General features: G+C 44.9%; 1 pseudogene; it reads left to right on the top strand.

The window, feature by feature from the left end:
* The first annotated feature begins 35947 nt into the window (after positions 1–35947).
* On the top strand, positions 35948–68272 carry LOC123441487 (annotated as a pseudogene).
* The last annotated feature ends 3817 nt before the right edge of the window (positions 68273–72089 follow it).

Below are 72089 nucleotides of genomic sequence, written 5' to 3'. Positions count from 1 at the left end.
GCATCACGAAGCAGTTCTCCCAGGAGTGACCCGCCGGTCCATCGGCCGTGGCGTGGTGCGGGCAAGGGCCTTTGAGCAGCTCTTCGTAGATACGCGGTCTTTTCCCACTGAAGCCTCGATTCTTCTTTTTGCCGTCATTGGCGTTGGTGTTGGCAACCAGATCCGAGGGCTCCTCATGCGGCCTACGCTTGCCGTTGGTCCCCTGGTTATGACGGTTGCGGCCCTGGAGGCGGGTATGCTTATTCGTTGAATCGCCCTTCTTGGGCGAGTTACCCTTACCATCCTCGCCGGGATCCTTGGTATCATCGGCTTCGGCGTACCTAGTGAGGGTATCCATCAGCTCTCCCATATCCTGAACTTTCTGTTTGAGTCGCCCCAGCTTCTGGACCAGCGGTTGGTAGTGGCAGTTGTGCTCGAGGATAAGCACAGCTTGCGCTGCCGTGATGCCATCCGATGAATGGATAATTTCCGCGACTCGCCGTGACAAATGATGCGCCGACTCGTCCGGGCGTTGCACGCAGTGTTGCAAGTCGACGATTGTCATCGGTCGTTTACAGGTTCCCCGGAAGTTTTTGATGAAACGCTCCTTTAACTCGGCCCAGGACTGGATAGAGTTGGGGGGTAAATTTTTCAACCAAGTGCGTGCCGATCCCTCGAGCATCATGGTGAAATATCTGGCGCAAACCGCCTCGTTTACGTCGAGCATGTCCATGGCGATCTCTTAGCCCTCGATCCAAGATGTCGGTTCGAGATCTGGTGTGTAATTTGGCACCTTTCTTGGTCCTTTGAAATCCTTGGGCATTCTTTCATTTCGAAGGGCCAGGGACAAGCAGGGCACCCCGACTCGCCCTCCGGTCCCCACGGGAGGAGTCTGAGCCTCTTGAGTGTTGGGTGGACCTCTGCCCGGTGGGTCCCGCTCGGGCGGGTTGTCCTGCGGGGGGTGTCGCGGGGCGCTGTTTACGGCCGGCTGATCCTCCGGCCAACCCCTGGTATAGCTCCCCTGGGGGGTGGAGTGCAATCGCTCGGGGCTGTGTGAGAATTGCGCGTTTTGGACCACCGCTGTTTTCAACATCTCGATGGCGTTCCTTGCTTCGATCTCAGCTGGGGTGTTGCCGTGGATCGGGAGAGACTCGAGATGGCGAGTTGCGGCGAGCACGTTATCCACCGGGTTAGAGAAGTGGCCTCGGGGGGTACGAAAACGAGGGATTTGACCCTCAGTCGGCTGAATCGGCGGGTTAGGAGGGCGGCCCATCCCTCCTGCTGGAGCGGCTCCCATTCCGGGCGTTTGGGGAGTGTCGAACAGGCGAGTCGGATTGAGATCATGGGGTAGGCGTCCCTGGTGCCTCCGCTGATGGACGGCGTCGGATGCGCGCTGCTGTCTTTCGAGCCGCCAATTGTCGGTGTTCAACCGCATCCTTTCGGCCGTAATCTGGGCCTGTCGAGTTTCCATCCTGGCGGACTCCGTCTCAGCATCGTGATGGGCCTTTGCCACCGCCTCCCTCAGTTTTGCTATCTCCGCATTTATCTCTCCTTGGTTCTCTGGCGTGAGGGGGGTTGACATTAGTCTTGTGATTTCCGCCGCTAAATCCACTAGGACTTCTGACGCACTTCTGGACGTCCCGCCGGTTCCATCGCCCCCGGCGGGGTTCGGTGCGGGTTGAGTTGCCCCAGCCATGTAGATGGCGATCTGGCGGCGGGTTCGATCGAGGATTTCCGGATCCATGGCCAATGACAAGCCCCCAAGACCGTCTCCGTGGAGGGACTGGATGGAATCGGAATCGCCCATGGATGACTCGTCGTCAGAGTTGACGGGGGTGACCTCCTGAGCCGCCGCGCGCTCTGGCTCCTCCGACCCCTGTGTGAAACCCACAAAGACCGGGCGGGTCAGATTCCGGGTTATGACTGGATGAACGTACCTGGCTGGCTCGACGATGTCGGAGGAGGTGTCCGGCTCAGGAACGGATGACCCGATCATGCCGATGAAGACGTTGATCTTGCCGAAGGGGACCCTGTAGCCTGATTCGAGAGAATTTGCTTCAGGTCCCCATCGCCGGTTGTCGATGTAGGCTATGCCGCGTCGGCTCCAAGTCATGAGCGCCGCCGCATAACTCCCAGACCCTGGTAGGGCTCCCTTTGAGAACTCAACTCCACCGTGCGCAGGCCCCACGGTGGGCGCCAACTGTCGTGGTTTTGTCATGGCAGATGTCCTCGTGAAAGGACTTAGTACTGGAGCCATCGCACCTTGGTGGCGACTCAAAGGGGTTAAGCGGGAGAGACACGGCGATTTACCCAGGTTCGGCCCCTCGAGAAGAGGTAATAGCCTACGTCCTGCTTTGTGTGTATTGATGTGGATTCGATTACAAGGAAGGCGTAACTCGCCCTAACCTAGCACTCGATGATTTCTAACCTATCTCTCCCCCTCCAGACTCGCCTTTATATATAGGTCGAAGCCTTAGGGTTTACAAGAGTCTCTTCCTTTTTAAAAATCGTGACCACCGCGATCTCTAAGTCGCCGTCTTGTCGAACCCAGAGTCCTTCCATAAATCATAACCATCCTGCAACTTCGAACCGCCCGGGCAAAGGCCCAACTAGCCTTAAAGGATGAATCGCCTTAACAGTAACCCGGCCCATATTTGGCGGGTCACGACAACAGGCAATATCCCCAACAGGTAGGGAAGTGATAAAGAATGAATTTTTGATGCGTTCATGCTACCTAGCATAGGTGTCCTTTGTAACTCCTCTTATGTGACGTGAATGTTCAGATCCATTAGATTCAAAACAATAGTTTGCTATTGACGTGGAAACAATGATAATTCAAGCAAACTAGCAAGATAATCATGAACTTCCAAAATAACAAGGCCAAAAGAAAGTTATACCTACAAAAGCATATAGTCTGGCTATGCTCTATCATCATTGCACAACGAATTTAAATCATGCACAACCCCGGTATTGGCCAAGTAACTGTTTCACACCTTTACTTTCTCAAACCTTTTCAACTCTCACGCAATACATGAGCGTGGGCCAAGGTTATAGCACTATAGATGGTGTGGAATGTGGTGGAGGTTGCAAGACAAAAAAGGAGAAGATAGTCACGTTAACTAGGCATATCAATGAGCTGTGGAGATGTTCATCAATAGATATCAATGTGAATGAGTAGGGATTGCCATACAAATGATGCACTAGTGCTACGAGTAAGTGAAAGATCTTAAAGAAAACTAGTGGGGGTGCATCCAACTTGCTTGCTCATGAAGACCTAAGGCAATTTTGAGGAAGCCTATCATTGGAATATACAAGCCAAGTTATATAATGAAAATTTCCCACTATCTATATGGTAGTGACAAAACGAGAGACTCTCAATCATGAAGATCATGGTGCTTAATATGCACAAGTGTGGAAAAAGTGGTAGCATTGTCCCTTCTCTCTTTTTCTCTCATTTTATTTTTATATTTTCTTTGGTGGGCTCTTTGGCCTCTTTTATTTTTATTTTGGTGGGCTTCTTTGGCCTCTTTTATTTCCTCACATGGGACAATGCTCCACTAATCATGATCATCACACTTTCAACTCCAAACTTAGAGCAACGATGACTCTATATGGAATGCCTTCGGTAGTGTACCATGGCAATGATCTAGCATGGTATAGAAATTAATGGAAGCATCATGCTAGCTATCTTATGATCATGTAATGGAAATGTAGACGTGGTGGCACATGTCATGGTGGTAGTTGCATGGCAATATATCTTGGAATGACTTTGATAAATCCATAGTAGGTAGGTATGGTGGCTGTTTTCAGGGAGGCTAAAGGTGGGTTTTGTGCACCGGCGAAAGTTGCACGACGCTAAGAAGATAATGATGGTGGAAGGTGAAAGTGCATCTAAACCATGGACTCAACATTAGTCATGAAGAACTCATATACTTGTTGCAAAAGTTTTATTAGTAATCGAAACAAAGCATTCAACGCATACTCCTAGGGGAAGGGTTGGTAGGTATAAACCATCGCGCGATCCCGACCGCCACGCAAAGGATGACAATCTATATACTAACCATGCTAAGATTTCATCACATAGCGGTTCACCATACGTGCATGCTACGGGAATCACTAACTTCAACACAAGTATTTCTAGATCCACAACACCTTACTAGCATGACTTCAATATTACCATAACCACAACTCAAAACTAATTGAGATGAATCAAACTTCTCTAACTATTCAATGCACATGAAGGTGGAAGTTTTCGTATCCCTTTGGATAACTACCCCTTTTGAGACTACTTTCAAAGCATATATCAACTACCAAGCCACGCACCGCTGTACTCTAAAATATATAAGTGAAGCACATAGAGCAAAAGTGTCTAGCTCAAAAGATATAAGTGAAGCACATGTGAGCTGAATTGTCTACCAAAAGATATAAGTGAAGCTCGACAAAATCACGGTGAGTGTATGTCTCTCTCTCTAGGTGTGCAGCAAGGATGATTGTGATACAACAAAAATAAAAGACTCCTACGATACAAGACGCTCCAAGCAAAAACACATAACATGTGGTGAATAAAATATAGCCCCAAGTAACGTTACCGATGGATTGAAGACGAAAGAGGGGATGCCTTCCCGGGGCATCCCCAAGCTTAGGCTTTTACGGCATCCTTGAATCTCTTGGGGTGCCTTGGGCACCCCCAATCTTGAGATCTTGCCACTCTTTATCTTTTTGTCCATAAGAACTTCACCCAAAACTTGAAAACTTCACAACACGAAACTTAAACAGAAACTCGTGATAACATTAGTATGAGAAAGCAAACCACCACTTCCTTAGGTACTGTAGAAAACTTAAATTCTACTTGTGCTGATGTTGGGTTACTGTATTTTCAATATTCCATGGCTAATACCCACCGATACTATCCATAGTTTCATCAAAATAAGCAACCAACACAACAAAAACAGAATCTGTTAATAGCAGACCAGTCTGTAGCAATCTGTATATTTCGTATACCTCTGCTACTTCACAAATTCTGAAAAATTAATACAGTCTGAAGAATTGGCGTATCAATCAGAAGCAGAAAGAATCAACTCAAAATCTCTTACAAAAAAAATGAAAATTCTTTTCGTGAGCATAAAGTTTCTATCTTTTCCAGCATGACCAAACGATCATCCCCAAGACTAATCATAACGGTTTTGCTTGGCACAAACACAAAAAGAAACACAAAAAACACAATCATAACAGAATTATGAAAGTGTGGAAAACACAAAACATAAAGAAAAAGGATAGATTCGTTGGGTTGCCTCCCAACAAGCGCTTTTGTTTAACGCCCTTAGCTAGGCATTGATTTCAAAGATGCTCACACAAAAGACAAGAATTGAAGCAACGAGAGCATCATAAAGCATGTGAAAATCACATCTAAGTCTAACATACTTCCTATTTATAGGCATTTTATAGGAAAATAGATTGTCAATACAACCGATAGTTGCCATATGCAAGGAAGAAGAAAGAGACAATAGCAATCTCCACATAACGAGAGGTAATTTGGTAACATGAAAGTTTCTACGACAATACTTTCCTCTCTCATAGCAATTACATGTGGGATCATATTCAAATTCAACAATACAGCTATCCCATAGGATATTCTTTTCATGATCCACATGCATGCAAAGTTGACGCTCTTCAAAAATAGTGGGATTATCATCTAAAGTCATGACATCTCCAAACCCACTTTCAATATTATTGCAAATATCATATTCATCATGAGGTTTGAACAAATTTTCAAGATCATAAGAAAGATCATCACCCAAATCATGATTATTGCAACAAGTAGGGGACATGGCAAAACTAGCATCCCCAAGCTTAGGGTTTTGCATATTTTTAGCATGATTGTCACTAATAGGATTTATAGTGAAACCATTGCAATCATGCTTTTCATCCAAGGAGCCCTCGTGAATCACTTCATGAATTTCTTCATCACGATTTTCAGATTCACGCATCCGAAGCAAAACTCCATAAAGATAGTCAAGAGTCCTCAACTCACTAGCAATTCATTCCACATAAGTGGGTCTCTTAAAGAGATTAGCTAGTGGATGAGGATCCATATCACTAGGTTTTCAGCAAGCAAAGATGCAAGCATATTGAAGGCACATGGCACACAAGCGAACAGAAAGCAAGCGAGAGAAAAGGGCGAACGAAAAGGAAAACGAAAAAGGCAAACGAAAAAGGCAAAGGAGAAAGGCAAATGAAAACGGCAAATGTGAAGTGGGGGAGAGGAAAACGAGAGGCAACTGGCAACAAAAGTAAATGCAAGCGACGAGTTTGTGAGACCTACTTGGATAGATCTTGATCTCTCCTCCCCAGCAACAGCGCCAGAAATACTTCTGATGTTAGCTGTGCTTCCCCGACAACTGCACCAGAAATGCTTCTGCTACTGCAACAAAAGACCTTCCAACAGCGCCACAAATAGGAGTGTTACTTGATACTCCTCAGCAACGGCACCAGGATTCCTTCAGCTGCGGCTATGCCTTAAGGGACTTCCTAGGCAAGTATGCAAAGGATTCCCCCGTGGCCTTGGAGCCTTGCGTTGGTGTTCCCTCGAAGCGGAAAGGGTGATGTAGCACATCGATGGTTAGTATTTCCCTCAGTTTGAGAACCAAGGCATCAATCCAGTGGAGGAGTATCTCAAGATCCTGCACAAACACAAAATCTTGCTCCCAACGCTATGAAGGGGTTGTCAATCCCTTATAGATTGTTCGCCAAGTGAGAACTGAAAGCAACAAAGTAACAAGTAAAGTAAAAGTGGAGGTGTAAACGATGGATGTTAATAGACCCGGGGGCCGTAGTGTTTACTAGTGGCTTCTCTCATAAAAGCAAGTAGACGGTGGGTGAACAAATTACTGTCGAGCAATTGATAGAACCGCGCAAAGTCGTGACGATATCTATGGCAATGATTATATCTATAGGCATCACGTCCAAAACAAGTAGACCGATACTTTCTACATCTACTACTATTACTCCACACGTCTACCGCTATCCAGCATGCATCTAGTGTATTAAGTCCAAAAGAACAGAGTAACACCTTAAGCAAGATGACATGATGTAGAGGGATAATCTCAAACCAAAGATGAAAACCCCATCTTTTTACCCTTGATGGCAACTACTTAATGTGTGCCTTGCTGCCCCTACTGTCACTAGGAAAGGTCACCACATGGTAGAACCCAAAACCAAGCACTTCTCCCATTGCAAGAATCATAGATCTAGTTGGCCAAACAAAACCCAAGTCTCAGAGAGACTTACAAGGATATTGAATCATGCATATAAGAAATCAGCAAAGACTCAAATATATATCATAGATAATCTGATCACAAATCCACAATTCATCGGATCTCGACAAACACACCGCCAAAGAAGATTACATCGGATAGATCTCCATGAAGATCATGGAGAACTTTGTATTGAAGACCCAAGCGAGAGAAGAAGTCATCTAGCTACTAACTACGGACCCGTAGATCTGAAGTGAACTACTCACGAGTCATTGGAGGGGTGATGATGATGAAGAAGAAGCCCTCCAACTCCAAAGTCCCCTCCGGAAGGGCGCCGGGAAGGGTCTCCAGATGAGATCTCGCAGAAACGGAAGCTTGCGGCGGCACAAAAGTATTTTCGAGGCTCCCATGATTTTTTGTTGAATTTTTGGGAATATATAGGCCAAAGATCTAGGTCAGGGGGCGGCCAGGGAGGCCACAAGCCCTACCACCGCCGCCTCTCCTGGTGGCGGAGTGGGAGCTTGTGGGCTCCCTGGAGCCCACCTGGCTTGGCCCAGAGGCCCCCTGATCTTCTTCCCTTCGGGAAAAAATCATTTCGGGGTTTTTATTCCGTTTGGACACAGAAAAAACAGGAACTAGCACTTGGCACTGAATTAATAAGTTAGTCCCAAAAAAGATATAAAAGGTACATAAAACATCCAAAGATGACAAGATAACAACATGAAACCATCAAAAATTATAGATACGTTTGAGACGTATCAATAACCGCACCTATTGTTCAACCACCTGACTAGAACTTGCCCTTTGAAATCATGTGTGACGCTAGTGGTTATGCTATTGGTGTTGTTCTAGGACAAAGAGTTGACAAGAAGTTGAATGTTATTCACTATGCTAGTAAAACTCTAGACAGTGCCCAAAGAAATTTGCCACTACGGATAAGGAATTTTTAGTAGTCGTGTTTGCATGTGAAAAGTTCAGATCTTACATAGTTGACTCCAAAGTCACTATTCACTCTGATCATGCTGCTATTAAGTACCTTATGGAGAAGAAGGCCGCTAAGCCTAGGCTGATCAGATGGGTCCTCCTGCTACAAGAAATTTATTTACACGTCGTTGACCGAAAGGGTGCTCATAACCCTGTAGCAGATAACTTGTCTAGGCTAGAGAATGTCCTTGATGACCCACTATCTATTGATAACAGCTTTCCTTATGAGTAATTAAATGTCATCCGCACTTCACATAGTGTACCGTGGTATGCCGATTATGCAAACTATATCGTAGCCAAATACATACCACCCAGTTTCACCTATTACCAAAAGAAGAAATTCTTCTTTGATTTGAGACACTACTTTTGGGATGATCCTCACCTTTATAAGGAAGGAGTAGATGGTGTTATTAGACGTTACGTGCCTGAACATGAACAGGGATAGATCTTGCAGAAGTGTCATTCCGAAGCCTACGGAGGACACCACGCTGGAGATAGAACTGCCCATAAGGTATTGCAATCAGGTTTCTATTGGCCCACTCTCTTCAAGGATGCCTCAAGTTTGTCTTGTCTTGCGACGAATGCCAAAGAATAGGGAACATCAGTAAGCATCAAGAAATGCCTATGAACTATTCACTTGTCATTGAACCATTTGATGTCTGGGGCTTTGATTATATGGGACCCTTCCCGAGTTCCAATGGGTACACTCACATCTTAGTTGCTGCGGATTACGTTACTAAGTGGGTAGAGGCTATCCCCACTAAAAATGCTGATCACCACACCTCTATTAAGATGCTTAAAGAAGTCATATTCCCAATATTTGGAGTCCCTAGATACTTGATGACTGATGGCGGTTCACACTTCATTCATGGTGTTTTCCGCAAGATGCTAGCTAAGTATGATGTCAACCATAGAGTTGCATCTCCTTATCATCCTCAGTCTAGTGGTCAAGTGGAGTTGAGTAATAGGGAGATCAAGTTGATCCTACAAAAGACCGTCAATAGATCTCGAAAGAATTGGTCTAGCAAACTTGACGATGCACTATGGGCTTATAGGACTACTTATAAGAATCCCATGGGCATGTCACCGTATAAAATGGTTTATGGTAAGGCCTATCATTTACCTCTTGAGCTAGAACACAAAGCTTATTGGGCAATCAAAGAGCTCAACTTTGATTTCAAACTTGCCGGTGAGAAGCGGTTGTTTGATATCAGCTCGTTAGATGAATGGAGGGCCCAAGAATATGAGAATGCCAGGTTGTTCAAGGAAAAGGTTAAGAGATGGCACGACAAACGAATACAGAAACGAGAGTTTAATGTAGGTGATTATGTCTTGCTATACAATTCTCGTTTGAGATTCTTTGCAGGCAAGATTCTCTCTAAATGGGAAGGTCCATATGTTATCGAGGAAGTATATCGTTCCGGTGCCATCAAAATTAATAACACGGAAGGAAATTTTCCTAGAGTGGTAAATGGGCAAAGAATCAAACATTACATTTGTGGTACTCCCATAAATGTTGAGACCAATATCATCAATGTCATAACTCCAGATGAGTACATAAGGGATGTTTATCAGCCTGTTTTAGACTCTGAAAACGAAGAGGTATCTGTTTCGGTAAGAAATTGGACTCTGATGCTTTTCCAATAGGAAATTTCCTCCATTTTGGAATTTTTCGAAAATTAGAAAAATAAAATAGCAGTCCGGAGAGCGAATGAGGCGGCCACAAGCCCTGCCACCGCCCCTACCCCCCTGGTGGCGGAGGGCAAGCTTGTGGGCACCTCGTGTGCCTCCCGGACTCCGTTTTCTTGCGGAGCACTCCTTCTAGTCCAGAAAAAAATCAATATATACTCGCCCGAAGGTTTTGATCTCCGTATCGCGCAATTTTCCTCTGTTTTCGTTTTGAGCTTGTTGTCTGCCGCTGATTTACAGCAAATGTCTCAGGAATCTGCTGGGGAGAATGGTCTCCACCAAGTTCATGAGGAAGTAGATGCTGATATGAAAAGAGTAGAAGTCACGGAAGCCAGGGACCAAGCTAAGGAGAAAACCCAAGCTAGGGAGGAGGTTCAACCTATGTTCAACATTGAAGACGTTGAAGGAGTAGACTTTGTCCAACCCTTCCTCCACGTGCTTTCTCGATCCTTGATTGAACTCTTGAGGTTTTGCAAAACAACTCGTGCTCGCAATATTTCCCTTTCTCGTGAAGTTGTTTTGCTGGAAAACCATGTCATAGATCTCAAAGGTATAAATCAAAGATTGATAGCTCTCTTGGAATCAAAGGCGACAACTCCACCACCATCACCACCGAAGGAAGACAACTAAGCATTGGTATGGGCAATTCCCTTGGCTTCTGCCAAGCTTGGGGGAGTTGCCCTGGTATCGTATCACCTTTTTATCTTTTGCTTTTACCTTTGTTTTAGTTCTTTCCTTTTCAATTTTTATTTCTTCTCTTAGAGTAATAAGTCTTTAGTGTTTAGTTTGAGTCTTTTGCTTTTGTCTCTCCCTCAATGTATTCGAGCTTACGAGCTATATAATAAAGAGTATCGTAGTCAAGGGCTTTGCTTTGTGCCATGATCAAAAGTATGAAAAGAATGATAGCATGAAAGATCATGAGACGATCTTATGAAAAGTGATAACTTCACTTGTGACCCGTATGATGATTGAAACTTGTTGAGAATAAATCAACATAGACCTCAGTCATTGTTGCAATTAATAAGAAGTAATAAGGAAAGATAGGTTCACATATAAATATATCATCTTAGACACTTTTTATAATTGTGAGCACTCACCAAACTATTACATGCTTAGGAGTAGATGCTGGACAAGGAAGACAACATAATGAATTGTGTTTGCTTGGTTCCAAACAATGTTATATGATTAGAGATCCCTTAGCATGTGACGATTGCTTCCACGTCATATTAGCCAGAACTCCTGCTCCAAGTAGAGATACTACTTGTGCATCCATAAACCTCCAACCAATTTAGCCATGAGAGTCCACCATACCTACCTATGGATTGAATTGTTGGAAATATGCCCTAGAGGCAATAATAATTAGTTAATATTATATTTCTTTGTTCATGATAATCGTTTATTATCCATGCTATAATTGTATTGATTGGAAACACAATACTTGTGTGGATACATAGACAAAACACTGTCCCTAGTAAGCCTCTAGTTGACTAGCTCGTTGATCAAAGATGGTCAAGGTTTCCTGGCCATAGGCAAGTGTTGTTAGTTGATAACGGGATCACATCATTTGGAGAATCATGTGATGGACTAGACCCAAACTAATAGACGTAGCATGTTGATCGTGTCATTTTGTTGCTACTGTTTTCTGCGTGTCAAGTATTTGTTCCTATGAACATGAGATCATATGACTCACTGACACCGGAGGAATGCTTTATGTGTATCAAACGTCGCAACGTAACTGGGTGACTATAAAGATGCTCTACAGGTATCTCCGAAGGTGTTCGTTGAGTTAGTATGGATCAAGACTGGGATTTGTCACTCCGTATGACGGAGAGGTATCTCGGGGCCCACTCGGTAATACAACATCACACACAAGCCTTGCAAGCAATGTGACTTAGTGTAAGTTGCGGGATCTTGTATTACGGAACGAGTAAACAGACTTGCCGGTAAACGTGATTGAAATAGGTATGCGGATACTGACGATCGAATCTCGGGCAAGTAACATACCGAAGGACAAAGGGAATGACATACGGGATTATATGAATCCTTGGCACTAAGGTTCAAACGATAAGATCTTCGTAGAATATGTAGGATCCAATATGGGCATCCAGGTCCCGCTATTGGATATTGACCGAGGAGTCTCTAGGGTCATGTCCACATAGTTCTCGAACCCGCAGGGTCTACACACTTAAGGTTCGACGTTGTTTTATGCGTATTTGAGTTATATGGTTGGTTACCTAATGTTTTTCGGAGTCCCAGATGAGATCACAGACGTCACGAGGGTTTCCGGAATGGTCCAGAAACGAAGATTGACATATAGGATGACCTCATTTGGTTACCGGAAAGTTTTCGGGCACTACCGGAAAAGTTTCGGGCTCATCGGTAGTGTACCGGGAGTGCCGGGAGGGGTGACGGGGACCATCGAGAGGGGTGTCACGCCCCAAGGGGTCTCATGGGCTATGGGAAGAGATAAACCAGCCCCTAGTGGGCTGGAATAAGTTCCCACTAAGGCCCATAAGGTTTGAGAAGGAAAAAACACAAGGTGGAAAGAGTTTCCAAGTGGGAAGGTGGAATCCTACTCCAAGTAGGATTGGAGTAGGACTCGTCCACCTCCAATTTCGGCCAAACCTTTAGGTTTTGAGGCTGCCTCCTCCCCTCCCTCCCTCCTATATATAGTGGGGTTTTAGGGCTGATTTGAGACAACTTTTGCCACGGCAGCCCGACCACATACCTCCACGGTTTTACCTCTAGACCGCGTTTCTGCAGAGCTCGGGCGGAGCCCTGCTGATATTAGATCACCACCAGCCTCCGGAGCGCCGTCACGCTGCCGGAGAACTCATCTAACTCTCCGTCTCTCTTGCTGGATCAAGAAGGCCAAGATCATCGTCGAGCCGTACGTGTGCTGAACGTGGAGGTGCCATCCGTTCGGCACTAGATCGGAGCGGATCGTGGGACGGATCGCGGGACGGTTCGTGAGACGGTTCGCGGGGCGGATCGAGGGACGTGAGGACATTCCACTACATCAACCGCGTTCACTAACGCTTCTGCTGTGCGATCTACAAGGGTACATAGATCAGAAATCCCCTCTCGTAGATGGACATCACCATGATAGGTCTTCGTGCGCGTAGGAATTTTTTTGTTTCCCATGCGACGTTCCCCAACAGTGGCATCATGAGCTAGGTTCATGCGTAGATGTCTTCTCGAGTAGAACACAAAAGTTTTGTTGGGCAGTGATGTACGTTTTGCTGCCCTCCTTAGTCTTTTCTTGATTCCGCGGTATTGTTGGATCGAAGCGGCTCGGACCGACATTACTCGTACGCTTACGAGAGACTGGTTTCATCGCTACGAGTAACTCCGTTGCTCAAAGATGACCGGCGAGTGTCGGTTTCTCCAACTTTAGTTGAATCGGATTTGACCGAGGAGGTCCTTGGATGAGGTTAAATAGCAATTCATATATCTTCATTATGGTGTTTGCGTAAGTAAGATGCGATCCTCCTAGATACCCATGGTCACCACGTAAAACATGCAACAACAATTAGAGGACGTCTAACTTGTTTTTGCAGGGTATGCTTGTGATGTGATATGACCAATGATGTGATGTGATATATTGGATGTATGAGATGATCATGTTGTAATAGTTAATATCGACTTGCACGTCGATGGTACGGCAACCGGCAGGAGCCATAAGGTTGTCTTTAAACTAATGTTTGTGCTTGCAGATGCGTTTACTATATTGCTAGGACGTAGCTTTAGTAGTAATAGCATGAGTAGCACGACAACCCCGATGGCGACACGTTGATGGAGATCATGGTGTGACGCCGGTGACAAGAAGATCGTGCCGGTGCTTTGGTGATGGAGATCAAGAAGCACATGATGATGGCCATATCATGTCACTTATGAATTGCATGTGATGTTAATCCTTTAAGCACCTTATCTTACTTAGAACGACGGTAGCATTATGAGGTGACCTCTCACTAAAATTTCAAGACGAAATTGTGTTCTCCCCGACTGTGCACCGTTGCGACAGTTCTTTGTTTCGAGACACCACGTGATGATCGGGTGTGATAGACTCAACGTTCACATACAACGGGTGCAAAACAGTTGCACACGCTGAACACTCGGGTTAAGCTTGACGAGCCTAGCATGTGCAGACATGGCCTCGGAACACATGAGACCGAAAGGTCGAGCATGAATCGTATAGTTGATATGATTAGCATAGAGATGCTTACCACTGAAACTATTCTCGACTCACGTGATGATCGGACTTGAGATAGTGGATTTGGATCATGTACCACTCAAATGACTAGAGAGATGTACTTTTTGAATGGGAGTTCTTAAGTAATATGATTAATTGAACTAATTGTCATGAACATAGTCTAATGGTCTTTGCGAATTACGATGTAGCTTGCGCTCTAGCTCTACTGTTTTTTATATGTTCCTAGAGAAAATTTAGTTGAAAGTTGAAAGTAGCAAACTTTGCAGACTAAGTCTGTAAAACCGAGGATTGTCCTCATTGCTGCACAAAAGGCTTATGTCCTTAATGCACCACTCGGTGTGCTGCACCTCGAGCGTCGTCTGTGGATGCTATGAACATCCGACATACACGTTTCTGATGACTACATGATAGTTCAGTGCTGAATACTTAATGGCTTAGAAGCAAGGCGCCGAAGACGTTTTGAAACGTCACGGAACATGAGTGATGTTCTAAAGAGATGAAATTGTGATTTCATGCTTGTACCCTTGTTAAGAGGTACGAGACCTCCAACAAGATTCTTTGTCCACAAAGTAAAGGAGAAAAGCTCAATCGTTGAGCGTGTGCTCAGATTGTCTGAGTACGACAATCGCTTGAATCAAGTGGGAGTTAATCTTCCAGATGAGATAGTGATAGTTCTCCAAAGTCACTGCCACAAAGCTGTGAGAGCTTCGTGATGACCTATAACATATCAAGGATAGATACAATGATCCTTGAGCCATTCGTGATGCTTGACACTGCGAAAGTAGAAATCAGGAAGGAGCATCAATAGTTGATGGTTTGTAAAACCACTAAGTTTCAAGGAAGGCAAGGGCTGGAAGGGATACTTCGTGAAACGGCAAAACAGTTGCTGCACTAATGAAGAGACCCAAGATTAAACCCAAACCTGAGACTAAGTGCTTCTATAATCAGGGGAACAGTCACTGAGGCGGAGCAACTCTAGATACTTGGTAGATAAGAAGGCTGGCAAAAGTCGAAAGAAGTATATTTGATACACATGATGTGTACTTTACTAGTACTCCTAGTAGCATGAGGGTATTGGATACCGGTTCGGTTGCTAAGTGATTAGTAACACGAAATGATAGCTACGGCATAAATGGAGACTAGCTAAGGCGAGGTGACGATATGTGTTGGAAGTGTTTCCAGGATTGATATGATCAAAACGGCGCACGCTCCCTCTACCATCGGGATTGGTGTTAAACCTAAATAATTTTTATTTGGTGCTTGCGTTAAGCATGAACATGATTGGATCGTGTTTATTGCAATACGATTATTCACTTAATGAGAATAATGGTTACTCTATTTGCTTGAATAATCACCTTCAATGGTTTATTGAATCTCGATCGTAGTGTTACACATGTTCATGATATTGGTGCCAAAAGATACAGTGTAATGATGATAGTACCACTTACTTGTGGCACTGCCGCTTGAGTCATGTTGGTATAAATTGCATGAAGAGGCTCCATGCTGATGGATCTTTATACCCACTTGATTTTGAATCACTAGTGACATGCGAATCATACCACATGAGCAAGGCCTTGTTTTCATTGAGATGAAAACAAGATAAGTAACTTGTTGGAAGTGATACATTTTGATGTATGCAGTCCAATGGGTGCTGAGGCACGCAGTGGATATCATTATGTTCTTACTTCAATGACGATTTGAGTAGATACAAGAGTATTTACTTAATGAATCACAAGTCTGAAATATTGAAAAGTTCAATTCTGTTTCTGAGTGAAGTTTGTTGTAACAAGAGGATAAACTGTCTACGATATGATCATAGAAATGAATATCTGAGTTACAAGTTTTGGTATGCAGTTAAGACAATGTGGAAATTGTTTCGCAGTTCATGCCATGTGGAACATCATAGTGTGATGATGTGTCTGAACATCATATCCACACACTATTTGGTATGGTGCATGCTATGATGTCTCTTATCGAATTACCACTATCGTTTATGGGTTATGCATTAGAGACAACCGCATTCACTTTAAATAGGGCACCGCGTATTTCCGTTGAGATGACACAGTATAGAATAAGGTTTAGAGAAATCTAAACTGTCGTTTCTTGAAAGTTTGGGGCTTCGACACTTATGTGAAAAAGTTTCAGTCTGATAAGCTCGAACCCAAAGGGGATAAATGCATCTTCATAAGATATCCAAAACAGTTGGGTACATCTCCTATCTCAGATCCGAAAGCAAAGTGTTTGTTTCTAAAAACGGATCCTTTCTCGAGGAAAGGTTTCTCTCGAAAGAATTGAGTGGGAGGGCGGTAGAACTTGATGAGGTTATTGAACCATCACTTCAACCAGTGTGTAGCAGGGCGCAGGAAGTTGTTCCTGTGGCGCCTACACCAATTGAAGTGAAAGCTGATGATGGTGATCATCGAGCATCGGATCAAGTTACTACAAACCTCGTAGGTTGACAAGGTCGTGTACTACTCCAGAGTGGTACGGTAACCCTGTCTTGGAGGTCATGTTGTTGAGCAACAATGAACCTACGAGTTATGGAGGAAGCAATGGTGGGACCGAATTCCGACAAATGGCTTGAGGCCATGAAATCCGAGAGAGGATCCATATATAAAACAAAGTGTAGACTTTGGAGGAACTACTTGATGGTAGTAAGACTATTGAGTAAAGATGGATCTTTGCAAGGAAGACAGACGATGATGGTGATAAGTCACTATTAAGAAAAGCTCGACTTGTCGCAAAGATGTCTCCGACAAGATCAAATAGTTGACTATGATGAGACTTTCTCACTCATAGCGATGCTAAAAGTCTGTTGGAATTATGTTAGTAGTTGCTGCATTATTTGTGAAATATTGCACATAGGAAGACAAAACATTGTTTCCTCGACGGTTTCCTTGAGCAAACATTGTATGTGATACAACCAGGAGGTTTTGTCGATCCTAAAGATACTAACAAGTATGCGAGCTGCAGCGATCCTTCATTGGACTGGTGCAAGCATCTCGGAGTTGGAATACACACTTTGATGAGATGATCAAAGATTTTGGGTTTGTACAAGGTTTATGAGAAACTTGTATTTCCAAAGAAGTGAGTGGGAGCACTATAGAATTTCTGATAAGTATATGTGGTTGACATATTGTTGATCAGAAGTAATGTAGAATTTCTGTGAAGCATAAAAGGTTGTTTGAAAGGAGTTTTCAAAGGAATACCTGGAATGAGCTACTCTAACGTTGAGCATCAAGATCTATGGAGATAGATCAAAACGCTTAATAGAAGTTTCAACAATATGCATGCCTTGACAAGTTTTTGAAGGAATTCGAAACAGATCAGCAAAGAAGGAGTTCTTGACTGTGTTGTAAGTTGTGAATTTGAGTAAGACTCAAAACCCGACCACGGCAGAATAAAGAGAATAGACGAAGGTCGTCTTCTATGCCTTAGCCGTAGACTCTAAAGTATGCCATGCTGAGTACCGCACCTGATGTGTGCCTTGCAGCAAGTCTGTTAAGAGGTACACAGAGTGATCCAGGATTGAATCACTGATCAGCAGTCAAAGTTATCCTTAGTAACTAAATAGACTAAGGAATTTTTCTCGATTATGGAGGTGGTTAAAGAGTTCGGCGTAAAGGGTTACGTCGATGCAAGCTTTGACACTAATCCGAATAACTATGAGTAGTGAAACGGATTCGTATAGTAGAGTAGATATTTGGAGTATTTCCGAATAGCACGTAGTAGCAGCATCTATAAGATGACATAAACATTTGTAAAGAACACACGGATCTGAAAGTTTCAGAACCGTTGACTAGAACCTCTCTCACGGGCAAGACGTGATCACACCCCAGAACTATATGGGTGTTGGATTCGTTGAAATCACATGGTGATGTGAACTAGATTATTGACTCTAGTGCAAGTGGGAGACTGTTGGAAATATGCCCTAGAGGCAATAATAATTAGTTATTATTATATTTCTTTGTCCATGATAATCGTTTATTATCCATGCTATAATTGTATTGATTGGAAACACAATACTTGTGTGGATACATAGACAAAACAGTGTCCCTAGTAAGCCTCTAGTTCACTAGCTCGTTGATCAAAGATGGTCAAGGTTTCCTGGCCATAGGCAAGTGTTGTTAGTTGATAACGGGATCACATCATTTGGAGAATCATGTGATGGACTAGACCCAAACTAATAGACATAGCATGTTGATCGTGTCATTTTGTTGCTACTGTTTTCTGCGTGTCAAGTATTTGTTCCTATGACCATGAGATCATATAACTCACTGACACCGGAGGAATGCTTTGTGTGTATCAAACGTCGCAACGTAACTGGGTGACTATAAAGATGCTCTACAGGTATCTCCGAAGGTGTTCGTTGAGTTAGTATGGATCAAGACTGGGATTTGTCACTCCGTATGACGGAGAGGTATCTCGGGGCCCACTCGGTAATACAACATCACACACAAGCCTTGCAAGCAATGTGACTTAGTGTAAGTTGCGGGATCTTGTATTACGGAACGAGTAAACAGACTTGCCGGTAAACGAGATTGAAATAGGTATGCGGATACTGACGATCGAATCTCGGGCAAGTAACATACCGAAGGACAAAGGGAATGACATACGGGATTATATGAATCCTTGGCACTGAGGTTCAAACGATAGGATCCAATATGGGCATCCAGGTCCCGCTATTGCATATTGACCGAGGAGTCTCTCGGGTCATGTCTACATAGTTCTTGAACCCGCAGGGTCTGCACACTTAAGGTTCGACGTTGTTTTATGCGTATTTGAGTTATATGCTTGGTTACCGAATGTTGTTCGGAGTCCCGGATCTGCAACATAAGACGTTGCAGCCGTGTAGGTCGGCATATTGAATATGCCGGCAAGTCACATAAGAGAGGGGTGAAAAGTAATCATCTATACTATATGCATATCTGGCAGGTGGGGCTATAAGTTTTTAGCGAAAAGCAAGTTTTCTCCTACATCAAGAGAGGGCTAAAAGCAAAATGTTACTACATTGTTGGTTGTTAACGAGATGGTTCCACCAACCAATTCTCGTACCCATGTTGTCAATAATACCCATATCAATATTATTATTTGTGTTGAGAATTTCAGATAACTTCAGTTCCTTTGGCTCAAGTTGTCGATGACCGTGGACACGGCTAATCGATTAGGTTTGAGTACTCTGCAGAGTTTTGCACACGTTCCCCACAAGATTTGATCGCCTCCGTGTATGTCCTCGCACTTCAGGGTGTTTGAAAACCGGATGATCAAAACATGGTCTTTCAACGGGTCCCTCTGAATCCCAGTCGGTGCCCATCCATTCCTACCGTTCTTCTACATCTGCTAGCACCGCCTGTCGAGAGTCGCCGCGTTGTCCAACCAAGCCAGAGCCCATAATGACTTGTGGTTGTGCAGGTAAGCCTTGGGTCTTGAAAATATCCGTCCGTCTCTTTGAGCCTGGGTGAAGCTTTCCGCACGATGTCATGGCCTCTCCAGCATCCCGGGTCATCCACTGGGTTCTCCAGGGAGCCGATCAACCGTCCTTCACCCATAGTTGCATTGCGTCAGAGGTCTTGAAAATCTTGTCTTAACCGGTCTTGATTATTTAATCAACCTTGCATCACTCGTGTTATGCACTCAACCGAAATCCCGTCTACTCAAGCATAGCAATATGAAATTTTTCGTCCTGGGGCCAAGTATCGGGGTTGTTGTGTGCCTACCACATGATACTACAATCTATACTAAAATTTCCAAGTACCTACCCAGCATGCAATTGGGCATAGGATGGTAGAACTACGATGCATAAAACATAGGTGATAGTATGATCAAAGTGACTTGCCTGGTGATGTTGACAAAGAAGAATTTCTCGAGAAATAACTTGATAGACTACTCGTCACTCTCCGATTAAATCTATATAACAAACATATCATTCACATAAGCACTCATACTAGCAATCATTCTAGCAATCAAAACGAACAAGAGAGTGAATAAGAATCCGAAGGAAACTTCAAATAAAACTAGGGAGTCTTCTACTACGTCAAACACTAAATAGTTTTTGTCTAACAGAAAATAATAACGAGGAACTAAGATATAAATTTAACTAAGTTAAAATAGAGTATTTTTCACAAAACATTTTCAAAGTATTTCCAAACGGGATTTGAAACAGTGGGGAAACCAATTGCAAGTTACTAAGGAACTAGAATTTATTTCATGATAAAAAATAAAAATAAAAATCAAAACTTGTTGCAAACCTACTGTTAACTAAGAGAAACAAAACATAATATTTCTGAAATATAAAAGAAAATAATTTAAAAGTAACTAAAGAAAGTAAATTAGTCACAATCCTAAAAAAGGTGAAACAGAAATTGTTTCACAAGAAACCATGAGCTAAAATACTCAAACAAATCTGAAATTTTTACCACTCATAACTAAGATCACTAGTGATCAGTAGCAAAAGGAATCAAATTAAAAGCTAGTTTTAAACTCCTGGAATAAGAAAAACAAGGTTTAAACTAAATCTGATCTAATTCAAATTTGCAAATTTCAAACATAGACAAATTATATGTTTTTAAAAACTACAGGAAATTTGTGATCTACTGGAGAAAGAATCAACTCCATTTGACTTATGGATAAAACGTTATGGGCTAAACAAAATTGGAACTTTTCTGTTTTTGGAACTAAACAGAAAAAAGTGAATAAAAGCTAACTAATGAACGGGCCACGTGGCGATCTCTGGTTGGCTAGGGGGTGTGTGCTGCGTAGGCTAACCAGCGAATGGCCGAATTATAAGAAAACGCTTCGGTTAATAAAAATAAACGGCCGGTTCTTGTCAAAGAACCGAATGGGTATGCCCTTCTAATCTACACCGTAGATCTTGATCTAATAGGCAAACCAAAAAAAACAGGAGGAGGAGGAGCCTTACCGTGACTGCAGGGGCTGGAGGCCTTCTCCGGCGAGGAGGGGCAACTCCGGCGAGGGGGGGTGCACTCCAGCGATGGGGAAGATCTCCCGCGGGGAGGGGCCGGTGGAGGAGGGGGCGCTCCTGGGAGGGGGCGATGGAGTCCCTAGGGGGGGCGATGGAGTCCCTGGCTCCTGGCGCTGCTCCTGCTCGGTGGTTCCAGGGAACCGGCGGTGGCCTGCAGGGCGAGGGGGTGTGGTGGAGCGGTGGTGGGGAGGTGGCGACGAGGTAGGGAGGGCTCAGCAGGGAGGGGAGGGACCTGCAGGGGGGCGATGGGGTGGAGTTCCTGGCGTAGTGTTCCTGGCAGGAGTTTTCGTGGGGATGGTGGCGAGATGGCTATGGGCAGGGAAAAGATGATTTCTCTAGGGGAATGGAAAGAGGAGAACGTGGGGCTTCTTATAGGGGCGATGGGAGAGGCTAGGAGGGAAAGGACTTCGCGAATCCCGGAGGTGAAGATTTGTCTGTCCATGGCTAACGAAAGTCCTGTGCACGTGAGGAAGAAGATAGAGGAAGAAGAAGATCTTGTTGGGCCAGTTTAGGAAACCTCTTAATGGGCCAGCAAGAGTTTCCAAATAAAAGTGATTCGTTTCCTATTTTTAAAACTAGGAAACTAAAACGATAAAAGGGAAATCAAATCAATTCGGAATAAAGAGTTTCTATATACTAAAATTATCAGAAAAATAAAATCTAAATGATGGGCATTTTTCCACGGCAAAAATAAAAACATCAGAAAAAAATATTTTCACAAATTTGTCTAAAAGATTTATTTTCTTTTGCAAATAATTTTCAAATGACCCTCTAAGTTTTAGGGTTCAAATAACTTTCAAAATGCCCGTATGTTTGAGGGTCATGTTCCTCCTCTCTTTTCTGTTTGACAGAATGTATTTCCCGACATTTCTTGAGTGGAGAAAAGAAAAAAAAATAGAATTGCAAATCAAAACCGAAAGTAATTCAAATGCCAGCTCCATTCCAATTCTTTATAGTTGAAGAAGTCATGTCATATTCTCTCTTTGTTTTTAAAGATTGAATTTGAATTCACCGGAGAAGGGAAAGTCATTTTATTCCCTCTCATTCAAAAAATTTGAAAAGTTTCAAATTTCACACAAGTTTCAATCACTCAAGCAAACAAACAAACAATCTAATAATTATTTTAACATTCCAAAATTTGGGATGTTACAAATAAGTTCCCACTAAGGCCCATAAGGTTTGAGAAGGAAAAAACACAAGGTGGAAAGAGTTTCCAAGTGGGAAGGTGGAATCCTACTCCAAGTAGGATTGGAGTAGGACTCCTCCACCTCCAATTTCGGCCAAACCTTTAGGTTTTGAGGCTGCCTCCTCCCCTCCCTCCCTCCTATATATAGGGGGTATTAGGGCTGATTTGAGACAACTTTTGACACGGCAGCCCGACCACATACCTCCACGGTTTTACCTCTAGATCGCGTTTCTGCGGAGCTCGGGCGGAGCCATGCTGAGATTAGATCATCACCAACCTCCGGAGCGTCGTCACGCTGCCGGAGAACTCATCTACCTCTCCGTCTCTCTTGTTGGATCAAGAAGGCCGAGATCATCGTCGAGCTGTACGTGTGCTGAACGCGGAGGTGTCGTCCGTTCGGCACTAGATCGGAGCGGATCGTGGGATGGATCGCGGGATGGTTCGTGGGACGGTTCGCGGGGCGGAACGAGGGACGTGAGGACGTTCCACTACATCAACCGCGTTCACTAACGTTTCTGCGGTGCGATCTACAAGGGTACGTAGATCGGAAATCCCCTCTTGTAGATGGACATCACCATGATAGGTCTTCGTGCGCGTAGGAAATTTTTTGTTTCCCATGCGACGTTCCCCAACATGAATAAGATCCTTCAAGTAAGTTGTCATCGGTGCAAGCAATAAAAATTGCTCTCTAATATGTACGATCTATTAGTGTGTGGAAAATAAGCTTTGTACGAACCTGTGATGAGGAAGACATAAAAGCGACAGACTGCATAATAAATTTCTTTATCACAGGAGGCAATATAAAGTGACGTTCCTCCGCACTAAGAGGACACACATTCAAACCTCAAAAGCGCATGACAACCTATGCTTCCCTCTACGAAGGGCCTATCTTGTACCTTTACTTTTTGCCCTTGTAAGAGTCATGGTGATCTTCACCAATTCCCTATTTTTGCCTTTGTCTTGGCTACCGTCACATGCTTGGGAAAGATCTATATTCATATATCAACTTGGAGTTGAGTACTCATGCTTTATTATTGTTGACTTTACCCTTGAGGTAAACCGTTGGGAGGCAAAACTATAAGCCCCTATCTTCCTGTGTGTCCAGCTGAAACTTCGACACCATGCGTACCACGTGAGTTGTAACAATTGTGGAAAACAAAAGAGATGATTGAGTATGTGGATTTGCCTTACAAGCTCTTATTTGACTCTTTCTGATATTGTGATTAATTTCAATTGCTTTAATGACTTTGGACTGTTGTTGGTTACTTCTCGGTAAGGTTTTTTGCTTCATGCTTTACTTTGTGAAGAAATTGTTACTTTCCCATAAGAGTCTTTATGATGTATTGTTGTTCTATGTGTGATCATGATGCCCTCATGTCCGTATTATGTTTTTTGACACCTCCGTCCCCAAACATGTGGACATGTTTATGGAACTTGGTTTTCGCTTGAGGACAAGCGAGGTCTAAGCTTGGGGGAATTGATACGTCCATTTTGCATCATGCTTTCATGTTGATATTTATTGCTTTATGGGCTGTTATATTACTTTGTGGTACCATATTTATGCATTTTCTCTCTTATTTTGCAAGGTTTATTTGAAGAGGGAGAATTCAGGCAGCTGGAATTCTGGACTGGAAAAGGAGCAAATCTTAGTCCACTATTCTGCACATCTCCAAATGCCCTGTAAAGTTACGTGGATTTTTTTGGGATTATATAAAAAATACTGGGTGTTGGGGATATTATCTGCGGTGTGACCCGCCCTAGTTGGGCCGGGTCATCAAGTAGGCGACTCATCCTATGACGATTTAAGCTTTGGCCCAATAGGCCAGGGAGTTGGATGGCGGTTCAAGATACTCGTGGAGAACCAATTATCGGGGAGTACTCCAGTCTAGAAAAGCACGGCGACTTAGTGATAGAAAGAATCATGACTTGCGTGATGGAAAGGACTCTTGTAAACCCTAAGGGCTCGACCTATATATAAAGGCGAGTCCCAGGGAAGGAGGGGCAGGTTAGAAATCATCGAGTACTAGGTCGGGCGAGTTACGCCCTCCTTGTAATCGACACACCATCAATACAACACAAAGTAGGACGTAGGCTTGTACCTCCTCATGAGGGGCCGAACGTGGGTAAAACTCTGTCTCGCTCCCGTTCAACCCCTTTGAGTTGCCACCAGGGTGCGATGGCTCTAACACTAAGTCCTTTCACGAGGACATCTGCCGTGACAAAAATACGACAGTTGGCGCCCACCTTGGGGCCTGCGCACGGTGGAGTTGAGTTCTCAAAGGGAGCCCTACCAGGGTCAGGGAGCTACGCAGCGGGGCTCATGACTCGGAGCCGCCGCGGGAAGTACTACATCAATAACTCACTGTGGGGGCCCGAGGCCGATTCAATTGAATCCGGCTACAGAATCCCCTTCGGCAAGATCAACATCTTTGTCAGCATGGTTGGATCGCCTATGCCAGAGCCGGACATCTTAACCGACATCGTCGAGCCGGCTAGGTATGTCCGCCCTGTCGCGACGCCAAATCTAACCCGCCCGGTCTTTGTTGGTTTCACACAGGGATCTGAGGAACCAGAACGATCGGCGACTCAGGAGACCACGCCGGTTAACACTGATGACGAATCATCCATGGGCGACTCAGATTCAATTCAGTCTCTACATGGGGGCTGCCTCGGAGGCCTGTCACTAGCAATGGACCCCGAGGTTCTCGACCAGACCCGCCGTCAGATCACCGTCTACATGGCAGGGGCGACTCAGCCCCCGCCAAACCCGGCAGGCAATGACGGGACTGGCGAAACATCCAGAAGCCCAGCTGCGATCTTGGTGGAATTGGCGGCACAGATAACAAGGCTCATGGCAAGCCATGTAACAGCAAAAAACCAGGACACGATAAATGCCGAGTTAACAAAGCTAAGAGATGGGGTGGCAAAGGCACAGCGAGACGCTGAAATATAAGCCGTCAGGATCGAGACCCGGCAAGCTCAAATCACCGCTGAGGCAGCCCACTTGAACACCGAAAACTGGCAACTCGAGAGACATCAGCGCGCATCTGACGCTGTCCATCAGCGGAGGCCTCAGGGGCGTTTACCCCCTGATCTCAACCCTACCTGCCTATTCGACACTCTACGTACTCCTGGGGCAGGAGACGCTCTGGGAGGAGGGCTGGGCGAGCCGCCAAACCCGCTGCTTCAGCCAACGGTTGATCGCGTCCCTCGTTTCCAGACACCTCGAGGTCATTTTTCCATCCCGGTGGACAACGTGCTCGCCGTGACTCACCATTTAGAGTCCCTTCCGATTCATGGCAACACCCCGGCTGAAATAGAAGCAAGGAACACCATTGAGATGTTGAAGACGGCGGTGGTTCAAAACGCCCAGTTCTCGTACAGCCTCGATCGGCTGCACTCCATCCCCCAGGCAAGCCGCACCAGGAGCCGGCCAGAGGACCAGCCCGCCATAACCAGTGGACCGCAAGCCCTTACCCAGGTTAACCCGCCTGACCATCGGGACCCGCCGGGTCGGGATCACCCAGACATCCAAACCGGCACATCACCGCTTGTTGGAGGCGGCAGGCAGGTAGGGGTGCCATGCTTGGCCCCTGCCCTTCGCAATGAGCGAATGCTGAAGGATTTTAAGGGACCAAGAAAGGTGCCTAACTACACCCCGGACCTTGAGCCGACGTCATGGGTTGAGAGTTACGAAATCGCCATGGACATGCTCGATGTAAATGAAGCAATCTGCGCCAGGTACTTTACAATGATGCTCGAGTGAACGGCGCGTACTTGGTTGAAAAACCTGCCCCCCAACTCCATCCAAACTTGGGCTGAATTGAAAGAGCGTATCATCAAAAACTTCCGGGGAACTTGCAAGCGCCCAATGATAATAGTCGATTTACAGCACTGCGTTCAGCGCCCTGATGAGTCAGCTCACCACTGGACGTGGCGGGTCGCGGAAATCATTCACTCGTCGGATGGCATCACGGCGGCTCAGGCTATGCTGATCTTGGAGCAAAACTGTCACTATAAGCCCTTGGTACAGAAGTTGGGGCGACTCAAGCGAAAGGTCCAGGATATGGGGGAACTAATGGACACCCTCACTAGGTACGCTGAGGCGGACGATACCAAAGATCCAGGAGAGGATGGTGGCAAGGCCAATTCGCCGAGGAAAGGCGAGTCATCCAAAAATCATACCCGGTTTCAGGGACGTGCCCGCCATAATCACGGAGGGAATGGCAAGAGAAGGCAGCAGGAAGAATCCACGGACTTCGTCGCCAACACCAATGCCAACAACGGCAACCAGCGCCAGAAGAAGAGGGGTTACAGTGGCAAGAAGCCGGGCAATTATAACGAGATACTCAAGGGCCCCTGCCCGCACCACGCCATGGCGGACGGACCGGCGACTCACTCCTGGGAAGACTGTTACATGATGCGGGAATTTCGGGCGGAGGCGATAAAAAAACTGGAAAAACGGTGACCAGACCAACGACACGAACAGTTTGGTGCACCTAATCAACGCCAGAACCCGTTCGGCGGCTTCCCCGAACCGGGGGCTCAGGGTGGCTCGCAGCCAAGCAGCGGCCAATATCCAGTGCATAACCAACAGCGATATAACCCGCCCGGGGTCTTTCAACAGCCACCCCCACACGGGGCTCCACACGGGCAAGATGATAATGGCGGTTTCCGCAACAATCCCAAACAATTAAGCAACGGGCAATACCACGTCTTCACCACGAATGCCTGCAAGTGTGATAAAAAGGTGAATCACCGAGCGTACAGTGTATCTGAGCCGGCGCTCCCTAGGTACCTCCATTGGTCCGAGCAGATTATATGGTGGAGTAGGGAGGATCACCCGCCCAGAGTTGACAACCCCGGCGACTTAGCGTTGGTCATAGCTCCTCAAGTCGGGGGATAAACCTTATCAAAGGTACTGATGGATGGTGGTAGCAGCATCAACATACTATACTTCGACACTTTTCGAAGGATAAACCTGCTGGAGAAAGATTTAATGCCGTCAACCACGATATTCCATGGAATTGTCCCAGGTAAATCGGCATACCCCATAGGCCAGGTTAAACTCACAATTGCGTTTGGAACAACATCTAATTACAGGAGTGAGTCGCTTATGTTTGAGGTGGTCAAGTTAAAGAGCCCCTATCATGCGTTGTTTGGGCGACCGGCTTACGCCTGTTTCATGGCTCGCCCCTACTATGTTTACCTTAAACTCAAGATGCCCGGTCCTAAGGGGCCCATCATGGTTGATGGTGACAGGAGGATAGCAAGAAAGTGTGAAGAAGGGGATGCGGCTTATGCAGAAGTCTCGTGCGCTGCAGAAGAGCTCAAATATCACGAGGCCAATGTTGATCCAGCGGATATGTCACCTCCAAAGAATCCAACAACAGACGCTGAGCCGCCCCTCAAGTTCAAACCAACAGATGACACTAAGATAGTGGATTTCGTCCCTAGCGACTCAACCAAGCAGTTCACTATCGGGGCGGGTCTGGACCCCAAATAGGAAAGCGCGCTCATCGAATTCATCCGTGAGAATCGGGACATCTTCGCGTGGAAACCTTCTGACATGCCTGGTGTACCGAGAGAATTCGCTGAGCACCATCTTAATGTTGACCCAAAAGCAAAGCCGATTCAGCAATATCTTCGCAGGTTCAATGAGGAACGACGCAAGGCAATCGGGGAAGAAGTCGCCCGTCTTTTGGCCGCCGGATTCATCGTAGAGGTCTTCCACCCCAAATGGTTGGCTAACCCGGTCCTGGTGCTCAAGAAGAACGGCACCTTCCGCATGTGCATTGATTACACAGATCTTAACAAAGCCTGTCCAAAGGACCCTTTCGCCCTTCCCCGCATCGATCAAATCATTGATTGAGTGGCGGGCTGCGAGCGTTTGTGTTTCCTGGACGCTTATTCCGGATATCATCAAATCAAGATGGTTGTGGAAGATCAGGAGAAGACAACTTTTATAACCCCCTTTGGGGCTTTTTGTTATGTGTCCATGCCGTTTGGGCTCAAAAGCGCTCGGGTGACTTACCAGCGCTGCATCCAAAATTGTATCCATGGCCAATTGGACGCAACGTCCACGCTTACGTTGATGACATTGTGATTAAAACTCATAGGAAGGAGACGCTCTTGGAAGATTTAAGGGAAACTTTTGACAATCTGCGGGTATACCAGATGAAGCTTAATCCCACCAAGTGTGTCTTTGGCGTTCCCGCAGGAAAATTGTTGGGTTTCCTGGTGTCTGAGCGCGGCATCGAAGTCAACCCGGACAAAATCGAGGCGATTACTTCGCTTGGGAAACCAGCGAATATCAATCAAGTTCAGCGGATGGCGGGTCGTATCGCGGCTTTAAGTCGCTTCATAAGCCGCCTGGGAGAAAAAGGTATTCCCCTTTATCAGTTGCTTAAGAAATCTGACCGTTTTGTTTGGACAGACGAAGCCAATGAAGCTTTTGAAGCCTTGAAGCAGCAGCTGGTCAACCCGCCGGTTTTGGCCACCCCGACTGAAAAGGAGCCCATGCTTCTGTACATTGCGGCAAACTCCAAGGCGGTGAGTGTGGCAGTGGCCGTCGAGAGGAAGGAAGAAGGGAAGGAATATCCGATGCAACGCCCGGTGTATTTCATTAGTGAGGTGCTAACTCTCTCCAAGCAACGATATCCGCACTAGCAGAAGCTGGTCTATGGGGTCTTTATGGCGAGTCGAAAGCTCAAACACTATTTCCAAGAGCATCCCATCACGATGGTTAGCTCCGCTCCTCTCGGGGACATCATCCAAAACCGAGAAGCAACAGGGTGAATCGCCAAATGGGCGATCGAACTTGGGCCGCACCACGTGCGATACACCCCTCGCACGGCTATCAAGTCTCAGGCCTTGGTTGACTTCGTCAACGATTGGACCGAGTTATAGTTTCCGGAAGACAGGCCCGACCTCACATACTGGACTATTTACTTTGACGGGTCTAGGCAGTTGGAAGGCTCGGGGGCTGGCGTGGTGTTGATTTCACCCCAGGGAGACAAATTTTGTTATGTTCTCCGACTCATGTTTCCATGCACCAACAACGCTGCGGAGTACGAAGCCTTGCTTCATGGTTTGCGACTCGCCAAGGAGATGAACCTCACGCGTGTCAGATGTCTCGGCGATTCTGATCTGGTGGCTCAGCAAGTTTCAGGTACTTGGGACTCTCGGGACCCCGTGATGGCGGCTTACAGAAGGGTTGTGTCCGATGTGGCGGGTCATTTCCATGGCTATCAAGTCGACCATATCGACCGGCGCCTTAATGAAGCAGCTGATGCCCATTCACGTCTCGGTTCACAACGTAAGCCGGTTCCTCCCAATGTCTTTTTGGATATTTTGCATAATCCTTCCGTAAGGCTGCCCTCAGAAGAGGAGTTGGCAATACCAGACCCTGAGTCCCAGTTTGTGGCGGCTCTCCGTGTTATGCCGGATTGGGTTCTTCCGTATTTGGCATATCTTGCACGAGGCGGGTTACCTTCGGATGAGGTGTTGGCTCGCCAAATTGTCCGTCGGAGCAAATCCATGGTCATCATCAATGGCGAGTTGTATAAGAGAAGCACTTTTGGGGTATTCCAACGATGTGTTTCTTTCATAGAAGGATGCGTGATTCTAAACGACATCCATGCCGGAGATTGTGGGCATCATGATGGGTCACGCTCCCTGGTCTCGAAGGCGTTCCGCCACGGTTTCTTTTGGTTGACGGCTCATGCAGATGCAAAAGAGATAGTTCGTCGATGTGATGGTTGCCAACGTTACACACGCCAGGCTCATGTGCCAGCTCAAGAACTAAGGATGATACCTATTACTTGGCCTTTCGTGGTCTGGGGGCTAGACATGGTTGGCCCCTTTAAGATGTCGTCCAACAAAAAAACTCATCTGCTGGTGGCGGTTGATAAATTTACCAATTGGGTCGAAGCAGAACCTGTTGGTGCTTGTGATGCGGAAACAGCGGTCAAGTTCTTGAAAAAACTGATTTTCCTGTTCGGATATCCGCACAGCATTATTACTGATAATGGTACTAATCTATCGCAAGGTGCGATGCAGGAGTTTTGCCACCGAGAGCACATCCGGCTTGATGTATCTGCAGTTGCTCATCCACAATCTAATGGGCAGGCGGAACGGGCGAATCAGGAAGTATTGCGAGGAATCAAACCTCGACTTATGGTTCCCATGGAACGCACCCCAGGGTGTTGGGTTGAGGAGTTGCCTTCAGTACTATGGAGCATCTGGACCACCCCAAACCGTTCTACGGGTTTTACTCCATTTTTCCTGGTATACGGAGCAGAAGCTGTTCTTCCCACTGACATTAGGCATGACTCGCCCAGAATTGCTGCTTATGTGGAACAGGACAACGAGTTGGCGCGTCAAGATTCTTTGGACGCTTTGGAGGAATCACGCGACTTGGCTGTCGCCCGATCGGCTATTTATCAGCAGGACTTGCAGCGTTACCACAACCGCCGGGTCAAGAGCCGAACCTTTCAGGAGGGCGACTTAGTGCTTCGATTGATCCAAGATCGCACTGGCATGCATAAGTTATCACCACCATGGGAAGGACCGTTCATCGTCAGCAAAAGCCTTCGCAACGGGTCATACTATCTGGTGGATCTTCGGCCTGATCAGCCAACCACGGAGGCTGAGTCAACTCGCCCCTGGAATATAGCCCACTTACGGCCTTATTACACTTGAGCTATTGGCTCTGCTTTTTTGTAAGTTTTTCATTCTTATGAAGCAATAAAATTGATGCCCACAAGCTCGGGGCTTTCCTGCTATTTCATCTTACTAGAAGTATGGATCTTTTTGCTCCTCAACAAGTCGTCCAAGCATGGACGCTATTAATACCAGAGAGCATAAGTCGCCATGATGCACTTATTAAAACACTGGGTATCGATAAGCCAAAGAGGATCAAGTCGCTATAAGCGCGTGATTCAAACATAGGCGCGTTATATGATTCTGTGGATTAGGCCGGCTTACTTGGGGGCTATTTGTTCCCAAGTCGTTTTGTGGTAATAGCGTATACGCTCCTACAATCCTATGACCGGTCTTTCCCCTAATCATAGGTCACTTGGGGCCTTCCTCTCACTGAGACCAGCCTTACTACCCATTTGGCCTGCGAAAAATTACCGCATTACAAATGGTTATACTGGACTGTGTGTTGGCCGAATCGCCATATGGACCCATGAACTCTTGGCGAGTTACTCCGCTTTATGGACCCTGAACTCGCCTTGGTTAAAACATGTCTGGTACCGGCTAGCGCCCCACATGGAAAATAGAGAAACCATTGGTTCAGTGAACCTGCTTTATTGAAGCTTGACTCGTGCCTGATCAGCCAGTCTAAACACTTGAGCTTTTTTATACAAAAAGTCTCCCTCGAGTAGCACTTCAGTTTATATAACTCATCCTATCCTGTCGCGACTTGAATGAGTCGACGAAATTCTTATTTTTCACCTTCCTGGCACTGCGACAAGGTTTTTCAATTTTTTCCGACTCACCCTAACATCTTGAGTCGGTTATTATTTATTATCATCCATTACTCACTGAGATGGTTTGATGTATGTTTTTAAGCCTAACAGGTTGATGATCAAAATCATTATCGCCATGGCGGGTCAAGCATCATAAGACACCCTGAGGGCGACACAAGGGTTTTAAAGAAATCACAGAACAAGGTTGTTTTCTACGAATGACTTATTACATGGCTCTGATGGCCAAATCCATGAAGAACTACTCTGCTGATGTCCCCTGGTCAGCTTGCTTTGAGTTGTGACCGACTTCAATTTGCAAGTCGCCCAATACCCAATTACACTTGGATAAAGCGGCAAATTCATCTTCATCGTTCAGAAATGATGAGAGATCCGCCTCCAAATCAAAAGGGTTCTTGGGTCGACGCGGAGTCAAGCTGGTTGTCACAAAGGTTGGCGGATTTACTTTCTTATTTTTGTCATCATAAGCAGCTTGATACTTGGATAAGTCCAAGCTTGCTGCAAGCTGAGTCGCCGCCAAGCGGGATTCTTTGACAACGCGCTAGTAATCCTCTTGAGAAAATTCTGACCCGTCGTCCTTGAGCTGGGGAAAGCATGCTGCTACTTCTTCGGGTTTCAACTCTGGAGCGTATGCTAAGCACCGACTCAACATAGTCAGTACCCCTTTTTGGGCAGCTGACCGGGTTAGCTCACCGATCTGAGGCAGAAGGGTAGATAAGCAGCCAAGCATCTTTTTGATTAATGTTATGGGTTCCTTAGCACCCATCACTGCCTTCACGGTCAGCACGCTTCCGGTATACAGTTGCTCTGTTAATGTGTAAATCGCCTTCAGCATCAGGAAGCAATCATTCTGAAGGTTGACTTCTTCATACTAACTTATTTATTTACAAAGTGCAAGATCAGGGTTTTGCTTCTTACCAAAGATAGTCTGTGCCATGTTGGAGATATGTTGCTTTAAGCCGGCCAGCTCTTGTTGCATGGTTTCCAATTTCGCTTCAGCCTTTTCCGCTCACTTTACCGCGGCGTCTTGATCAGCTTGAGCCTTCTTGTGGGCGGCCTTCAGCTTCTCCATCTCAGATAAGATTATTTGATATTTTTCTTCTGATTTTGCCCGTGCATCTTGCTGATCGGTTAAACTTTTCTGTAAGTCGCCAAATGCCGACTCAGCTTGGGCAAGAGATTCCTGTCAAAATATATTTTCAAGGGGCAAGTCTCAGAATTATTGCAAGCAACATCTCTGACACTTGGGGGCTAATGTATAATTTTTTTGACAAAATTATACAGTATCAAGACCCGGCTCATCTTTTAACAGATGACCCGGCCCTTGGGGGTTACAGGTCGAAAGATTTTTTCTAATAACAAGACCCGGCTCATCTTTCAACAAGATGACCCGGCCCTTGGGGGTTACAGGTTGAAATATTTTTCTAATATCAAGACCCGGCTCATCTTTTAACAGATGACCCGACCCTTGGGGTTACAGGTCGAAAGATTTTTCTAATATGAAGACCGGGCTCATCTTTTAACAGATGACCCGGCCCTTGGGGGTTACAGGTTGAAAGATTTTTCTACTATCAAGACTCGGCTCATCTTTTAACAAATGACCCGGCCCTTGGGGGTTAATGAGGATAGTATGCATTAAGGCGTACCTCATGTCTGTTCTTCATCATAAGGAGCAGGCTCTTTTCCATTTCATAACTCGCCTCCAGGCGACTTGCAAAGCCAGAGCAGAGCTCTTTAAATTCAAGATTTTCATATTGGGATAGCTTGGCCTTGGAAATTTCATGTTCAATAGAAGGTTGGGCTGATGTTGATACGTGCCTCGACAAGACTGCTGAAGCCGGCTTAGAGAAGCGAGTACCAGTGATGATTACAGCATATGGATCCTCTGCCGTTCTCAACGGACTCGGTGGATTGGGCATTTCCATGCCTTCCTTGGGCGAATTCGGTAGATCCGCTTGATCATCAGATTTATCCTTGGCCGGGTTATCCTGAGTCGGCGCCGGTTTTTCAATAGGCTCCGGAGCAGTAGTGGAAGTTGACCCGCCAGTTTTTCTCTTGTTCGCTTGTGCCCTAAAGGAGAAGGGGGTGCGCTTAAAAACATACATCATCATTATCAGAATAATTGAAGTACTATAAGAACTTACCCTGGAACGCGGATCATCGGTGGAAGAGCTGACAATGCCTCAAGATAAGAGCGAGTTATAAATATGATCCAAAAGGAAACGAAAGGGAATGCTGTTAAAAGGATACCTCATTCTGCCTCTTCTTGGTAGGAGTTTTCGTTGGTAACTCGGACACCAAGTCTCCAGAATGACTCCGAGTTTTCCGATCGAAAACATATTGCGTTTTCTTCAAAAGGAAATTAGGATCCAAACAAGCATTTGGGTGAGACATGGGAACCTTCCCACAAATCCACCTGGTCGGCTTAGGCGGAGGAGAAGATGAGTCGGAGGGAACAGAAATTACCTCGACGGAGTCTTCCTGGTTTTCGTTGTCCTCATTCTACACAAGAGATACGGAGGTGCAAACACAAAATTATAGCAATGAATGGCAAGACAAAGAAGATATAATTTTTTACCTCTGAAAGTACATCGCCGACTTGGGATTCGTCCGCATCAGACGGTTCAGTAACGGTGGCTTTGCCTTTGCCCTTGGTTTTCTTCTTTGGGGGCGGCTTGGCTTGCTTCAGGGCCATCTTTTTCGGCCTCTTGGACCAGAATTTGTCACCTTTCTGAAGTGGCATTTTTATTATGAGGATCATAATGCAAGTAAGTCGGAAGGAATAAAGTAAAGGCGGGTCAAGTTTTTTTACCTTAGGTGCCGGGTTGATCTTGCAGAATGGCTTAAGACCTATTTGGCCACACTTGGCCAAGGGCTCGCCGGTCAGCTTCTTGATGATGGACACGATGTCATTTTCTGTCAGTGTTGTACGGAAGTAACACTGGGGAGGGTCCAAGGTGCCATCAAACTCACATATTAAGCCATCTCGGCGACTTAAGGGGAGGATGCGCCATTCAACCCAGCAGCGGATCAACTCGATCCCGGTAAGACCGTTGTTTGTCAGAGATCGTAACTCGGATAGCACCGGGATAAAATCTGACTCCTCTTCTTCAGTAAGCTTGCCTGGAAGTTTAAAGTTCGTAGGAAGGCGTTCCTCCCTATAGCCAAGGAGCTTATTTTCACCCTCAGGAGAATTTTCTTGGCAGTAAAACCAAGACTCGCCCCAGCCTTTGGGATGGCTTGGCATGGCGAGTGATGGGAACGGGCTGTCCCTGCGGCATTGAACGTTAAAGCCTCCAAGTTCCAAGCTAGGGCCATTGGAAAATTCGGTCTGGCGATTCAAATGAAAGAAATACCAGAACAAAGGAACTGAAGGTTCCATCCGCAAGTAGGCTTCGTAGAACACTTGGAACTGACATAAGTTGCTAATCGAGTTAGGTCCTAAGTCTTGGAGGTGGACATTCATGAAGGTCATGGCGTCTCTGAGGAATTTTGACCCTGGCGGCTTAAACCCCCGTTCGAGATGCTCAGCAAAAACAACTATTTCCCCTTCCTTCGGGTTGGGAATCTCTTCTCCAAACTCGGAACACCATCCGATAACCTCTTTCGGGTCAAGATTTCCCATCTTTACATAGTCGTTCAGAAAAGCTTCATCAACTTTGGTCGGGAGCCAATCGGCTTTGAAAACAGTACCCATGGCTACAAAGGAAAAGATTACGGGTGACTAAGGGAGTTTGATGACTCGCCGACAAGGGGCCGGGTGAGAATACAAGGGTGATTTAGGAATTTCCTACTGCTTAAGAGAGACGACTCAGGGCTTGAGAGATGTTCGTTAAAATGTTGAATTACGGATCTACAAACAGGTTTTGTACAACAGGCAGTAACATATAGATCTACAGAGCAGGCAAAAGTGAATGAAAAAAGCCTAGATAAAGAAGAACAGCCTATGGCTAGGGTAAGAACAGTAAAGCTGATTTGACAGAAGCCTTTCTAGATCTTCAAACCGGAGCTAGTCAACTAAGGATATGGTCGATGCTACTGTGCCTACTGTTATCGTCGTGAACTAATTAGCGGTTATGGAGGCATTCGAGGTGTTCTAAGAAACCGGCAGGCAATGAACCTCGAGGAGCTAAGATCCACCTCTAATGGCGGAAGACTGACCTGGTGATGGCGACCGGAGGCGACCGAGGAAGATCCGCGGCGAGTGCTGGGCGCTTAGCTGGCGTGGAGATGCAGCGGATGTGGCGGCCGGAGGCGGAGGTCTTCGGGTGGCGACGGAGCTCTCGGTACAGTCGCAAGGAAGATGGGGTCGACGAGATGGGTAGGTGGAAATGTTCCCTGCCCCCTTCCCCCAGCCTATTTATTAGGTCGGGCGCTGGAATCAAGGTGCCTCGCGTGGGAACTGCCGACGGGATAAAGATTCGCTATAATGGCGCCCAAAATTTTCGAGATATCTCTGCCGAAGGATCCGTTGGGGATTGCATCATTATCTCTTCCGAGATTGAAGGGATAAGATGATGCCAACAAGAAGTGGTTCGGAGACTTGGATATCTCCTCAGCAGATGGTGGTTTAAGCGTATGATGCATAAAATGAGCAGAATGAGTCGCCCCTAACTAGGTAAGAGTATTGGCGTGAAGAGGTTCAACTCAATCTGGGGCCTAATGTTGGCGATATTATCTGCGGTGTGACCCGCCCTAGTTGGGCCGGGTCATCAAGTGGGCGACTCATCCTATGACGATTTAAGCTTTGGCCCAATAGGCTTGGGAGCTGGATGGCGGTTCAAGATCCTCGTGGAGAACCAATTATCAAGGAGTACTCCAGTCTTGGAAAGCACTGCGACTTAGAGATAGAAAGAATCATGACTTGCGTGATGGCAAGGACTCTTGTAAACCCTAAGGGCTCGACCTATATATAAAGGCGAGTCCCAGGGAAGGAGGGGCAGGTTAGAAATCATCGAGTAATAGGTCAGGTGAGTTACACCCTCCTTGTAATCGAAACACCATCAATACAACACAAAGCAGGACGTAGGATTTTACCTCCTCACGAGGGGCCGAACCTGGGTAAAACTCTGTCCCGCTCTCGTTCAACCCCTTTGAGTCGCCACCAGGGTGCGATGGCTCCAACACTAAGTCCTTTCACGAGGACATCTGCCGTGAGAAAACCACGACACTGGGCGAAAGAACTACCGGAGGGGGGCTGCCAGGGCGCCACAAGCCCTGCCACCACCACCACCCCCCTGGTGGCGGAGTGGGGGCTTGTGCGCTCCCTGACGTCCCACTAGCCCCCCTCTTTTGCTATATGAAGGGTTTTGGTCCAGAAAAAATCATACGGGAGCTTTTTCGTGGTTTCACCGCCGCCACGAGGTGGAACTTGAGCAGATCCAATCTAGAGCTCCGGCAGGACGATCCTGCCGGGGAAACTTTCCTCCCGGAGGGGGAAATCGTCGCCATCATCATCACCAACACTCCTCTCGTCGGAGGGGAGGCATCTTCATCAACATCTTCATCAGCACCATCTCCTCTCCAATCCCTAGTTCATCTCTTGTAACCAATCGTCGTCTCGCAACTCCAATTGGTACTTGTAAGGTTGCTAGTAGTGTTGATTACTCTTTGTAGTTGATGCTAGTTGGATTACTTGGTGGAAGAGTTTATGTTCAGATCCTTGATGCTATTCATTACACCTCTTATCATGATTATGATTATGCTTTGTGAGTAGTTACTTTTGTTCCTGAGGACATGGGATAAGTCATGCTGATAATAGTCATGTGAATTTGATATTCGTTCGGTATTTTGATATGTTGTATGTTGTCTTTTCCTCTAGTGGTGTTATGTGAACGTCGACTACATAACACTTCACCATATTTGGGCCTATAGGAAGGCATTGGGAAGTAGTAAGTAGATGATGGGTTGCTGGAGTGACAGAAGCTTAAACCCCAGTCTATGCGTTGCTTCGTAAGGGGCTGATTTGGATCCACTAGTTTAAAGCTATGGTTAGACTTTGTCTTAATTCTTCTTTTGTAGTTGACGATGCTTGCGAGAGAGGTTAATCATAAGTGGGATGCTTGTCCAAGTAAGGGTAGTACCCAAGCGCTGGTCCACCCAGATATCAAACTATCAAAGTAACGAACGCGAATCATATGAACATGATGAAACTAGCATGACAGAAATTCCCGTGTGTCCTCGGGAGCGTTTTTCCTCCTATAAGACTTTGTTCAGGCTTGTCCCTTCCTGCAAAAGGGATTGGGCCACTTGCTGCACCGTTGCTACTACTTGTTATTTGTTACTCTTTGCTTGCTACGTTTCACCTCGCTACACAATCACTTGTTACCGCTACTTTCAGTGCTTGCAGTTATTACCTTGCTGAAATCCGTTTATCAGAGCCTTCTGCTCCTCGTTGGGTTCGACACTCTTACTTATCGAAAGGACTACGATTGATCCCCTATACTTGTGGATCATTAGTGCCTCGCTACCCCTTCTGTCACTGGGTGAGGACACCGCACGGTATGAACCCAATGCCAAGCACTTCTCCCATTGCAAGAATTATAGATCAAGTTGGCCAAACGAAACCCACGACTTGAAGAGAATTACAAGGATACCAAATCATGCATATAAGAGATCAGAGGAAACTCAAATAATAATCATAGATAATTTGATCATAAATCCACAATTCATCGGATCTCGACAAACACACCGCAAAAGAGGATTACATCGGATAGATCTCCATGAAGATCATGGAGAACTTTGTATTGAAGATCCAAGAGAGAGAAGAAGCCATCTAGCTACTAGCTATGGACCCGACGGTCTGTGGTGAACTACTCATGCATCATCGGAGAGGCAACGGTGTTGATGAAGAAGCCCTGCGTGCCCGAATCCCCCCTTCGGCAGGGCACCAGAACGGTCCCGGGATGGGATCTTGCGGAGACACAAGCTTGCGGCGGCGGAAAAGTATTTTCGTGGTTCTCTCCCGTGGTTTCAGATTTTTAGGGAATCTATAGGCGGAAGAGGTAGGGTAAAGGAGCCACGGGGGGCCCACAAGCCTGGTAGGCGTGGCCCCCAGGCCGCGGCTAGGGGGCTTGTGGCCTCCCTCGGGAGCCTTTGCCTTGGTTCTCAAGTTCCCTGCGTATCTTCTATTCCGGAAAAATCATTCCGAAGATTTTATTCCGTTCGGACTCCGTTTGATATTCTTCTCTGAAAAGGGTCAAAAACACGGAAAAAACACGAACTGGCACTTGGCACTGAGTTAATAGGTTAGTCCCAAAAAAGATATAAAATGCATACGCAACATCCAAAGTTGACAAGATAATAGCATGGAACCATAAAAAATTATAGATACGTTGGAGATGTATCAAGCATCCCCAAGCTTAACTCCTGCTCGTCCTCGAGTAGGGAAGTGATAAAGACTGAATTTTTGATGTGGAATGCTACCTAACATATTTGTCCTTTGCAACTTCTTTCATGTGACATGAACGTTCAGATCCGTAAGATTCAAAACAATAGTTTGCTATTGACATGAAAACAATAATACTTCAAGCAAACTAGCAAGGTGATCATGAACTTTCGAAATAACAAGGCCAAAGAAAGTTTTCCCTACAAAATCATATAGTCTAGCTATGCTCCATCATCCCCACACAACGAATTTAAATCATGCACAACCCCGGTATTGCCCAAGTAATTGTTTTCGCACTCTTACTATCTCAAACCTTTTTCAACTCTCACACAATATATGACTGTGAGCCATGGATATAGCCCTATATGTGAAATAGAGTGTGGTGGAGGTTGTGAGGCAAAAGGAGGAGATGGTCACATCGACTCAGCGTATAAAAGGGCTATGGATATGCCCATCAATAGATATCAATGTGAATGAGTAGGGATTACCATGCAACAGATGCACTTAGAGCTATAAGTGTTTGAAAGCTCAAAAGGAGAACTAGTGGGTGTGCATCCAACTTGCTTGCTCACGAAGACCTAGGGCAATTTTGAGGAAGCCCATCATTGGAATATACAAGCCAAGTTATATAATGAAGATTCCCACTAGTATATGGAACTGTCAAAACAAGAGACTCTCAATCATGAAGAACATGGTGCTCTTTTGAAGCACAAGTGTGGGAAAAGATAGTAGCATTTTCCCTTCTCTCTTTTTATCTTTTTTTTATTTGGGCTCTTTGGCCTCTTTTCATTTTTTTGGTGGGCATCTTTGGCCTCTTTTTTTTGGTGAGCATCTTTGGACTCTTTTTTATTTTTTTTATTTCCTCGCATGGGACAATGCTCCAATAATGATGATCATCACACTTTTATTTACTCACAACTCAATACTTAGAGCAATGATGACTCTATAGGAAATGTCGTCGGCAGTGTACCGGGATGTGCAACGATCTAGCTTGGCGTGTGACGTTGAAACATCTCGCTAGCTATCTTACGATCATGCAATGGCAATATGTAAGTGATGACACAAGTCATGAGACGGAACGGTGGGAGTTGCATGGCAATATATCTCGGAATGGCTATGAAAATGCCATAATAGGTAGGTATGGTGGCTGTTTTGAGGAAGGTATATGGTGGGTTTGTGCACCGGCGGAAGTTGCGCAGCACTAGAGAGGCTAGCAATGGTGGAAGGTGAAAGTGCATCTATACCATGGACTCACATTAGTCATGAAGAACTCATATACTTATTGCGAAAGTTTTATTAGTAATCGAAACAAAGTGCTAAACGCATACTCCTAGGGGAAGGGTTGGTAGGTGTTAACCATCGCGCGATCCCGACCGCCACACAAAGGATGACAATCAATAAATCAATTATGCTCCGACTTCCTAACATAGCGGTTCACCATACGTGCATGCTACGAGAATCACTAACTTCAACACAATTATTTCTAGATTCACAACACCCTACTAACATAACACTAATATTACCATATCCATGTCTCAAAACTAATTGAGAGGAATCAAACTTCTCTTTACTAATCAATGCACATGAATATGGAAGTTTTTATTATATCCTCTTTGGATGCCTATCATCTTTAGGACTACTTTCATAGCACAAGCCAATTACCAAGTTACTCAGAGAGAGCACTCTCAGAAAGATATAAGTGAAGATCGAGAGTTCTTATTTCTCCAAAATATGACACCGTCGTGCTCCAAAAAGATCTAAGTGAAGCACTAGAGCAAAGTTATCTAGCTCAAAAGATATAAGCGCAGCACATGCAAGCTAAATTGCCTAACTCAAAAGATATAAGCGAAGCTCAATGAGTATTCTAGAAAATTCCCAATGAGTGCATGTCTCTCTCAAAAAGGTGTGCAGCAAGGATGATTGTGACACAACAAAAAGAAAAGACTCCTATAATACATGACGCTCCAAGCAGAACACGTATCATGTGGTGAATAAAAATATAGCTGCAAGTAACGTTACCGATGGATTGAAGATGAAAGAGGGGATGCCTTCCCGGGGCATCCCCAAGCTTAGGCTTTTTGGTGTCCTTGAATTTGGCTTGGGATGCCTTGGGCATCCCCAAGCTTGAGCTCTTTCCACTCGTTATCCCATTGTCCATGAGAACATCACCCAAAACTTGAAAAGTTCACAACACAAAACTTAAACAGAAACTCGTGATATCATTAGCACAAGAAAACAAACTACCAACTCTTTAGGTATTGTAGCAAACTTGATTTCTATTTATATTGGTGTTATATTACTGTATTCTCACTTTTCCATGGCTAGTACCCTCCCGATACTATCCATAGTTTCATCAAAATAAGCAACCAACACAACAAAAACAGAATATGTCAAAAACAGACCAGTCTGTAGCAATCTGTATACTTCGTATACTTCTGGTATCTCAAAAATTCTGAACAATTATGACAATTAGGGCAATTGGCATATCAACCATAAGCAAAAAAAATCAACTGCTCTTTCTGGATAGGAATGAAAAATAATTTCGTGAGCGCAAAGTTTTTGTCTTTTTCAACAAGATCAAACAACCATCTCCAAAACTAGTCATAAAGGTTTTACTTGGCTCAACCACAAAAAGAAACACAAAAAACACAATAATAACATAATTATGATGGTGTGGACACAAAAAAATAGAAATCAAAAAAGCAAAGATAAATTCATTGGGTTCCCTCCCAACAAGCGTTATTGTTTAACGCCCTTAGCTAGGCATAAGGCGATAAAATCAAGTATCGTCGTCTTTGGTGCTCAAACCATAAGTAGCCATCATCATGGATTCATAAGGCAATCTTATTTTCTTTCTAGGAAAATTTTCCATGCCCTTCTTTAATGGAAATTGAAATCTAATATTCCCTTCCTTCATATCGATGACAGCACCAATATTCCTTAGGAAAGGTCTACCAAGAATGATAGGACATGTCGGATTGCAATCAACATCAAGCACAATGAAATCTATGGGTACATAGTTCCTATTTGCAATAATAAGAACATCATTGATCCTTCCCATAGGTTTCTTAACAGTAGAATCCGCAATATGCAAATGAAGAGAGCACTCATCAATGTCATTGAAGCCTAGAACATCACATAAAGACTTTGGAATAGCTGAAACACTAGCACCCAAATCACACAAAGCATTGCATTCATAGTTTTTAATCTTGATTTTGATAGTAGGTTCCCACTCATCATGAAGTTTTCTAGGAATAGAAACTTCCAACTCAAGTTTCTCTTCAAGAGATTTCATCATAGCATCGACGATATGATCGGTAAAGGCCTTGTTTTGGCTATAAGTGTGTGGAGAGTTTAGCATGGATTGCATCAAGAAAATACATTCAATGAAAGAGGAAGTATCATAATTCAATTCCTTGAAATCCAAAGTAGTAATTTCATTACTACTCAAAGTTTTGATATCCTCTACTCCACTTTCAATGCTTTTAGCATCAAGATAGATAGACTCCTAATCATTGGGGCGTTTCTCAACCAAAGTGTATTCATATCCAGCCCCATCATCATTAGGATTGACATTAGAAAACAAGTATTCAATGGGAGTCACACCAAGCACTAAAAGATCTTCGTGATTCTCATCACGAGAACACGCCTTTTTAAGCCATTCATGTCTAGCACGAATTTGGGCGGTTCTTTCTTTACTCTCATTCATGGAAACACGCATAGCTTTTAAAGTTTCTTCCATATTAATCTTGGGAGGAGCACATCTCAATTTCAAAGCATCAATATCAAGAGACATTCTATCAACGGTCCTAGCCAAGTCATCATTTTTGAGCAGTTTTTCTTCTATGGACGCATTGAAAATCTTTTGCGAGTTGATAAACTATTTAATATTACTCTCAAGATCAGAGGGTAATTTATTGTAATTTCCATGAGCATTGTTGTAGGAATTGCCAAAGTGATTAGAGGGATTACTAGGAAAAGTCCTAGGAATAAAGTTTCCTCTATAAGGATTGTTGTTGCCAAAATTATTCCTACCAACAAAATTAACATCCAAGTTCTCATTGCTAATCTCAATCAAGGACGACAAGGGCATATCATTTGGATCTAAAGGAGCACATTTACTAGCAAACAATTTCATTAACTCATCCATCTTAGCACTCAAAGAGTTAATTTCTTCTATAGCATGCACTTTTTTACTAGTAGGTGACCTTTCAGTGTGCCATTGAGAATAGTTTGTCATGATATTGTCTAGGAGTTTTGTGGCTTCTCCTAATGTGATTTCCATGAAAGTTCCACCAAAGGCGGAATCCAGGATATTTCTAGAAGCAAAATTCAAACCAGCATAGAAGATTTATATAATCATCCAAAGACTCAAGCCATGAGCGGGACAATTTCTAATCATCAATTTCATTTTCTCCCAAGATTGTGCAACATGTTCATGATCTAGTTGCTTAAAATTCATGATATCATTATGGAGAGAGATACTTGGATATACTTGGATATATAAGCATCTTTGCACTTGTTCCAAGAATCAATACTATTTTTGGGCAAAGATGAAAACCAAGTTTTTGCTCGAACTCGCAATGAGAACGTAAATAGCTTCAATTTAATCACATCATTATCCACATATTTATTGTTTTGCATATCACATAACTCAATGAAGGTATTAGGATGGGATGCGGCATCTTCACTAGGAAGGCCGGAGAATTGCTCTTTCATAACAAGATTCAGCAAAGCAGCATTGATTTCATATGATTCCGCACTAGTGGCGGGAGCAATCGGAGTACTAATAAAATAATTATTATTAGTATTCGAGAAGTCACAAAGTTTGGTGTTTTAATTCATGGTGACTTCAGCAAGCAAACAAGCACACAAGCGAACAGAAAGCAAGCGAAAGAAAAGGGCGAACGAAAAAGGCAAATATTTTTGTATTTTTTTTCAGAAGTGGGGGAGAGGAAAATGAGAGGCAAAAAAGTAAATGCAAGAGATGAGTTTGCGATAGTTACTTGGACAAGCTTCACTTAGAATAATCCTCGGTGCCAGAAATTGACACGTTGAAGGAAGACTATTCTTGACTTGATACTCCCCCGCAACGGTGCCAGAAATTCTTCTTGCTACCTCTTGAGCTTGCGTTGGTTTTTCCCTTGAAGAGGACAGGGTGATGCACTACAGTAGCAGTAAGTATTTCCCTCAGTTTGAGAACCAAGGTATCAATCCAGTAGGAGTATCAAGGCAAGTCACCAATGTACCTGCGCAAAAACAAACAAACTTGCACCCAACGCTATAAAGGGGTTGTCAATCCCTTCACGATTAATTGCAAGGTGAGATCTCAAGGTGGAAAGTGCAACAAAGTAAAAGTGTAGAGCTGAAGATATGATGTGAAGTAGACCCGGGGGCCATAGTGTTCACTAGAGGCTTCTCTCATGATAGCAAATATTACGGTGGGTGAACGAATTACTGTCGAGCAATTGATAGAACCGTGCAAAGTCATGATGATATCTAAGGCAATGATCATACATATCGGCATCACGTCCGAGACAAGTAGACCGATACTTTCTGCATCTACTACTATTACTCCACACATCGACCGCTATCCAACATGCATCTAGTGTATTGAGTTCATAACAAACAGAGTAACGCCTTAAGCAAGATGACATGATGTAGAGGGATAAATTCATGCAATAGATATAAACCCCATCTATTTACCCTTGATGGCAACAACACGATGCGTGCCTCGCTACCCCTTCTGTTACTGGGTGAGGACACCGCACGGTATGACCCCAAAACCAAGCACTTCTCCCATTGCAAGAATTATATATCAAGTTGGCCAAACAAAACCCACAACTCGAAGAGAATTACAAGGATATGAAATCATGCATATAAGAGATCAGAGGAAACTCAAATAATAATCATAGATAATCTGATCATAAATCCACAGTTCATCAGATCTCGACAAACACACCGTAAAAGAGGATTACATCGGATAGATCTCCATGAAGATCATGGAGAACTTTGTATTGAAGATCCAAGAGAGAGAAGAAGCCATCTAGCTACTAGCTATGGACCTCAAGGTGTGTGGTGAACTACTCACGCATCATTAGAGAGGCAATGGTGTTGATGAAGATGCCCTCCGTGTCTGAATCCCCCCTCCGGCAGGGCACCAGAACGGTCCCCGGATGGGATCTTGCGGAGACAGAAGCTTGCGGCGGTGGAAAAGTATTTTCGTGGTTCTCTCCCGTGGTTTCAGATTTTTAGGGAATTTATAGGCGGAATAGGTAGGGCAAAGGAGCCACGGGGGGGCACAAGCCTGGTAGGCGCGCCCCCCAGGCCGTGGCTAGGGGTCTTGTGGCCTCCCCCGGGAGCCTTTGCCTTGGTTCTCAAGTTCCCTGCGTATCTTCTGTTCCGGAAAAAATCATTCCAAAGATTTCATTCCGTTTGGACTCCGTTTGATATTCTTCTATGAGAAGGGTCAAAAACACGGAAAAAACAGGAACTGGCACTTGGCACTGAGTTAATAGGTTAGTCCCAAAAAAGATATAAAATGCATACAAAACATCCAAAGTTGACAAGATAATAGCATGGAACCATCAAAAATTGTAGATACGTTGGAGACGTATCAAAGAGTAATATCAATTACAATCAAAAGTAGAGCTAAGAAAACTCATCAAACCATGGTAAACATGTCCTTGGTCAAAGAACAACTAATAACTTTTAACTTTTGCTCTTCCTCTTATATTTTGATGAGATCAATTGAAGCCTTTTGAAAGAACATGTTATTGGTCAAGAAGTGAAAATGCTAACACAAAGGAAGATGTTTGCTTTAGCTAAGCTTAACAAACAACTCACTTATCTTAACGATAATGTCAACAAAGGCGTGATATGGCAAATCTCAATGAAACAATATAAATGCATGCATCTTTCTCAACATAAAGTGTCTGCTCTTTTCAGGATAGAAACAAGTAGGTTTACTCACTCGACATAAAAGTAAAAGATTGGCCCTTCGTAGAGGGAAGTAGGAAAAAATCATGTTATAGAGCTTTTAGGGAACAACAAGATTGTAAAACAAGCTTTTGACAGGTGCATGATTTGTCAACGAATGATAGTAGATAGCCCAATACTTCTCATGCTAGAAAAGTTTTGAGGAACGGCTCCCAAAGTGGGGACGATCACATCCCCTTAGTCTCCTTTGTTTATCATACCAAAGTTTTCTGATTTCTCATCAACAAAGCGTGAAGGAGGTTTTGTTTGTTGTTATTATCTTTTACGAGCTGGACGCGCTCATGCCAATCCCTCCTCATATTAGGGGTTCGCAGATAACATGCAAACCCAAGATAAAACTTGTCCAGTATGAAAAGGTCATGAATTATCTACTACTTCCTCATGAGCTAAAACAGAGGCACAAAAGAGGGAGTAATATTTGAAGGTTTAAAGATAGCACATGAGTATTATACTTTAGGAGTGGCGGTGAAATACCACGTATAGGGAGATATGGTGGACTCTTGGGAAGGTTGAGGTTTCAGGGTATGGATGCACAAGCGGTATTCCCGCTTAGTGCAAGGGTTGGCTAGCAAAGGCTTTTTGACAGCAAACAAATAATGTTGACCTGGATGCAAAACGATATAAAGTTTGACATAAAGAATTGGCATAAAACATCAAGTTATCTTCCTTGTCAGCATAACAGTTCAAGCATAAGAACATAAAGGTTTTGGCTATGTCGCTACTAGAAAAACTCATGCTTGTTGTTATGACCAATGCTATGTTTGCCAAGATTAAATAAACTTTTCAAAGCCATACCTGATGTGTAAGATCAATACTCCCATAAGAATCAGCGTATGAGATCGATTGCATGAAGAGAATACCAAGTGCAGCAAAGAAACCACTAGACTTCTCATTAATATTCCATCATAGACACTGCACGCTCACGGATACAAACTCTCCACAAAGGAGTGATAGAGCTCAATGCAAACACCTATTTCATAAGATAACTTCCCTAGACATGATATGACACTAAACTTGACCAAGAGAGGTAAAAGATAAAAATAAAGATACCGGGCACTCCCCCAAGCTTGGAACTAGCTAAGGGAATGCCATTACCCATGAAGATTTCACTCTTCATCCTACTTGTTGTTCTTCAAGCCCCCTATTATGCGTCGAAGGGTTTTGTTTTCCTCTTCCACTATGGCCACTTGTACTTTAAGCACACGGAAGTCTTCACGGAATTGGTTAGTGATTCTGTAAGCTTCGAATATAGTAGATGACACGGGTGGAGCTCCTGGTGGAGGGACAGTTTCTGGAAGGTGCAGAGAAAGATCATGTTGATGGTTAATAAACCCCACGAGGATGGGGCTGTTGGAGGTTGATCCTCGTGATGAAGGATCTCCTTCTTGCTGGGTGGTGACCATCTTGACTTCCTCTCTCATGAAGCACTCCATCTCCGCTTGTCTTGCGGCTATCTCTTCGTCGGTAGCCCATCCGGCGACCTTCCCTTGGTTGATATCTTGCTGGACACGGCGGAGACGACGACCTATGAAGTCTTCCCCGCTTGAGACGCAAGAAGACATCTTGAACAATAACTTCTTATCCTGGCAGAAACAGATCGATAAGAAAACGCATGGAATCGCAAGATACAAAGCCGGGACGATCCGGGAAAATATATAGGAAAAAACTCTGCACCGAAAGGAAGGTAACAAGCCAAGGTGGAGTCGGAGATGGACTCCAGGTTGTCCAGGCGGCCTCGTGGCGTGGCCAGGGCCTAACCCGCGCCAGCAGGTCGCCTGGGCGACCTGGAGATCTTCTTCGGCTCCGCTTCGTCTCGGAATTTTCCTAATTTTGCAAAAACGTGTAAAACAGAACTTTTACTGATGTTCGCGAAGTTTCCTTACCGTATTTCATAACTTTTCTTATTCTGCTTCTGCCGGTGTCAGATACAGTGTTGCAATATGTTCTTCATGAGTGGCCACTTGTATCACATCCACCTCTATATTGATGGGGTCTCAAGCCATGTAATTCTTGAGTCTCTGCCCATTAACAACATGTGGTTTTGTGCCTTCAAAATTATTAATCTTGATTGCACCGGAGCGGTAGACTTCTTCGATATGGTACGCTCCTTCCCACTTGGAAAGTAATTTACCTGGAGAAAACCTGAAACGAGATCTATACAACAAAACTTTGTCACCAACATTAAATTCACGTTTCAAAATTCTCTTGTCATGTCACTTCTTTACCTTTTCTTTGAACATTTTTGCGCTCTCGTAAGCTTCACTTCTCCACTCATCTAGAGAAGTTAAGTTCATGAGACGCTTTTCACCCGCAAGCTTTGGGTCAATATTAAGATCTCTAACATCCCAGAAAGCTTTGTGCTCTAACTCTAGAGGTAGATGGCATGCCTTGCCATAAACCATCTTATACGGAGACATCCCCATGGGATTTTTTTAAGAAGTTCTATATGCCCACAAGGCATCTCCTAGCTTATTGGACCAGTCCTTCCTAGAACTGTTCAATGTCTTTTCCAAGATCAATTTGATCTCTCTATTTGTGAGCTCAACTTGCCCACTTGTTTGAGGGTGGTAAGGTGAAGCAATTCTATGATTAACATCATGTTTGGCTAGAGCTTTTCTAAAAGCACCGTGGGTAAAATGTGATCCTCCGTCGTTCATGAGGTACCTATGTACACCAAACCTAGGGAAGATTACATCCTTGAGCATTTTCAAAGATGTCTTATGATCAACACTTTCAGTGGGGATTGCTTCAACCCACTTGGTCACATAATCTACAACTACTAAGATGTGAGTGTATTTTTGTGAAGGAGGGAAATGACCCATAAAATCAAAACCCCAGCAATCAAAAGGCTCAATGACTAGTGAATAATTCATAGGCATCTCATTCCCCCTACTAATATTACCAACTCTCTGGCACTTATCACAGAATAAAACATAATTTCTAGCATCTTTAAAGAGAGTAGGCCAATAAAAACCTGATTGGAGAACCTTGTGTGCGGTCCTCTCACCAGCATGATGTCCCCCATAAGGACTCTTGTGACATTGTCTCAAGATATCCTTCTGCTCATGCTCCAGTATGCATCTCCTCACAATTCCATCTACACCTTCTCTAAAAATATGCGGGTCACCCCAAAAGTAATACCTCAAGTCGTGGAAGAACTTCCGCTGCTGGAATGTTAAACCTGGAGGCAAAACCTTTGCAACGATAAAGTTAGCATAATCTGCATACCATGGATATAAATTAGATACACATGCAAAACAGCTAACTGTTCATCGGGAAAATAATCGTTGACCGTAATAGGATCATGTGGTATGTCCTCCATCCTGGAAAGGTTGTCTGCTACACGGTTGTCTTCTCCTTTCCTATCAACAATCTTCAAATCAAATTCTTGAAGAAGAAGGACCCATCTTATAAGCCTTGGTTTGGCATACTTCTTTTCCATAAGATACTTAATAGCAGCATGATCAGTGTGAATGATAACTTTAGAATCAACAATGTAAGGCCTAAAATTATCACAAGGAAACACTACTGCTAAAAATTCTTTGTGAGTAGTAGTGTAATTCTTTTGAGCAGTGTCAAGGGTTTTGCTAGCATAATTGATAACATTCAATTTCTTATCAACCCTTTGTCCTAACACAGCTCCAACAGCAAAATCACTAGCATCACACATGATTTCAAAAGGCAAATTCCAATCAGGTGGTTGGACTATAGGGGCGGTTATCAAGGCTTTCTTATGAACTTCGAAGGCTTCCTTACAATCTTCATCAAACACAAAAGGAATATCCTTCTCGAGAAGATTAGTAAGGGGTTTCAAAGTTTTAGAAAAGTCTTTAATAAATCTCCTATAGAAACCAGCATGACCAAGGAAACTACGAATACCTATGATGTCTTTTGGATAAGGCATTCTCTCGATTGCTTCAATCTTTGCCCTGTCCACCTCGATTCCTCTTTCAGAAATCTTGTGGCCAAGAACAATTCCCTCATTCACCATGAAGTGGCACTTCTCCCAGTTGAGTACCAAGTTCGTCTCCTCACATCTCTGCAAAACTTTATTAAGGTTGTGGAGACAATGGTCAAAAGAGGTTCCATAGACAGAGAAATCGTCCATGAAGAACTCAACAATTTCCTCACAAAAGCCATGAAAGATAGCGGACATACACCTTTGAAAAGTAGCAGGAGCATTGCATAAACCAAAAGGCATACATCTATAAGCATAAGTACCAAAGGGACAAGTAAAAGTGGTCTTCTCTTGATCGGCAGTGTTAACATGAATTTGAGAGAAGCCAGAATACTCGTCAAGATAGCAAAAGTGGGTGTTTTGGATAACCTTTCAAGCATTTGGTCGATGAACGACAGCGTGTAGTGGTCCTTCCTGGTTGCCTTGTTCAGCTTCCCGCAATCAATGCACATTCTATATCCAATAATAATTCTTTGAGGTATTAGTTCATTCTTATCATTAGGAACCACAGTCGTACCTCCTTTCTTGGGAACACAATGTACTGGAGTTACCCACTTACTATCAGCTATAGGGTAGATAATACATGCGGCTAGAAGTTTGAGGATTTCGGTCCTCACAACATCCTTCATCTTCGGGTTTAATCGTCGTTGACGATCAACAATCGGTTTAGCATCAGGCTCAAGATTGATAGTATGCTGACAAATAGATGGACTAATCCCCTTAAGATCATCAAGGGTATAGCCAATAGCGCCTTGGTGTTTATGAAGGGCTTCCAATAATTTATCTTCTTCATATCCTAAAAGGTTAGAATTGATAATAACAGGATATATTTTCTTTTCATCTAAATAAGCATACTTAAGCGTACTGGGAAGAGGTTTAAGATCAAACACCAGGTCTTCTTTTGGTTTCGATAAAATTCCCAAAGGTCCAACCGGAAGGTTGTGCTTCAGGATAGCACGTTGCCTCAAGAATATATCATCTAGTTCATTCCTTTCCTGCATATGCATATCATTCTCGTGGTTTTCCATAAATTGCTGCAAAGGACCATTAGGAGGAATAGCAATAGAAGCAATCTCTTCAATAATTTTATCATTACTAGGTACAACGGTACCACGAGTTTGCTTTGAGAATTTAGAAAAGTTAAATTCATATGGCTCACCATTAAATTCAAGAGATACTTTTCCTTTCCAGCAATCTATAATAGCTCCACATGTTTTGAGAAAAGTGTTGGGGAACGTCGCATGGGAAACAAAAATTTTCCTACGCGCACGAAGACCTATCATGGTGATGTCCATCTACGAGAGGGGATGAGTGATCTACGTACCCTTGTAGATCGTACAGCAGAAGCGTTAGAGAACGCGGTTGATGTAGTGGAACGTCCTCACGTCCCTCGATCCGCCCCACGAACAATCCCGCGATCAGTCCCACGATCTAGTACCGAACGGACGGCACCTCCGCGTTCAGCACACGTACAGCTCGACGATGATCTCGGCCTTCTTGATCCAGCAAGAGAGACGGAGAGGTAGAAGAGTTCTCCGGCAGCGTGACGGTGCTCCGGAGGTTGGTGATGATCTTGTCTCAGCAGGGCTCCGCCCGAGCTCCGCAGAAACACGATCTAGAGGAAAAACTATGGAGGTATGTGGTCGGGCAGCCGTGAGAAAGTCGTCTCAAATCTGCCCTAAAAGCCCCATATATATAGGAGGAGGGAGGGGGACCTTGCCTTGGGGTCCAAGGGACTCCCAAGGGGTCGGCCGAGCCAAGGGGGGGAGGACTCCCCCCCCAAACCGAGTTGGACTTGGTTTGGTGGGAGGAGTCCCCCTCCTTTCCCACTTCTTCCCTCTTTTTTTTTCTTTTTCCTTTGATTTTCTTTTCTTGGCGCATAGGCCTCCTTGGGGCTGTCCCACCAGCCCACTAAGGGCTGGTGTGTCTCCCCAAAGCCTATGGGCTTCCCCGGAGTGGGTTGCCCCCCCCCCCCCCCGTGAACTCCCGGAACCCATTCGTCATTCCCGGTACATTCCCAGTAACTCCGAAAACCTTCCGGTAATCAAATGAGGTCATCCTATATATCAATCTTCATTTCCGGACCATTCCGGAAACCCTCGTGACGTCCATGATCTCATCCGGGACTCCGAACAACATTCGGTAACCAACCATATAACTCAAATACGCATAAAACAACATCGAACCTTAAGTGTGCAGACCCTGCGGGTTCGAGAACTATGTAGACATGACCCGAGAGACTCCTCGGTCAATATCCAATAGCGGGACCTGGATGCCCATATTGGATCCTACATATTCTACGAAGATCTTATCGTTTGAACCTCAGTGCCAAGGATTCGTATAATCCCGTATGTCATTCCCTTTGTCCTTCGGTATGTTATTTGCCCGAGATTCGATCGTCAGTATCCGCATACCTATTTCAATCTCGTTTACCGGCAAGTCTCTTTACTCGTTCCGTAATACAAGATCCCGCAACTTACACTAAGTTACATTGCTTGCAAGGCTTTGTGTGTGATGTTGTATTACCGAGTGGGCCCCGAGATACCTCTCCGTCACACGGAGTGACAAATCCCAGTCTTGATCCATACTAACTCAACTAACACCTTCGGAGATACCTGTAGAGCATCTTTATAGTCACCCAGTTACGTTGCGACGTTTGATACACACAAAGCATTCCTCCGGTGTCAGTGAGTTATATGATCGCATGGTCATAGGAATAAATACTTGACACGCAGAAAAACAGTAGCAACAAAATGACACGATCAACATGCTACGTCTATTAGTTTGGGTCTAGTCCATCACGTGATTCTCCCAATGACGTGATCCAGTTATCAAGAAACAACACCTTGTTCATAATCAGAAGACACTGACTATCATCGATCAACTGGCTAGCCAACTAGAGGCATGCTAGGGACGGTGTTTTGTCTATGTATCCACACATGTAAATGAGTCTTCATTCAATACAATTATAGCATGGATAATAAACTATTATCTTGATACAGGAATTATAATAATAACTATACATTTATTATTGCCTCTAGGGCATAATTCCAACAGTCTCCCACTTGCACTAGAGTCAATAATCTAGCCCTCACATCACCATGTGATTTACATTGTAATAAATCTATCACCCATACAGTTCTGGTGTCGATCATGTTTTGGCCGTGGAAGAGGTTTAGTCAGCGGGTCTGCTACATTCAGATCTGTGTGCACTTTGCATATATTCACGTCCTCCTCCTCGACGTAGTCGCGGATGAGGTTGAAGCGTCGTTTGATGTGTCTGGTCTTCTTGTGAAACCTTGGTTCCTTTGCTAAGGCAATGGCACCAGTGTTGTCACAGAACAAGGTTATTGGATCCAGTGCACTTGGCACCACTCCAAGATCCGTCATGAACTGCTTCATCCAGACACCCTCCTTAGCCGCCTCCGAGGCAGCCATGTACTCCGCTTCACATGTAGAATCTTCTACGACGCTTTGCTTGGAACTGCACCAGCTTACTGCACCCCCATTAAGAATAAATACGTATCCGGTTTGCGACTTAGAGTCGTCCGGATCTGTGTCAAAGCTTGCATCAACGTAACCTTTTACGGCGAGCTCTTCGTCACCTCCATACACGAGAAACATCTCCTTAGTCCTTTTCAGGTACTTCGGGATATTCTTGACCGCTGTCCAGTGATCCACTCCTGGATTACTCTGGAACCTGCCTGCCATACTTATGGCCAGGCTAACATCCGGTCTAGTGCACAGCATTGCATACATGATAGAACATATGGCTGAAGAATAGGGGACAGTGCTCATATGCTCTCTATCCTCATCAGTTGCTGGGCACTGAGTCTTACTCAATCTCGTACCTTGTAAAACTGGCAAGAACCCTTTCTTGGACTGTTCCATTTTGAACCTCTTCAAAACTTTATCAAGGTATGTGCTTTGTGAAAGTCCTATCAGGCGTTTCGATCTATCCCTGTAGATCTTAATGCCTAGAATGTAAGCAGCTTCTCCTAGGTCCTTCATAGAGAAACTTTTATTCAAGTAATCCTTTATGCTCTCCAAAAACTCTACGTTGTTTCCAATCAGCAATATGTCATCCACATATAATATTAGAAACGCCACAGAGCTCCCACTCACTTTCTTGTAAATACAAGATTCTCCAACCACTTGTATAAACCCAAATGCTTTGATCACCTCATCAAAGCGTTTGTTCCAACTCCGAGATGCTTGCACCAGTCCATAAATGGATCGCTGGAGCTTGCACACCTTGTCAGCATTTTTAGGATCGACAAAACCTTCGGGTTGCATCATATACAATTCTTCCTTAAGGAAATCGTTAAGGAACGCCGTTTTGACATCCATCTGCCAGATTTCATAATCGAAAAATGCAGCTATTGCTAACATGATTCTGACGGACTTAAGCATTGCTACGGGAGAGAAAGTCTCATCGTAGTCAATTCCTGGAACTTGTGAAAAACCCTTTGCCACAAGTCGAGCTTTATAAACGGTCACATTACCGTCAGCGTCCGTCTTCTTCTTAAAGATCCATTTGTTCTGAATAGCCTTGCGGCCCTCAGGTAGTATCTCCAAAGTCCACACTTTGTTCTCATACATGGGTCCTATCTCAGATTTCATGGCTTCTAGCCATTTGTTGGAATCTGTGCCCACCATTGCTTCTTCATAATTTGCAGGTTCATTCTTGTCTAACAACATGATTGATAAGACGGGATTACCGTACCACTCTGGAGCAGCGCGTGATCTCGTCGACCTGCGTGGTTCAACAGAAACTTGAACTGGACTTTCATGATCATCATCATTAACTTCCTCCTCAACCGGCGTTGCAACGACAGAGGTTTCCCCTTGCCCTGCGCCACCATCCAGAGGGATGAGAGGTTCGACAACCTCGTCAAGTTCTATCTTCCTCCCACTCAATTCTCTCGAGAGAAACTCCTTCTCGAGAAAAGTTCCGTTCTTAGCAATAAACACTTTGCCTTCGGATTTGAGATAGAAGGTGTACCCAACTGTCTCTTTTGGGTAACCTATGAAGACGCATTTTTCCGCTTTGGGTTCCAGCTTTTCAGGCTGAAGCTTTTTGACATAAGCATCACATCCCCAAACTTTAAGAAACGACAACTTTGGTCTTTTGCCATACCACAGTTCGTATGGTGTCGTCTCAACGGATTTTGATGGTGCCCTATTTAAAGTGAATGCAGCTGTTTCTAATGCATAACCCCAAAATGATAACGGCAAATCAGTAAGAGACATCATAGATCGCACCATCTCTAACAAAGTACGATTACGACGTTCGGACACACCATTACGCTGTGGTGTTCCAGGCGGTGTTAACTGCGAAACAATTCCACATTGTCTTAAGTGAGTACCAAACTCGAAACTCAGATATTCACCCCCACGATCAGACCGTAGGAACTTGATCTTCTTGTTACGATGATTTTCCACTTCACTCTGAAATTGCTTGAACTTTTCAAATGTTTCAGACTTGTGCTTCATCAAGTAGACATAACCATATCTACTCAAATCGTCAGTGAAGGTGAGAAAATAACGATATCCGCCGCGTGCCTCCACGCTCATTGGACCACACACATCGGTATGTATGATTTCCAACAAGTCACTTGCACGCTCCATTGTTCCGGAGAACGGAGTCTTAGTCATCTTGCCCATGAGACATGGTTCGCACGTGTCAAGTGAATCAAAGTCAAGTGACTCCAAAAGTCCATCAGCATGGAGTTTCTTCATGCGCTTTACACCAATATGACCCAAGCGGCAGTGCCACAAAAATATGGCGCTATCATTGTTTACTCTAACTCTTTTGGTCTCAATGTTATGTATATGCGTATCGCTATCGCGATTCAATATGAACAATCCTCTCACATTCGGTGCATGACCATAAAAGATGTTACTCATAGAAATAGAACAACCATTATTCTCAGACTTAAAAGAGTAACCGTCTCGCAATAAACAAGATCCAGATATAATGTTCATGCTCAACGCAGGCACTAAATAACAATGATTTAAGTTCATCACTAATCCCGATGGTAGTTGAAGTGACACGGTGCCGACGGCGATTGCATCAACCTTGGAACCGTTTCCTACGCGCATCGTCACTTCGTCTTTCGCCAGCCTTCGTCTATTCCGCAGTTCCTGCTTCGAGTTGCAAATGTGAGCAACAGAACCGGTATCGAATACCCAGGCACTACTACGAGAGCCGGTTAAGTACACATCAATAACATGTATATCAAATATACCTGATTTTTCTTTGCCCGCCTTCTTATCTGCCAGATACTTGGGGCAATTGCGCTTCCAGTGACCCATACCCTTGCAATAGAAGCACTCTGTTTCAGGCTTAGGTCCAGCCTTGGGTTTCTTCGGTGGATTGGCAACAGGCTTGCCGCTCTTCTTCGAATTGCCCTTCTTGCCTTTGCCGTTTCTCTTGAAACTAGTGGTCTTGCTCACCATCAACACTTGATGCTCTTTACGGAGTTCAGACTCTGCGACCTTCAGCATCGCAAACAACTCGCCGGGAGACTTGTTCATCCCTTGCATGTTGTAGTCCAACACAAAGCCTTTATAGCTTGGCGGCAGTGATTGAAGGATTCTGTCAGTGATAGCTTCTTGCGGGAGTTCAATCCCCAGTTCAGCTAGACGGTTTGAGTACCCAGACATTTTGAGCACATGTTCACTGACAGACGAGTTTTCCTCCATCTTGCAAGCATAGAATTTATCGGAGGTCTCATACCTCTCGATCTGGGCGTTCTTCTGAAAGATAAAGTTCAACTCCTGGAACATCTCAAATGCTCCATGACGCTCAAAGCGACGTTGAAGTCCCGGTTCTAAGCCATACAAGACTGCACATTGAACTATTGAGTAGTCCTCCTTACGCGCTAACCAAGCGTTCTTAACATCCTGATCAGCCGTAGCAGGTGGTTCATCTCCTAGCGCAGCATTAAGGACATAATCCTTCTTTCCAGCTTGTAAGATTAGCTTAAGATTACGAGCCCAGTCTACAAAGTTGCTTCCATCATCTTTCAACTTAGCTTTCTCTAGGAACGTATTAAAATTCAGGATGACACTTGCGTGAGCCATGATCTACAACACAAATATATTCAAAGTGGACTTAGACTATGTTCAAGATAATTAGAGTTTAACTTAATCAAATTATATGCTAAACTCCCACTCAAAAAGTACATCTCTCTAGTCATTTGAGTGGTTCATGATCCACTTACACTATCCCAAGTCCGATCATCACGTGAGTCGAGAGTAGTTTCAGTGGTAAGCATCCCTATGCTAATCATATCAACTATATGATTCATGATCGACCTTTCGGTCTTATGTGTTCCGAGGCCATGTCTGCACATGCTAGGCTCGTCAAGCTTAACCCGAGTGTTCCGCGTGCGCAACTGTTTTGCACCCGTTGTATGTGAACGTTGAGTCTATCACACCCGATCATCACGTGGTGTCTCGAAACGACGAACTGTAGCAACGGTGCACAGTTGGGGAGAACACAATTTCGTCTTGAAATTTTAGTGAGAGATCACCTCATAATGCTACCGTCGTTCTAAGCAAAATAAGGTGCATAAAAGGATTAACATCACATGCAATTCATAAGTGACATGATATGGCCATCATCACGTGCTTCTTGATCTCCATCACCAAAGCACCGGCACGATCTTCTTGTCACCGGCGCCACACCATGATCATCCATCAACGTGTTGCCATCGGGGTTGTCGTGCTACTCATGCTATTACTACTAAAGCTACATCCTAGCAAAATAGTAAACGCATCTGCAAGCACAAACGTTAGTATAAGGACAACCCTATGGCTCCTGCCGGTTGCCGTACCATCGACGTGCAAGTCGATATTTCTATTACAACATGATCATCTCATACATCCAATATATCATATCACATCATTGGCCATATCAAATCACAATCATACCCTGCAAAAACAAGTTAGACGTCCTCTAATTTTGTTGTTGCATGTTTTACGTGGTGACCAAGGGTATCTAGTAGGATCGCATCTTACTTACGCAAACACCACAACGGAGATATATGAGTTGCTATATAACCTCATCCAAGGACCTCCTCGGTCAAATCCGATTCAACTAAAGTTGGAGAAACCGTCACTTGCCAGTCATCTTTGAGCAAAGGGGGTTACTCGTAACGATGAAACCAGTCTCTCGTAAGCGTACGAGTAATGTCGGTCCAAGCCGCTTTAATCCAACAATACCGTGGAATCAAGAAAAGACTAAGGAGGGCAGAAAAACTTACATCACCGCCCACAAAAACTTTTGTGTTCTACTCGAGAAGACATCTACGCATGAACCTAGCTCATGATGCCACTGTTGGGGAACGTCGCATGGGAAACAAAAAATTTCCTACGCGCACGAAGACCTATCATGGTGATGTCCATCTACGAGAGGGGATGAGTGATCTACGTACCCTTGTAGATCGTACAGCATAAGCGTTAGAGAACGCGGTTGATGTAGTGGAACGTCCTCACGTCCCTCGATCCGCCCCGCGAACAATCCCGCGATCAGTCCCACGTTCTAGTACCGAACGGACGGCACCTCCGCGTTCAGCACACGTACAGCTCGACGATGATCTCGGCCTTCTTGATCCAGCAAGAGAGACAGAGAGGTAGAAGAGTTCTCCGGCAACGTGACGATGCTCCGGAGGTTGGTGATGATCTTGTCTCAGCAGGGCTCCGCCCGAGCACCGCAGAAACACGATCTAGAGGAAAAACTATGGAGGTATGTGGTCGGGCAGCCGTGAGAAAGTCGTCTCAAATCTGCCCTAAAAGCCCCATATATATAGGAGGAGGGAGGGGGACCTTGCCTTGGGGTCCAAGGGACTCCCAAGGGGTCGGCCGAGCCAAGGGGGGGAGGACTCCCCCCCCCAAACCGAGTTGGACTTGGTTTGGTGGGAGGAGTCCCCCTCCCTTCCCACTTCTTCCCTCTTTTTTTTTCTTTTTCCTTTGATTTTCTTTTCTTGGCGCATAGGCCTCCTTGGGGCTGTCCCACCAGCCCACTAAGGGCTGGTGTGTCTCCCCAAAGCCTATGGGCTTCCCCGGAGTGGGTTGCCCCCCCCCCCCCCGGTGAACTCCCGGAACCCATTCGTCATTCCCGGTACATTCCGGGTAACTCCTAAAACCTTCCGGTAATCAAATGAGGTCATCCTATATATCAATCTTCGTTTCCGGACCATTCCGGAAACCCTCGTGACATCCGTGATCTCATCCGGGACTCCGAACAACATTCGGTAACCAACCATATAACTCAAATACGCATAAAACAACGTCGAACCTTAAGTGTGCAAACCCTGCGGGTTCGAGAACTATGTAGACATGACCCGAGAGACTCCTCGGTCAATATCCAATAGCGGGACCTGGATGCCCATATTGGATCCTACATATTCTACGAAGATCATATCGTTTGAACCTCAGTGCCAAGGATTCGTATAATCCCATATGTCATTCCCTTTGTCCTTCGGTATGTTATTTGCCCGAGATTCGATCGTCAGTATCCGCATACCTCTTTCAATCTCATTTACCGGCAAGTCTCTTTACTCGTTCCGTAATACAAGATCCCGCAACTTACACTAAGTTACATTGCTTGCAAGGCTTTGTGTGTGATGTTGTATTACCGAGTGGGCCCCGAGATACCTCTCCGTCACACGGAGTGACAAATCCCAGTCTTGATCCATACTAACTCAACTAACACCTTCGGAGATACCTGTAGAGCATCTTTATAGTCACCCAGTTACGTTGCGACGTTTGATACACACAAAGCATTCCTCTGGTGTCAGTGAGTTATATGATCGCATGGTCATAGGAACAAATACTTGACACGCAGAAAAACAGTAGCAACAAAATGACACGATCAACATGCTACGTCTATTAGTTTGGGTCTAGTCCATCACGTGATTCTCCCAATGACGTGATCCAGTTATCAAGCAACAACACCTTGTTCATAATCAGAAGACACTGACTATCATCGATCAACTGGCTAGCCAACTAGAGGCATGCTAGGGACGGTGTTTTGTCTATGTATCCACACATGTAAATGAGTCTTCATTCAATACAATTATAGCATGGATAATAAACTATTATCTTGATACAGGAATTATAATAATAACTATACATTTATTATTTCCTCTAGGGCATAATTCCAACAAAAAGGCCTACCAAAGATAATAGGGCAAAAACTATCTTGTACTAGAAAGTCGGTAGGATATTTTACCTTTCCACAAAGAACTTCAACATCTTGCACAATTCCAATTGGAGAGATAGTTTCTTTGTTTGCAAGATGAATGGTAACATAAACTTCTTCAATTTCACATGGTAGAATATCATTCATGATCACTTGATAAAGTGAAAAAGGAATAACACTAGCACTAGATCCCAAATCACATAGCCCATAATAATTATGATCTCCTATTTTAACAGATACAACTAGAGTACCTGAAATTGGGCATGTGACAAAATAATAATCATGCTCATCAGTCATTCTTTCACTTTTATTCAGGATGCCTATGATAAAAGAATACTCCCTCATCCTTGCAAGAAAAGGGGGCTTTTCATATTCAACTGCATGCAAGATAGGGTCAACAACATTAATATCAACAGGTAATTCCTTAAAAGGTTTATGATGTTGCTCCTTCTTCTTCTGAGAAGAGTCAATATGAGAGGCAAAGTCTTTGCAAAAATCAATTACAAGCTCGGAATCAAGACCAATCTTAGCGCAAAAGGTATTGAAGTAATCAGTTTTCACATAGCTCTCAATATAATCACATTCATAATTTATACCAGGTTCAATACCTTTATCAATCTCCCACTGTTCAGTGTTTTTCTGGATCCTTTCAATAAGATCCCATTTAGTTTTAGTGCTTTTGTTGGAGAATTCCCCACTAGAGGAAGCATCAAGCATCTCTTTATCTTGACGAGAAAGCCTTGCATAAAAATTTGTAAGAATAATTTCTTTGGAGAGCTCATGATTGGGACATTTGAGCATTAAGGATTTCCATCTCCCCCAAGCTTGAGCGATGCTTTCTCCGTCACGAGATCAAAAGTTATAAATATAATTCTTGTCTCGATGTATTTCATGAAGAGGATAAAACTTTGCATAGAAGAGAGGCATAAGATCTTGCTAATTTAGTAAATGAGAGTCATCAAGAATCCTATACCAATCCAAAGCCTTATTTTTTAATCATAGAGAGAATAACTTTCTCATAAAAAATCCATCGATATACATGCAAGCTTAAATAAGGAGCATAGTTGTGAAATATATAGCAAGTGTTCACGTGGATGTCTATCTCCTGCATATCGATTAGCCAAAACACAATCAATAATACCACTTGGTATTTTAAAAGGCACAATTTCAGAAGGTGGGGGAGGATTCTCCACCACAATAGTGTTGGGGCGGTTCCCCACGAGCAACAAACCAAGAGCAGAGTGGTCCATAGGGACAAACAACAGGACGGGTAAAACAAAAACAGCACATACAGTGTAAAGGTTTCCTTACAAATTTCACTTATCAATAGTGCTACACTCCCCGGCAACGGTGCCAGAAAATGGTCTTGATAACCCACAAGTGTAGGGGATCTATCGTAGCCTTTTCGATAAGTAAGAGTGTCGAACCCAACGAGGAGCAGAAGGTATTGACAAGTGATCTTGAGCAAGGAATAACTGCAAGTACTGAAAGGTAGGTTTTTATGGGTTTTCTAGTATAAGCAACAAGGAAATAAATGCAAGGAAAGTAAATAGTGCCGAGGTGCAGCAAGTGGCCCAATACTTTTGAACACAAAGGATAAGCCGAGGGACTGAAAATATAAAGACTAAGGCGTTCTTGAGGACACACGGAAGAGATAGTCAAGTGCTTTCGTTATATTCGGTCTAGCACTATGTTTTGTATTTATAAATGTTATGTGGGTGGATCTTAACTAGTGCACCGTCTAGGCTAAGACAAGTACACTCTTATGATTAATCCCTCTTGCAAGCATCCTAAAATACAAGAGAGAAATTAAGGCAAAGACTAACCATATCAATAAGCTTTAGGATCCAATACTCCCTCGTGCAAAAGTATGCAAACTGGGGTTCAGGTTTCTGTCACTCCCGCAACCCACCATAAGCATTATTTATACACGATGCATTCCCCTAGGTCCTTAAAAAGGCAAAGGTTATGTAGTTGGCGTTCACATAACACCACTAGAAGAATAACACCATAACTTAAATATCAATCAACACATATTACTTCAACATCATATGACTACTAGCATCTAGACTTTTCCCATGTCCTCAAGAACTAATGAAACTACTCACAAGACATAAAAGAGATCATGATCAGAGGTGATTAAAATATGATTAACAATCTGGTCATAACAATAGTCCTCCAACAAAACTCAATAGCATTCACCACAAAAGAGTAATCAACATCGGTAGAGTAGAGGGGATGAATAGTGCAAGGTAGAACTCCGATTGCAATGGTTAAGTAGATGGGATGAAGGTGGAGATGGTGCTGGTGTTGGTGACGATGCTGATGATGATCTCGATGATGCCTGTGACGATGGTGATGACGATGAGGACGATCTCCCCTTCCGAGAGGAGTTCTCCCCAGCGGAATTTTCCCGTCGGAAAGGTCTTTTCTTCTCTGTAGGTTCCCGCCGTGGAGCGGCGGCGCAATCACGAAAACTCTTATCTTTTCTGGATTTTTTTAGGTCAACAGAGACATATAGGCCAAAGCAGAGTGTCGGAGGTGGGGCCTGTCACTCAGGAGGCCTCCTGGCGCGGCCTAGGTGGCGCCAGTAGGTCGCCTGTGTGACCTGTGGCCCCCCTCCGGCCCTTCTTTGGCCTGTCTTCGGGACCCGTTCGGCGACTTCTTCCCTCAAAATTTTAGCTCATTTGGAGATGTTCTGATATTGCAACTCTTCCTCCTATTTTCTCCATTGAATCTTGTGTGTGCTGTTTTGGCACCGGAAACTTGGAAATTGTGTAAAATAAGCCAAAACACTATAAGTACATCATCATAAAGTGAAATATATCAATGAATAGAGATAAATTAGGATACAAAATGGTGATGCATTTTGGACGTATCAGTTCCTCAGTAACCGTGTGTCATTAATGTGGGATACATAGGGACATACACATGGTTATGGTGACGTTTGAACATGGGGCTGACACGTGCACCGAGGAGCGATGCGGGCAACACTCTTGCACAGACACTAGTGAGAGGTTGCGTCCACTCTGACTAGACATGAATGCAGCCAATGACACTCTGATGTGAAAGCACATATGCTCCCTTGGTGTTTTTTATAATTCATGACAACATACACTATCTCTTGGACTAATACTTTTACCTAGTATATTTCAGCTATAGTCCACACAGAGCATTGACTACACGATTGTGAGGAGAAACCCCTTGATGCAAGGAAATGAATAGGACAGGGCAAGCTTCAAGCTACAAGAGTCTGCATTTTATATTTGTGAGTAATCACTTTTGAGTCCATAGGAAAGCCAATACTATTATAAGGTGGTGAGGTATTTATGATGAATTGGTTTCTCAAGTGCTTAGAGATAGCCACCAAAAACACTCAACATCTCTCTCACAAAAATCTCTGTTCAAAGCCTACACATCAAAGTCGGTGCCACCAAGAATACCATTTCGCCCCTACCGATTTTTCCAGAGAAAGAACCTTTGCTGATCCCTAATCCCTCGTTACCACCAACTTTCATATTGGCGCCACCGAAAGTCAGTGGCCAACTTTCTGGTCTATCGATTTCAAGAATCGAAATTTCCGAGTTTTGAAATCGGTCTCACTGAGATTTGGAAACCGTCCTAGGTCACAAAATCAGTACCACCGAGATTATCATATCGGTCTCACCAAGAATTCAAAAGTTGCCACATTTAGTGCAACTCGGTACCACCGAGATTCATTTCATTGTCATCGAGTTGGGCAATAATGCTGTAATGGTTGGATTTTGGGAGATGCCTATATATACCCCTCCACCACCTCTCATTCATAGAGGAAGAACTCAGAACACACACACACACTTGCCATATCCATTTTTCTGAGATAGAGCCACCTACTTATGTGTTGAGATCAAGATATTCGAGTCCATCCCTTTAAAACTTGATCTCTAGCTTCCCCAAGTTTCTTTCCACCCAATCAATCTCTTCTACCCATGCCAAATCTATAAGAGAGTGATTGAGTGTTGAGGAGACTATCTTTTGAAGCACAAGAGCAAGGAGTTCATTATTCTACCGCATCTATTACCTTTTGGAGGGTAGTTCCTCCTAGATTGGTTAGGTGTCGCTTGAGAGCCTCCTACTTCGTGTTGTGGAGTTGAACCAAGAAGTTTGTACGGGCATAGAGATCGCCTACTTCGTGAAGATCTACCCTGAGTGAGGCTAGTCCTGTGTGTATGTAAGCCATGGTGGAATGGACAAGGCCACTTCTTCGTGGGCCCCTTGTGATTGGAGCCCTCCGTGGACTCTCACAACCGTTACTCTCCGTGGGTTGAAGTCTTCACTAAAGTGGACGTCCGATAACACCACCCATCGGAACCATGCCAAAAATAAGTGTGTACATGTTTGCGTTTGATCTTCCTAAACTCCAATCCTTACTTACGTATGCATTGTATTTACTTTCCGTTGCCATATATATTGACTAGCATGTGTAGGGTGCACTAGAATTGTTACAATTGCTAAAATCCGCCAACCATTAAAATTGGAAAAGGCTAGGATTTTAATTTATGCAAGTATCCTATTCAGCCCCCTTCTAGACATCCCTTCTAGGAATCCAACATGGTGCATCGTTGACCTTTTCGGACGAGAAAGAGCGGGCGAGGGAGGAGTTTTTTGATAGGTCAGATTGGTCAGAAACGGACGCGACATCCGTTTGGACACCCCCAAAGCCACTCTAACTTGTCTCCGTTTTATGAAAAAGCGACATCCATACCACTAAACGAAACAATACAAGACCATGTTTGATGGTTTTTGCTTTCGTGCCACACACCACGAGGTCAGAATGTATGCAGCTAATTCGAGGGTCGGTGTTGGAGGTGCCGCCCTTAGTATTCAACCATAAGGTAGACACGCACGGAAGAGCGAGGAGTGAGCCCACGGTACGCTCGTGGTGGTGGGTCCGTAGGAGTGGCAGATCTAGGGGTGGGTGGAGACATGGCCCCACAAACAATTTGCAAAGCTTCTTTTATTAGTGTATTCACATGTATATTTAGTAATTTATTAGTTATTTGTGATGTATATTTTAAATGCTACATTTTGTAATGTTGCCTCACATTGATCAAATTTTACAGCAACTCCAACCGCGCGACTCATTTCATCCGTGTGTGCGTCCGTTTGGCTCACCGCAGAGAAAAAACATGGCCCAACGCGTCGACCCAAAAGACGCGCATCCACTTTTAATCCGTGCGTGACCTATTTCGGGCGTATATTTGGACCGCATTTGCGTCGGCGCAGACACGAAGCAGACACGTGCCTCGTCCGCGTGCTCCTTCCCCGGGCCGGCACTCGGTCGCACAACCTCTTCCTTTTTATCCCCTTCCACATCCTTCGCCGACAAGTGCACAAACCCTAGGTCGGCACTCATTTTCCCGGCCACCTTGCTCTCTAGTGTCCTCCCTCCTCCACCTAGCAACACATCCACCAGCGGGGTGACTTCTTTGTGTGAGTACAGAAGGCCGAGTGGTGAATCTGCGGTTGCAGCATTGAGATTTGGCGCATCTTGCCGGCGGGATTTGGCGAATCTGGCCGGCGACATACCGCGCTAGCCATGGATTGGTCGGGTAATGGTTCATCCAGTCTGGGCAATGGCTCGGTGCCGCATGGAGGCGCTCAATCCGTCTTTAGTCGCCCAGATCTGTACCATCGTCGGTCCACCGGCAAAGCCATGCCCGATCGCCACCATGGCTCGGCGCTGGCCCAGAGGCTTGCCGACTTACCATTGTCATTCTTTAAGTGCGACGACTGCATGCTGCAGGTCGTCACACACATTTATTGGACGTCGAAACAACCTAGTTGGGTGTTCGTCAAGTGCATAAATGACGGGGTATGATTTTAGCATAGCCTTTTGCTATTAGAGTCGATGCAATTTTGGTAGCTTACTTGCTCAATCTTGTGTGTAGGACGGATGCAACTGTTAGTATTGGAAATAAGAACACATCGATCTATTGGTCCTACGAATTTTTTTAGATGTTCGTGCACTTCTAGCTAAAATTTAAGATGTAGATGAAAGTAAAGAAAAGATCAAAGGTAAAAAACAACGTCTAATTCTTTAGAACCGGAGAAGAAAGGCGTTGTTAAGCTTAAGAATACGCAGATCAACAACAAAGACATAGAAAAGATCTTAATCTTTACCTAATAATAAAGAGGCTATCGCTTCCGTCGGAAAACCCACCGCGGTGATTTTAAAAAAAGTCCTTGGTGTTTTCTAAAATTAACCAGCAATCCAATTGATAAGTGAAGCTGAATCAATATGTGCGGGAGAAAAAAACACCAGACCACCCACGACCTTACCTCACATCTCCAGCGCGAGCGTGCCACCACCCCCTGCCACGGTGTCGTGCGCCGCCGGCCCCAACTCCTTCAATGCCCGCCTCCGTCCCCGTGCGCCACCGCCCCAGATCCGGGCGTCCCCCGCGCGATGGCCGAGGCATTGGCGGGCGAGCCGCTGGGAGAAGGAGGCGGAGAGCCGGCACCGCATGGAGGAGGAGGCGAAGGCGACGGCCGCCGCCAACGGGGACGGGGACGGGGACGTGGACAACAACGTCTACACCTCTGAGGACGAGGGCACAGAGAACTACGGCCGCGGCGGCTACCACGCCGTCCGCACCGGGGACAACTTCAAGTAGGGCGCCTATGTCATGTAGTCCAAGCTCGGTTGGGGCCACTTCTCCACACGTGGCTCGCCTAGGACACCGCCCACTCCGTACGTGCTCACCACCCCCTCGTCTCACCGTGAAACCCCCTGTTAAAATCACCCCGCTGCCTTTAGGATTCGCGACGAGGATATGTAGGAAAAAAATATTGATCTGGTTGAACCTGTCTGCCTGCCCACCAACTGTTCGCTCTTTTATCCTAGAGCTCATATGCAGAACTGCTAAATCAATTTCTATCGCACTGCACGAGATATTTTGATGTTTTACGCCGCTTGCCTAGAGGCTCAGGCTGCTCCTGTCCAGCGTTTCTGAATCTTTTGGTTATATGTGCAGAGATATGTGGCCCTGAAGGTGCAGAAGAGCGCACAACACTACTCGGAGGCTGCCATGGATGAGATCAAGATCTTAAGGCAGATTGCTGACGGTGACCTTGAAGACTCCCGTTGTGTTGTTAAGCTTCTTGACCACTTCAAGCACACAAGCCCCCAATGGGAGCCATGTGTGCATGGTGTTTGAGTTTCTTGGTGATAACTTGCTCACCCAAATAAAGTACACGGACTATCGTGGCATTCCGCTTCCAATGGTTAAGGAGATATACCGGCATGTGCTCATTGGCCTTGACTACCTCCACCGCGAGCTTTCCACTATCCACACTAACCTGAAGCCCGAAAACATATTCCTCGTGTCCACTATTGACCCCTCAAACGATCCCCGGAAGTCAGGTGTGCCACTGGTGCCGCCTGCTGCAAGGGCCATCGAGCCACCTCCAAGGGCTCCTGCTCGACCATCAACGAGTAGTGACCTCACCAGGAACCAACAGAAGAAGATCCGGAAGAAAGCCAAACATGTAGTTGCTTCAACTTCAGAAGGCAATGGGGCAGTGGCATTCGCCGACATAGACGAATCAGATGATAAGGGAGATCTGAGTACATCAAATGAGGGCAGTCCTAGCCAGGACGGGGACAGGAAGAGAAGAGGAGGGCATAGGCGGGGCAACAAAGGGACTAGGAAGAGGATGGCGACGAAAGCTGAACTAGGCTGCAAGCTGGTTGACTTCGGAAATGCATGTTGGACGTACAAGCAGTTCACAAGTGATATCCAAACAAGGCAATACAGATGTCCTGAGGTCCTTCTGGGCTCCAAGTATTCTACATCTGTCGACCTGTGGTCCTTTGCATGCATATGCTTTGAACTTGCCTCAGGAGATGTGCTCTTTGATCCGTATAGTGGAGATAACTTTGACAAGGATTAGGTATTTTTGTTCATTTTCTCACTTTAATTTTGACTAAGAACATACTTTCAACATTATGGATCTGTACCCGGTTTATAACCTGGTAAATGATCTCCCTCATTTTAACTCAAGAAAGGTTCTCATCACAATCAACAGCTGACTCTTTGATACCTACATTCCATTCAAGCAGGACATAACTGCGAAGGGTGGGCCTCACTTCTAGCTCGATGATATTGTTTTTTAAAGTTTTATTTCTTGCATTAGCGTGACTCAGTGACATGTGTATGGTCATGGTCGACTTCATCGCCTTGAGACTCACCATGTTCAGGTGAACACGGTAGCCACCATTGGCAAGGATCGAAAAGAGGATAATAATAAGTGACAACATGGTTTTCGTGTTCAAATAGAAAAATATGGACCTAGGAAATGGGTCTTGAGCTACACTTATATATTGGTTAGGGGTGAGCAATGTTTTTTTCTCCCGTTGAATAAAATTTGCAGGTCTTAGTGTCACCTCATGATACTATTCATGCATTCTAATTCATCCATGTAACTTCATCATTTGTTCGATTCGTTTAATTACATCGTCATCCGTAGCAACGCATGGGCATATTTACTAGTTCAACTAATAGAAGGAGTTATGAAAATTGATCATCTTTTAAAATGTGTAATTATGGTTCTTGTTTTTTTGATCTTGTACTCGTAGCAAAGAACTGATAAATGAAATGTATGTATTAAATGCATTTGATGAAATAAAAATAACATGCAAATTCTAAAATGATAATGTGTAATAGAAAATAGATCACAGCCGGTCGCAAGGACAAGATTTAGATCCATGCGTTGAACACATGTCAATCTATTTATAAAAGAGGACGAACATATTAATAATAGACAAAAGACGAACAAAACGTATATCCATTCGCTCGGCGCGGTTCGTGTTGCTCTTAGATCCGCCACCGGTCCGCAGCACGTCCATTGCAGGAGGGGCATTCGGGTCAGCACGGCACCGAACCCATGTGCGGCGCGGGGGCGCAGGCGGGCCACGGCCGCCGCGCCCAGGTGGGGGGCACGTCGGCGTCAGCGTCAGGTCCTTCACCTCCGCTCGCCGGCCCCGTGAGCGGGGCCCTCCGGGTCCGTGCCAGCAGCAGCAGTACACTGGTGGTGGCACTACATTGAAGTACGCTCCTGTGCGAGCGAGCACTGGGCAGACGGGATCGGAATGGCACGTTGATGACGAAGCAGTAGCAAATTGACGACGGGATTTCCGTTAGGTGATTAGACAGGCTAGCGCCTACGACCTTTCGTCCCCAGCAGTAGCCGATCATCCCTCGGCGCGGGCAGGCTAAGGCCCTGTTCTTTAAAAAGTCGTAAGACTAGACGTTCTTTCCAAGGACTAAACATAGACTAGACGTCATTAAATGACATGTAAAAAGACCATATTATCCCTAGTAATATACTACAAGTTATTAAATAACATGCTAAAAGTAGGGGCATTGTTGGGAAAAGAGCCAAAAAGTCTCAAAAAATCCCTTCCATAGGGACTTCTTCCTTTAGTCCCAACTACCCCACTTTAGTCCCTAAAAGTCCCTTCTGTTTCTTTCACATGAGACTAAAAAGGACTTTTTGTAGTCCCTACATCAAAAAGTCACTAAAAAAAACACCCCTAATTGTCCCTGATCAACAGTCAATCTGCCGGTCTATGATTGCCGCATGCATGCGCGCCGCGTGGACAGTTCAATCAAGACAGCGCTTTGTTTCAAAATGTCCCTCACTCGAGCATACTCCACCCACCATACCACTCCCTCCGTATTAAAATGTAAGGCGTTTTTGCAGTTACAAAACGTCTTGTAATTTATTTTTTTGAGTGGTAAAACGCCTTGTGTTTTGATATATACAGAGGGACTACTTGAAGCCGCCGCGCGCACGTAGAACAGCTATCAAAGGAAGGGAATCTTTGTACTGTTTCGACATCGTTAAGAGGAAATCCATGTACTGTTCTGCACCGGTAGGTGGCGTCGCGTTGGATCGTGCACGGTGCCATTCAAGGCGGAGCAGGAAGGCAGCGTCCTCCGGAGCACGGCGCGGCGGACGAGCGAGCCGAGAGTCAGGGCGCGGAAAAGGGTCAACAGGGACGCGCAACCTAACAATCGATGGAAACTCTCTGGAACGTACTTCTGTACGTACTCATGTGCTAGCTGGATGTACGTACGTGCATGGTGCTCGGGTATTCGGTCGGCACGTATCGTAGGAACTGTTGTGCGGTGCGGTGATCGTCGTAGGTTGATGGACAATGGTGTATTTTAGCGCGTATGCGTACGCGTGTTCAGTTCTGTCTATCGGTGATCGATCACGTGGCAGCGACTTGGACGACATACAATCCGGGGAAAAGGAAAGGCAACTCAAAAATGTATGCCCGAGGCCGATCATCTGCCGATACTTCGCCGGCTCGTTCGAAGATTAGATGGAAAGAGAAGATTGCATGCATCGGTAGTCTGATTAATTATGTACTGTGCATATATATGTTCCCTCTGTATCTAAATAATTATAATTGAAAAAAAAACTAGACTAGTTTTTTTAACTATAATTATGGACGGAGAGAGTATGTACTAATTGTCTCAAGTTTTTTTTGTTTTATGAAGTTAATTGTCTCTCAAGTTATACAAATATGCAGGAAGAGCGGAGACACGAGACTATAGATACAAGACCCTAACCTATACATGTACACGCGATAAAAGCATATTCAACCCCACCCACCTCCCCCCCCCCCCCCCGACACACAGTCAAAACGTCGCCGGCGACGCAGAGACTGGACCGAACCTCGTCAAAGGTTGATGTCGGCAGGCCCTTTGTCATAACATCGGCGGACTGTCGATTGGCTGGAATGTGCAAGACTCAAATGCGTCCAAGCGCCACCTGTTCATGAACGAAGTGAAATGTCGAGTTCAATATGCTTCGTCCGAAGATGATGAACAGGGTTGACGAAGAGGTCGACGAAAGAGATGTTATCATAATAAACGATTGTGGCCTTGTGAACGTCACAAAGCAACTCTTGCAACAACTAACGGAGGCAGGAGCACTCAACACCGACGTTAGTCACCGCCCTGTACTCCGTCTCAGCACTCGAACGTGATACTGTGGGTTGTCGCTTGGACGACCACGGAATCAGTGAGGACCCGAGATAGACACAATAGCCAAATGTAGAGCGTCGGGTATCTAGACAGCCAGCCCAGTCTGCATGAGAGTAGGCGAAGATGTAGATGGAGTAGGATGTCGTCAGGTAAGACCGAGGGCCAGTGTGTCGCGGTATATAGAATCCACTTCACAAGAGTCCAATGAGTAGCGTGGGGACTGGGGAGTGCATGCGAAGACACACCTGCTGGACGACATACTACAATTCTGATCTAGTGAACGTCAAGTAATGCAAGGCACTAATGATGAAGGCACAGAACACAACGTCAGGGGCGGGAGACCCCTCCAAAGCAGAAACCTTGGCCTTCATGTTGACAAGCGTGACGACGGGCTTCAAATTAAGCATGCCAGCCAACTCGAGAAGCTCGTGACCATATCGCTGCTAATGAAGACAGAACATGTCAGTGCGCCGTACCACCTCAACACCGAGGAGTTATGCAGAGGTCCTAGATCCTTGAGGGCAAACTCATCTCGGAGACGAGCGGTGAGTTGATGAAGGATCTCAATGGAGGACACCTTTAGGATGATGTTGTCGACATAGAGCAGGAGGTTGGCGATAGTAGCGCCCTCATGGTAGACAAACAATGATGCGCCAGAGCACGTTGATCGAAAACCAGGCCGCTAGAGGAAGGTGGCAATGCGCTGGTAC

This window comes from Hordeum vulgare, chromosome 3H (assembly GCF_904849725.1).
Source record: "Hordeum vulgare subsp. vulgare chromosome 3H, MorexV3_pseudomolecules_assembly, whole genome shotgun sequence".
Lineage (NCBI taxonomy): Eukaryota > Viridiplantae > Streptophyta > Magnoliopsida > Poales > Poaceae > Hordeum > Hordeum vulgare.
Note: the sequence above shows the minus strand (reverse complement) of the source record. Positions and strands in the feature narration are given on the sequence as shown.